This window comes from Panthera onca, chromosome F1 (assembly GCF_046562875.1).
Source record: "Panthera onca isolate mPanOnc1 chromosome F1, mPanOnc1 haplotype 2, whole genome shotgun sequence".
In the NCBI taxonomy this organism is placed as follows: Eukaryota; Metazoa; Chordata; class Mammalia; order Carnivora; family Felidae; genus Panthera; species Panthera onca.
This window is the reverse complement of record NC_138355.1, coordinates 42,639,136-42,709,791: the sequence shown is the minus strand read 5'-3', so window position 1 is coordinate 42,709,791 and position 70,656 is coordinate 42,639,136. Positions and strand designations below refer to the sequence as shown.

The 70,656-nt window shown below is 52.0% G+C and overlaps 1 protein-coding gene across 1 annotated transcript; it reads right to left on the bottom strand.

The window, feature by feature from the left end:
* Positions 1 to 31,298: 31,298 nt before the first annotated feature.
* IGFN1 (immunoglobulin like and fibronectin type III domain containing 1) lies at positions 31,299 to 65,205 on the bottom strand. The gene is made up of 25 exons (XM_081791906.1): positions 65,096 to 65,205; positions 62,756 to 62,805; positions 62,155 to 62,277; positions 60,700 to 60,839; positions 59,678 to 59,777; positions 58,244 to 58,288; positions 57,934 to 57,979; positions 57,171 to 57,345; positions 56,192 to 56,305; positions 54,502 to 54,670; positions 53,042 to 53,314; positions 52,253 to 52,302; positions 44,386 to 44,503; positions 43,749 to 43,873; positions 43,483 to 43,624; positions 42,832 to 43,134; positions 42,015 to 42,314; positions 41,366 to 41,539; positions 40,211 to 40,339; positions 37,856 to 38,158; positions 36,782 to 36,870; positions 34,851 to 35,046; positions 33,820 to 34,119; positions 32,717 to 33,043; positions 31,299 to 31,821 (listed from the first exon to the last, which is right to left on the bottom strand). Exons 2-25 carry the CDS (start codon positions 62,760 to 62,762, stop codon positions 31,808 to 31,810), a joined length of 3,762 nt encoding a protein of 1,253 aa, XP_081648032.1. The 5' UTR covers positions 62,763 to 62,805; positions 65,096 to 65,205; the 3' UTR covers positions 31,299 to 31,807.
* Positions 65,206 to 70,656: the final 5,451 nt, after the last annotated feature.

Genomic DNA, 70,656 nt, shown 5'->3' with positions numbered 1-70,656 from the left:
TGCTTGGGTTTGGCGGGAGCGGAGGTCAGTCTCCATGGCGATGAGGTTTGTGGGTGTAAGCAGGCAGCGGGAGGCACAGCTGGACGCTGGGAGCGGCTCAGAGCGCCCCCCCCCCCCGCCTGCCCCCCCCCCCCCGCCGCCACCTGCCCGCCAGGCCTAGATAGTGGGACTTCCCCCAGCAGTGACTTTTCCCCTCCTCACCCACCTCAGCCTCCCACCCTCTCCCCTAGCACGAGCACCTTGTAGCGTGGGCACTGTGACAAGCCAGAAGCAGCAGCACGCGGCCCTCAGAGAGAGCCTCAGAGACTCTCTCCCGACCCAGGCAGTGAAGTTGGGTTACGTCTAAACAGAACAATTACCCTAATTGCTGTTTGTGCTGATTATACCGTCATCATCGGTCTGACAATGGGAGAGGCATTACTCACCCCAACTGGCCACAGAACAGCAGCCCGCTGCAGGCCAGAGCCCAGGCCCCTGGAGATCCCCGACGGACCCCTGATGCCCAGCCCAGTTCTATATGAAGCCAGACGCACTCTGCACCAGGCTCCGGGCCTGTGGGGGTCTCCAACGCTGAGTAGGATATTTCTTAGTTTTTAGGTATGAAGGTGCAGGTTTGCAAACGTGTAATGTTCACATAATATACTTAAATGCGCAAGAAAGGAAAAAAGTAAATTACCTTATTGTTTTATACCTGATCCTATGGAACGCACAGACCTCCTTTCTGATTCTGATAATGGTGGGAAATCAATAGCAGAAAACAAACAGAACTACCCTTTTAAAGTAACAGGGGTGCTCATTTACAGCAAACTCTTTTGCATTCATTCGGAGTCATTTGGGTGAGTGATCCGTTCAAAATCCAAACTCCTGGTCGGGGCTGTTCCTGCCCATTTCAAGGGCACCCCCAAAGGCACCTTTGTGATATTGGAGACTGAGGGTCTGCACAATGCCCTCTGCTTACGGTTTGCAGATCCTTCTGCCCTGTCTGAGGGCAAGCCCTGGGGTTTCTCCCAAGGAGCGTGGCCTTCTCCCTTGCTGGCCAGTTCTCATCGTACATGGCTCCCACTGCCCCAGAAGATGGCCTGAGTCCTGGTCATGACGAAAACTCCATCGGAGCCTGGTGCATCACCCTGCTGCTTTCTGGTTGCTTGGCCTGCCCCAACGGTGACTCCTTGGTGACCCAGTCAGCACTCTCACCCGCCTTTTGCAGGACCTTCTAGATGCCCCGCGTGCCTCATACAGGTGGTAGGGAGCTAGGGGCTAAGGGGACAGGACCATCTCTCTAGACACTTCCCTGGATCATGCATAATTTGTTGCCCTATCCCTTTTCCGATGTGGCCCTATGGGGACAGTGGCTTTCCTGATGGGCTTGCAAATTTCTAGGCCTATATACTAAGAAGCTGAGAGCAAGACTCCTGCACGGGGATCCCCACCAAACCTCTCTGGGTTCACAGCCCTATCTCGCACTCCTTCCCTCCCCTGTAGGGAGCCATTGTGTGGAGGACAGGACTCCCAAGTCACCCTGCCCTTTCTGCTCCTTTTCCCAGGCCCCAGAAGGGTTTTCTCCTGTTTCCTCCTGTTGGGTAGAAGCTTCTTTACATCATGCCCTTTCCTATATTCTTCCCTGGGCAATAAGCCTTCTGGATTTGCTTAATCACAGAAGAACCACAGGGAAAGGAAGAAAAAAAAATCTGGATTACATCAGGAGATATGTGAAACCCAGCGACCACATTACCCACGAAACTCACAGCCACCAGGGATAGAGGAATGAGCTGAGACTGGGAGCCAGGAGGACTGGCTTGGGACCCAGCACTGCTTCTTCCTTACTCTGAGTTTTCTAGGCAGAAAGAGCACGTGCAAAGACAGGGATGTGGGAACAGTTTGGGGAGATTGGGGGCTGGGGCAGAGCTGGGAAAGGTCTCACGTGCCACGCAAAGGTGCCCAGAAACCACGGAACAGTACTGGAACCATGGGAGTTCTGGCCCTTTTTTTTGAGACCAGTTCCCTTCTCTGGTTTACATGGATGGAGCAGGAGCAGGGGGTTCCCAGGCCCCCTGTTTACAAGGTGTGATGCGGGCTCTGTCCCGGGCTGTGACTGACAGGTGCAGCGTCACCTCCACTGCTCGAAACATAGTAACACTGACCGTGGAGCTGAGATTACATGACCCATCTGCAATAGTGGTGGGGACCCATGTGTCCACCATGTTGACCAGCAGGCAGAGAAGCCCAGTGCATAGAGAGACACGCAGAAGAGAGAAGACGGAAGACGTGAGAGTCTCAGTGCACTCCTAGCCCCTGATCCTGGGCCCCCAGTTGGCTTTGCAACATCCCCTTGTTGGGATCCATGACTACTAGTAATGGACTGCTTTGAGCAGGGGAGGGGCCTGATCCATGGAGAATAAAAACAATGACGACAGGGCCCCCATTTACCAGGTAATGCCACACTCTCTGGCTCACAGCCAATGTCCACCCTTCTCCCAGATGCTTCCTACAGACACTTCCCTGGGGGTAAACCTCTGTGAATAACAAATCATCCTGGGACCCAGACTTGGGGGATCAGGATACAAGACGGTATCTAACGATGATAGGAAGAAGAACCAGATGACCTGTTAGGCCCCTCTCGTCCAGAACCTTCCATTTTAAGGGAACAGCTCTGCCGGTGGTGTCAGGTCACAGCAAATGAGGGTTAGGTCTCCCCAACCTTGTCTTGAAGCTTCTGCTCATGAGGCTGCTGGACCAGGTCTCTCTCAGGGAAGACGGGCTTCTAACGGAGACAGCAGGCTGCCGAGGAGACGATCCTACACTGGCAGAAAGAGGGAAATGGTGCGGGTTTCCTAAGGCTTCTGGACAAGCAAGCCCCCTGTTTTGGGGAAGACTGTGGTCATTCCACAGACTCCTCCAGCCCAGCTTCTTGTCATTAATCAAGTCTCTTTATTCTGATCCTATTCAGCCAATGGTTCTTAAGCTAGAGAGTGTAAGAATCATCTGGAAGGGCTTCCTTTAAAAGGCACATTTTAGGAACCCACCCACGTCTGGAGTGAAGCCTAGGAATCTGAATTTTAAAGAGTACTCCAGGTCCAGTTCCTATTTTGCGTGCATTTAAAAAACTGCAATAAAATAGACATAACATGGGGCACCCAGGTGGCTCGGTCGGTTACGTGACCGACTTCGGCTCAGGTCACGATCTCACCGTTCGTGAGTTCGAGCCCCGCATCAGGCTCTATGCTGAGAGCTGGGAGCCTGGAGCCTGCTTCAGATTCTGTGTTTCCCTCTCTCTCTGCCCCCCGCCCCCCATTCTCACTCTGTCTCTCTGTCTCTCTCAAAAATGAATAAACATTAAAAAATTTTTAAATAGACATAAAATTTACCACTTGAACCATTTTTAAATGCACAGATTAATGGCAATAAGTGCATCACATTGTTGGACAACCGTCATCATCCATCTCCGAATAGTTTCGGCATCCTAAGCAGAAACTCTGTCCCTATTAAACAATAACTCCTTCTTCCCCACTCCCCTCATTCCTGGCAAGCATCTTTCTACCTTCTGCCTCTACTAATTTGACTATTCTAGGTCCTGTAAGTGGAATCATACGATATTTGTCCTTTTGTGACTGGCTTGTTTCACTGAGTGTAATGTCTTCCAGTTTCATCCATGTTGTAGCAGGTGTTGGAATTTCCTTCCTTACTAAGGCTGAACACTATTGTGTTGTATGTGTGTACTACCTTTTGTTTATCCATGCATCTGTGGATGGACGCATGAGTTGCTTCCCCCTTTCAGATTGTGGATTGTGGATAAAGCTGCTTTGAGCATGGGTGGCAAACATTCATTCAAGTCCCTGCTTTCAGTTCCCTTGGGTCTCTACCCAGACCCTTCTCCCACTCTGACTCTGTCACATCCTTTTTGTCCCCATTCCCTAGACCACCTGTTTGATTTCCGTCTTCCAAGTCCCATCATATTTCTCTCATCTCTTCTAAACCTACTCATACTTCTTTATTTTTATTTGAGTGAGAGAGAGAGCAAGTGGGGGAGCGGGGCAGAGGGGAAACAAGAGAGATCCCAAGCAGTTTCCATGACCAGTGTGAAGCCTGATGCAGGGCTCAATCCCATAACCCTGGGATCATGACCTGAGATGAAATTAAGAGTTGGACACTCAACCAACTGAGCCACCCAAACTCCCCGCTACTCACACTTCTTGAAAGCCAACGTGGGAGGCAGGGGAAGAGCATAAACTTTGGGGCTGGATGGGGTGGTTTTGTGTTCATATCTCAGAAGTTCACCAGGCTGTGTCCTTGGACTAGTAACCTAACTTCTCTGAACTTCTATTTTCTCACCTATAAAAGGAAACAATGCACACTAACTTGCAGGATGGTTTTGAGAGGATTAAGTGTAAAGATAAGTGTAAAGTGCCTGGCGCAGAGTAGGTATTTAATAAGTGGTGGCTTTTGTTGGAATTATTCAAGAAAGCTTTTCCCGGCAGGGTGGATCTGGGTGGAGGAACTTCGCAAAGAAAACTCTGTGCCTAAAAAAGATGGGGTAGGCAAAACCTTTCCCCACACTGAACCCAAGATTTCTGCTGCTATAAAACTAGTTCATGGTGGGCAAACTCTTGGAATTTAGACAGTTATATTTTCTAAGTAACTTCAATTTTTCTTATAATTGAAACACATTTTCTCTAGTTTTGTCCCCAGTAAACTTTCAGAACTGCGGTGAATCATCTGTCATTATCAAAAACTCATCTAGGACTCGAGAACTTACTACGGCCCCAACCTCTTATCATTCTAGTCAGAGCTCAGACATCAGTTGTGTGTGCCTGTGTCCAGCAGTGTAGCCGGGAACAGAGAAGAATGACTGAAACACGGTCCTTGTCTCTGGGACGCCGCAGGCATGAGGGCAAGATTTACATGCATGAGGCAACCCAGGGAGCAATACAAGACTAATGTGATTCATCTGTTTTATATCAAAGCTAATAGAGGGTGTGGACAGAACTGCTCATGTTAGCATAAGCAATATGTAAAAGAAATAGCACAGCAACTATGAAAATCTACTTTGGGGGCAGGGAGACGGGAAGGAAGGAACGCAGCATGAGAAAGATAGGTGAAGAATCCAGTCTGGAAGAAAATCGAAACTAAAAACAGAAACAAAGTCCTGTCTGGTGTTTCATGTTCCGGGAGCACGTTAACACAACATTCAAAGACGAGATAATAAGAAGACTGAAGGAGAAGAAGAGGTTGTAGGGTTAGGAAAACAACTTGAGACCTGAATACAATTACTAATCAAACGAATGATTTAGAAACAACAACACAGAAGGCTAAAAATAGAATGGCACCAAGGAAAGGCTTGAGCCTGTGGTAATCGATGCAAAGGAAAAGGCAGAGATCAAAATGATTCGAGAGAAGCTAATAGGTTTGGGAGACAAAATAATAACTAAATGAAGATCAGCTAAAGTAAGAATAATTAATATCCCAGAAGGAGAGAACTATACAAAAGAAAGAGAAAAATATTTAGGTCTATTTACAGAAAAGTTTTCCTTTAAATAAAGAAAGGACTGAGTTTTCCGAGAGAGAGGGCACATAGCATACCAGAAAACAATGGTCAACACCGGACACATCCTATTTAAGTTCCTGAACTTCAAAGCATAAAGAATTATTCAGGTATTCAGGCAGAAAAAAAACCCAAGTGATTACAAGAGGGAAAAGCCAGAAGATCAGAAAGTAATGGTCACAAAATCTGGAGGGACAGAAAGCCTGACCCACAGACACTATACCAAGTGAGTCTAAAGGCAACAGAGATCTTCAGATGGGAGAGCCTGTCTTGAAAATCTGACAATAAAGCAGCAGAAAATCATGAAAGATTTCAGCTAAAGAACTCAAAAGGAGGGAAGCCAAAGAAAAGATGAGTGGTGAGGATTATATCCAGTTAAATATAGAGTTGCAGAATATAATCCTGACAAAACGAAAATTGTGTAAGCAACAAAAATCAGGATGTGGGAGACGTGGAGGGATGAAGTGCAGGGAGTTTATCATCTCGTCTTTCATAGCAGAATCAGTCATACTGTCTCTAATGAAGCATAACTTAAAAAAAATCAATGACTGCAACCTTTTCAAATGGTTTTGAAAAAGAATTCATTTTCTTATATACAGAGGGAGTTTATAGGTACAAATGTCCCTTGTGGTTAAGAAACATTCATCCAAAGTACAAATGCCTTCAGTTTTATTTTTCATTTTATTTCCTGTTATATGTAAGTACAAATAAACTTAACATTTCTGTATTTTAAAAGCATGTAATATACGACTCCATTCGTAGACAATTATTTCTGCCCATCTATCATCTACCTACCATTCTGTTTGTATCTATGCTTACAGATCTGTCAGGACTGATGTTCAGCAACTGTTTATGTGGGTTAAATCTGGGTGGTGGGATCCGGGGTGAGTTATCACTTTCTTCTTTGCAGATGTCTGTGCTGTTTGAATTTTCATAACGAGTGTGTGCCATTTTGGCAGAAATCATCAAAAGCATTACTTAGGAACTTTGAGGGAAAGCAGAAAGTGACTGTAGCCAAAAATCAGTCCTCGAGCAGTTGGGGTAGGTCCTGCAGGCTGCAGTGGGATGCCCGCGTTGGCTCCTTCCAAGAGCTGGGTCTACCTCCCTGCTCACAGGATGGACAGGAGACAGGAGTTCTTGGAGGAGGTGGGCTTTGAGCTGGACCTTGAAGAAAGGCAGGTTTGGAGAACATCTGTTTTTCCAGGCACATCATGGATTATCTTACTTAACCCTTCTGTGTCTATGGAGTAGATAGGATCATCTCCAGTGTTTGAAGAGGAAACCGAGGCCAGACAGAGCAAGCGAGGGGAGAGCATGGCAGATAGAGCACAAAGCACAGGGTAGACTGGGAATTCAAGCGCAGCCACGAAGCCAGCCGGCAGTGCTTGGACCTGGCCTCCCTGGGGCAGGAGTGGAGCAAAACTCTGGGGGACAGTGTGTCCCAGGCAGAGCGAGGAAGATCCCATACAAAGGCTCCGAGGAAGGACCTTGTGACTGTATGTGTGAACACAAGAAGTGCCCGCAAAGCATAATGGCCATCAGTCTGGTCAGGGAAGGGAATGACGACGGGTGTTGTCCCGCGTCACCACAAACAGGGCCCTGAGCACTGAGACCAACTCCCAGAAGCAGTGGATGTGTTAGGCCGAGGTCTTCCTCAGGCCCAGGAAAGGAGGGGGCCAGGAAGACTGAAGTCACAATGCAGGCAAAGGTCAGGATGGTGACTACACCCACCCGAACCTGCAGGGCATGGAGACTCAGCTTTCAACTGGGGTCATGCTCTTAGAGGCCATAAATGGTGGCTTTTGCCTCCCAAAAGGTCATTAAGTCATTAATTACATAGCAAGTGGCAATAAAATGGTCTTGGGCTTCCTCATCTTCCCCAGAGCCCAGGGCCTTGGGACCCGAAACCCAAGGGCTCTGTTTTGAGCCAGCCGTCTTGCGGTATCCGGGCTTTAGCAGGACAGTTGAAACTGGTCATCGCCTGGATCTCAAAGCAGTCATGGCCTAGGAGTCCTGGCCTCTAAGTCCAGCTCCACCACTCACCGTTGGGCAACCTTGGGCCAGCCCGTTCAGCCTTTTCCCAATAAATGGCAGGGGCTGGTTCTAAGCTCCTCTGAGAACATTTGTCCCACCCCCATCATTACTTTGACCTTTGAAGCCCATCCCTTCCCTCCCCGTGGATGAAATTCCCAAACCCCACTCCCACCTCCAGGACTCTAAAACCACCTCACGGGACAAGCTAGAGGTTGAGAGCACAGGCTTTGAAGTCCAATAAATTTTATTGGAATCAAGGCTCTGCCACATACTAACCGTGTGACCTAGGCTGTGTTCATTAACTTCTCAGAGCCTCAATTTCCTCAGACATAACATGGAGATTGTATTATTTCCCCCATAAAACTGTCATGAGGATTAAATGGAATGGCACAACTAATGTGCCCGATGCACGGTAGATGCATTATCCTTCGGCTGGCCCCTTTTCTTCATGTCGTGCTTGCCGATTTCCTTGCCACTCCTGATTCTTACTCAGATCTGCATTCTAGCTGGTGGCCTCGGGCCATCAGACATCTTCCCTGGGCTGTTTCTTCACCAGCCCTGGTTGGCTGCCAGTCTAGTACAGCTAACGACTAGGCCTCTGACCGTTGGACCTCCCTCACAGGCCCGGAGGTGAGCAGTCACCAGGGGAGAGCTGGGCTGGATGCTACACAGAGCCCTAGGATTCCAGACAGGGCAGGGAACCACCAGGAGACACATCGAGATCATGGCTGTCCCACAAATGCAATGCAAGCCACGGATGTGATTTAAGTTCTCCTAGGGATTGCATTTAAAAAAGTAAAAGGAGACAGGTGAAAACAATTTCAATAATATTTTCTTACGTGACACGATATACCCCAAATAGTATTTCAACGTATGACCAATATTGAAAATTATTAAGATATTTTACCTTCCTTTTTCTCATATGAAGTGTTGGATCTGCACTGTACAGCCAGGTATAGTATTGGACAGCACAGATTTTCAAGCTAGAGACACGTTACGGCCAGGAGACTGGGGGGGGGGGACAAAAGAAACAACAAATGATGCATTCATTCATCCATTCATTTGCTCAACAACCATGAGTTCCTTCTACTGACCTCTGCCGGGTTCTATGTAGGAAGCCCCTGGCTGGTATGATTCCCTTTCCTGACCCATCAGCCATTCTGTCACATTCCTCCCCACCCCCGGCCCCCCCTGGCCATACTTCCCCACTCCCAGGGGCAACTCTAGGCTAAATAAATGGTGAGGCTTCCGGCCCAACCGTGGGTCCCAATTCTGCCAACTCAGCTCTCAGCAGGTCCCCTACCTGGGAGAGGGAAGGGAAGGGAGAAGAAGGGACAGAGAAAAGGTCCCTTTGGATCTCTGTCCCTGAGGGGACTTGGAACAACAGGATCCAGCCCCAAACTTTCTCCCCATGATTTCACTTAACACAGGCGATGGGGCAGCCCAATGATAGGCCTCAGGGAAGGTGGGAGGTGGGCTGGAGCAGCCCCTGCCCCAACAGAGCTTCCTCTTCAGAGAAGAGCAGACTTGCTTGGTGCTCATGAGGCTTCACGCTTGTCTGGAAAGAGCTGAAGAGCCCTCTCCTCCTGGCCTTTCTTGCCCAGTGAGCAGCTGGGCTCAGGAATCCAGCAGTGCTTCCTGCCTGCCACTCACTGTCCTCAGTCCAGCACTCGAGGCCCTACTGGCCTCCATGGCCACCATCAGTCCACCCTCAGCAACTGGTCTGCCTGGTCACAGAAGACCTGAAAGAAGCTACATTCTCACCTTCTGCTGCCCTCAGGACGGGAAAACACAAGAGTCAAACTTCCTGGTGACAGTAGTCCCTGAGCAAAGAAGTCTCCCATCCCTGTGATGACAGAGTCTCTGCTACATGCCTGGCATGTTTGCTGAGTGACTGTCAGGTGATGTCAATCTCCCAGCACAACGGAGATGACCATCGGGACCAGGATCCTTCCACCCTGCTGGACTCCTCATCATGACTTGCCATTCCTGAAGGGAACCGGTTGTGTAATCCCAGGCAGATTCCTCTGTACTTTCTGAGCACACTTCTCGTCTATAAAACAGAGTAATAACACCCCCTTTGTGGGAAGGTCATGAGAAAGAAATGAGGTCATGGATATGAAGACTTAGGGCACACAGTAAGTGCTTCATCAATAGTTGGTCACGGCCTCCCCTTCTTTTCTGCCAGTGGCTTACTCTGCAAGCGAGAGCCCGGCTGCCATCACCTCCCCCTTCACAATAAGGGGGTCTCTCAGGGTGACCCGGGGTCCATGTGTCTCTGTCTGGAGCAGGCCCTATCACCAGGGACTTCGAAGTGTGGTGGGAACCCAAGGATCTCACTGGGGCCACCTGGAGCTCCTGTGGGAAGGAAAGAAGGCTTTTCTTGGTGACTGGGGTTCTGAACCCCTTAAGCCCGATTCTGAGTAGCCCCACTTCTATCTGCTTCATGTATTAATGTTTCAAATAGCATTATATTTGAAAATACATTTTTGTCGCCATGAAAGGTTGAGGTCACTTCTTTACAACCTCTTCCTTGTATAGATTAAAGAATTAGGCCTTGCCCCGATCACAGCAAGAACAAGGTACTGGGCCGATCACTGAAGCCAAAGCTCTTAGGGGTACAAGGGGGCTGATTCCAGCTCCGGAGCAGGTGGCTGCTAACCCTGGAGCCCCACTGCCTCCCAAAGCCAGAGTGGAGAGGGGGCTGGCCACCCCGAGCAGTATTGGCACTCGAGCCTAAGCTGTCCAGACTCCCAGAATGGGCAGGCCCTTCAGCTCCCCCGGTCCCCACCTCCCCAGATGCTGTGAGCCCAGGCAGGCACCACACCAGGAGTGAGGGGCCCCTCGAGCTATGGACAGAGCTCAGAGGCAGGGAGCAAAGACACCACGGTATGTGGATTGAGCCTAGACCCTGTGAGCTCAGTGGGGCTGTCTCAAGCTGGTCTGGACACAACCAGGAGACCCAGAGACCTCCGTTTCTAAGGAGAGAGTGTGAGTGGTCCCGGTGTCCAGGGGAGAGGAGTCAGTGTAGAAAAAGCTTTCCACGTACTAACCAGTAGCTGGTGCCAGGTACAGGAAAGATGGTCACGACATAGGCTCTGCCCACAGGCTACTGTTCAGTGAGAAACTCTCAGGGGGGCTGGAGATATGCTATATCCGGAATGTATACATTTGTCAAAACTCATCAAAATGTACACTCGAGGACCGTGCATTTGACTGTGTATCAAACATTATCTCCATGGCTAAAAAAAGGCTTGGAAAGAGACAGACTCAGAGGGAGGGAAGTAATGAATCGGGGCTAGCAGACGGGTACATGCCTCCTTTATTTAGGGATTCTGAGACAGGACAGCATGGGAAGATGGGTGTGGTTCCCTGTTGGAGCAAAGGCCCTGGGAGTGATGAGAAGGAGTCTCTGTCCAGAAGGCAAGGCCAGACACACCCATCTCTGTGTGCACATTTTTCCCAGAATCTGCTCTGCTCAGGCCCCACTCTAGTTCGGAGGCCACACCAAGGCCTACACCCCAGCCTGGTCCAGCCTAACTCACTCGTGGTCCCTTTCCGGTCCTCGGCCCAACCCTCAAGGCTTGGTTGGGGGAATTAGTGGGAGCTATAAAAGGGGGATCCAGCTCCATTTCCCTATAGTCCATGGCTGGTCTCCCTCCCCCAGAGGGCCAGGGTCCCAGGTCTACCGCCCAGGGAGAGGGGCTGTGGGAGCGCTCCGGGGATCCGCGGCCTCCCCAGACCACAGGGTGCGAGCTGCCAGCAGCTTGGGGAGGCAGGCTGGGAGCCATGTCTCATCGCTTGGGAAGCCGGGTGCAAGCGCGGACACCTCCCCTGACGCAGGCGGCGGGTAGGGGTGGGGGTGGGGGGGGGGGGCGGGCAGGTGCTGCTGCCAGGGGAGCAGCCGGCTTTCCCCAGGGCTGCTGGGCCAGCCCCCACCCTGGCGAGCTTCCCCAGACCTGGGGGCGGGGGAAGGCCCCCAGTGAGCGTTTCATGTACCCAGTGCACGTTAGCAGGGGTTCCAGAGCCTACACTCGGGCCTGGCCTCCTAGCGGGGCAGGGGTAGCCCTTCCTGGCTCTGGAGTAGGAGGGCGGGCTCCTGAGTGACAGCTCCCTGGGCGAGGCCAGGTCTGGGGGGAGGGGGTGTCTACTAGCTGCAGCCCCCAGGAAACAACAAAGTCACGCCTCTATCACCTGCAGCAGGTGGGAGTCCCCCCACCTCTTCCCCGGGCCAAGCCCCTCCCTTGCCCTCTTCTCTGACCTCTTGTAACTGCCATTATGTGGCCTGACCAGCACCTGCCATCTGGTAATGTAGCAAGGCCGGCGGCCCCAGTTCAAGGAGGGAGACCAGCTTGGTCCCATCGGAGAAGGAACGGAGGGGCCCCAGGCAGCCCCCAGCTCCAGGGGCTCCTTAGAGAGCTTGGCAGTGCCTGTGGTGCTGCCAGGATGAGCCAGTGCGGGCCAACTCCCTGATCATTAAAAAACAAAACACCTCTCAGGAAGGAGTTTGAAAACGGTGAGGTCAGCAGAACCGGGGGCCTTTCCTCTCCCCAGCAAGCTAGGAGGCGGAGGGAGGGGCTCGCCGGGGCCTCCAGGGGCCATGTTAGTGCGGCCCCCGCCACCCTACCTGCGGCGGCCCGGTCTTCATCCAGTTTTGCCAAAGCCTCCTCTGCTCGGGGCGTGCTGCTTCTAGGCCGAGCACACTCATTTAGTCCAGCTTTTGGACCCAGAATGGGCTGTCCTGTCGCCAGTGGGGATGGGATAGGACAGCAGAGTGGTGGTGGGCATGGAGGGCCAGCTGGAGGCTCCCCGAGCCCACTGTCCTGTGGATGTGAGAACAGCTTCTCGGCCAGGATCCCAGTCGGCTCTCAGAGCGAGGCACAGCTAGAGGTGGGGTGGCCCCTGCCTTAACAGACTCTGATGCAACTCTTCCATGGTCCAGCCATGAGCTGAGAGCGGGCCCATGAGCCCCCAAGCCTGGAGAACGGGTCCTGGGTGTGGGCACTGTTCATGGGGTTGGGGAGAGGAGGTGAGGGAGACAGAGGGACAGGGCCGGGTTTCCTGGGGTAGGGGGTGGGGGGTAAGGGGTGGTCCATGCAGGGAGGAGAGCTCCAGAGAGAACTGTGAAGGGTGATGGACAGGCTGGCGGGGCTTCCAACTGGTTGTGGGGTCTGGGGGAGGTTGGAGCCTGCAGCGTTGCCCAAGGTGGGCGGGAAGCTCACTTTGCACTGGGAAGAACCCCCGCCCTGCGCCTCAGCTAAATGCCAGGCCAGCCAGGCTGTTCCTACAGCATCGACTGCAGCAAAGGGCTGAGGACAAGCACCTGTCACTTTACCCTTGGGGACCCCACCCTCCCTGGGCCTGTGCCCAGACTATGCCCCACATCCTAGGCACCTCACCCAGGACACCAAGTCCTCGGAGTGCAACAGAGCTGTCAGCAGCAAAGGCCGCACCCTTGAGGTGCCTCCCTCCTAGGCCGCAAGGCACCTCCCAGCCGAAGTGGGCAAGGGTGGAGGGAAAGGGCCCCCCTCCATCGTCCAGGGAGGACATGTTGCCAGGCAGCAAGTGTCAGCTCTGGGTGTGAGCCCCTGGTTAGGCCCAGCATCACTTCCCTCTGCCACCAGCCCCATCCACCCTTTCTTGGCCTTGGCCATGCCCTGTCTTTGGCGGGACACTCTGCGGTCCCATCTGGGCCATCTGAGCCTGGGCCCCAGAGCTCTACTCTGGCCTTGCCCCCGGCACCGCTCTTTGACCCTCAGGGAGACCCCAGCTTTGGACGCAGGAAGAAGAGACGAGGGTCTGCTATGTGGGCCTAGCCTGTCTTCTCCAGGGCCCTGCAGAGGGGAGGGGGGAGGCAGTCTAGAATCCTACCCAGGATCCAGGAGGGAAAGTGCTAAAGAGAAGTGCACCTGGGGAGAGGTAAGAAGGCCAAGCGGGCCCAGGTAGCAGCGGGAGAGGGAGAATGGTGGCAGGCTGGGTCCCCACCCAGGATCCGGGCAGCCTCTTCTCACCTATAGGCCCTCCAGGACATCCTGACCTCCAAGGGTCCTGCCTCCTGCCCTGAACTCGGAAGCTCTTCTCAGTGACACCCAGGGCCCTATCCCTGACCCCTAGAAGACCCCAGGCCGAGGGTCTGCTCAAGCTGAAGGTCTGGCCAGTTTGAGGACCATGGAGGGTGGCTAGGGGAGGGGGCTGGGGAAGGAGACATCTCTCACCCAGGCTCTGTACCGGGGTCTCGGGTCCAGCATGTTCTAGAGGGACCTGGGAGAGAACAGAGGGGGAGGGAGAACCTGCTGGTGCCCACTACCCCACCCCTGCTCCAGCTTCCCTTCCATCCTCCTCCCCTGCTCCCTTGCCTCAAGGCTGTCTCCGGATTTCTCAAAGGGCCCTTTCTCTTGGCCCCACCTGCTACCTCTCCAGTACTGCTGCAATGCCTGTGGTGCCACCTGGTGGTCAAATCTGGGATGGCAGGCCGTGTGAAACTTAGGACTCTTGAGGAACTGGCTGAGACCTCTCTGGTCCCCTCCCCACAACCTGTGATCTCCCAGAGCTCCAGACCCTTCCGCTGCTGGACCCCACTGCTCTGGCTGCCTTCCGTCTGCTCCAGCTACTCGGTGTTGGAGAGCTGGGCCTGCACCCGAGGTGTGAGAGATTTAGAAATAACAGCACCCAGGGTGCGGGAGGGTCATCTGGGTGGCTCAGTCCTGAAGTGTCCGACTCTGATTGTGGCTCAGGTCATGATCTCATGTGAGTTAGAGCCCTGCATGGAGCTCTGCTCTGGCAACGTGCAGCCTGCTTGGGATTCTCTCTCTCTCCCGCTCTCTCTCTGAACTTCCCCTTCCCCAAATAAATAAATAAACATTTTTTAAAAAGGAAAAACAGCACAGAATATGGAGTAACACTGGATTCTCACAATGGCGTGCTGGAGGAGGTTCTGGGATGATCTCCATTGTACATACGAGGACCTGGGCTCAAGGGTATGAAATATGAAATGACCGGCCCGAGACCACACAACAAGTAAGTGATGGGGCTGGAACTGAAACCCCTGCCAGGACAGCCAGAGCCTCTCTGCTTTGCAGACAGCCTGTGAAATCCGCAGTCTCAGTCCCAGGACAAGCTCAAGCCCTGGGGGAGAGTGTAGAAAGAACACTCAACCAGGAGTTTGATCTTAATCCCAGCCCTGCCACTAACTTGCTGTGTTACTCTGGGCGAGGCACTTTCCCTCTCTGGGTCTTATACATCCCCTGAGGGAGTCAGATCAGACAATCCTCCAGGGGCTGGGGGAATCCGGGCTGCCCATCCGGGGCTGGGCTGGGGTGGGGGGGCTGCAGTGCCCCTGGCTTTCACAGGTCACCGGATACCCAAAGGTGTTGAATAAGGTTCTGGTGTTCTGACGTGTGGTGTTTGAAGCAGGCCTCAAAGACCATAAGTCGAGTGTTCGGTATCACTGAACCTTCTTCCTGGCCCCCACTCTCCCCCTTCTGCGAAGCACTTGTGGCAAGTCTCTTAAAATCCTCAACTTCCCCTCATAATGTGCTCCTCAGAGCCCCTCTTTCACTCCCACAGACCATGGGCTCCGGCCACTGTGGGCTTTTATCTGGTGATCGGAAGGCACTTTCCCTGGCCTTCAAGAATGCGCAGGCTCCTCTCCCCGCCAGAATGCTCTCCCTCACATCTTTGCCTAGAACATTCTGCCCTCCCGTCCTCACTCAGGCCAGCACGGGTCCCTGAGCCGTGTGGCCCCATAGCGCCTAGCACCTCACATGGAATATGGAACTGTTTGGCTGTGGGACCTCCAGTAAGCCTCAGGGAGCGGGAGCCTGATCGTAACTGTATTCGCAGGCATGCGGCAGACTCTTAAAAACCTTCAGAATGTCTGTACATGGCCTGACATGACTACTGCCCCCTACTCATGTTTACTCAGTAACGCAGCACCTGGCTGGCTATTTGCTTCTACCCATTTCCTGTCCCCAGCCCCTCCTGTCCACCTAAGGACAGGGACTATGCCTCCCCTCCTCACACAGGGCTTGAAGAGAGGCTGATGTTGGGTGTCCTCGAGTCCTGACTCCAGCCTGACCTGCTGGTTCCCAGGAGTCCCTGTCACAGGTATCCTGGGGAAGGTGCCTGGAATGCTGTCACACCCCTGGCCACCTAAGGCACGTTCTCCTCCCCGGGCAGGAGAGCGCACACCTGGGGAGATGTACTCGGAAATGTGGGAGGGAGGGAGGCGCAGCCCCAGCACGCCCCCGCCCCGAGACTATCAGAAATGCAGACAGAACAGGAAGGAACCCTGGGGGCACAGATAGGGGACGGGACTTGCTCAAAGTCTTTCAGAGCTCGGTCAGTGGCCAGGTGTCCTGGCCCAGGGCTCTTCCACTGTCTGTGGTCTTGGGTGCTGCAAGAGGGATCTCCCGGGAAGTGGGAGGGTCCCTGACCCCCTTCCCAGCATGGTTGGGGCAGGGAGGCCAGAGGAGCAATCGGAGGGCTCCTGGAGGAGGAGACAGGAGCAGAGTCCCCTTCCCTGCTCTCGGGGCGATTTAGATTCCCAGCAACCCGGCAATGAAGCCTCTTATTATTGCCATGATGAATATTCATTGTGATGTATTCTAACATCAACTGAGCCCTTCCGCACACATTTCCTCATTTCATTCTAACGACCCTAAAACACAGGTATTATTACCCGCATTTGGCAGCTGGGGAACATGAGGTTTGCGGAGATGAAGCGGCGGGAGGTCAGATGCTGGCTGCTGTACCCTTCTCTGTGCTTCTCGGGCCTTCTTTCCCGGCCTGGCTTCCGCCACCCTCCCCTGGGCATCCAAGCAGTGCCCCCTCCCCAGGCCAGGAAGCCACAGTGAGCAGAGAGGTCTGCACGCCCTGTCGCCCTGGCCCTGTCGGGGCTGGTGATCCTCAGGCCGCTGGCTTCTCAGCCCGCAGCTGCTGCCACAGGGGCCTGGAGGCCGGGGGGTGGGCGGTGAGTGGGCCTCTCCCTCTGGCCGGATGTCAGTCTGAAAACTGGGGACCTTGGGTTGGTCATCTGGGCTCCGCTGTGCCTGTTCCAGAACCTCTTGCCTCATCCTGCCTGGGGCTGCCAGACTCACCCCCAAAGGGCCCCACCCCCTTCCCACCGGGCAGGTGTGGTCCCCTGGTGTGATCTGAGAGGGCCCGGGAGGGGCTTCTCTCTGCTTCCTCTCTGAGTATCTCTTCTAAGAGGCTGACGTTCCCCCTTAGGGTGCGGCTTGGGGAGAGTGGCGGGGGAGGACCGTCCCCTAGACAGTGCCAACTGCCCGTGGCCACCGTGACTTGGTCTGAACCTCCTGCCCCTTTTGCTTATGTCATCTCATTCGTCCTCCCAAGGGTGCACCAGGAGGGGGCATCCTGAGCTGTTCTACTGATTCCGACAGAGCAAGTGGCCAAGCCAGAACAGGAACCAGGTCGCTTCGGGTAAAAACATTTGGCTGGCTACCCAAAAGACAAACTGACCAAAGGACATATGGCTGATCCCTTAGGGTGGCCCTCAAGGCCTCCTCCTCCTGCTGCCACCCAAGATTCATCCCCAGTGCTCCAAGGAAGCTGGGTCATCCTCTTCCATGCCTGGTCCACGTTCTTCCTCCTCTGACCTCCACACATCCATTGAGCTCCAGCTGAGATGTCACCTCCTCCGTGAAGCCACCCCAGATATATCCCCAGTGCCCCAAGGATGCTGAGTCATGTTCTTCCTCCTCTGACCTCTCACTCATCCATTGAGCTCCAGCTAAAATATCACCTCCTCCATGAAGCCACCCCAGCACAAGTTGCTGTCCAGGCCATGCCCCTACTCAAGGTCATCCTTGCCAACATCTTTAACACTGTGACCAACAAGCTCTTGGCCAAACCTCGCCGTGGGTTTGGGGCGGCTGTCCTCATGCCTTCCTGCTCACCTCCTGCTCACCAGACAGTGCTTGCTGGGCCCCTCACCCCACAGGGGCTCCGTGAGGAAAGTCCAGAACCCCCTGCCCGCCCCCCCAGCCCATCTATAGCCCCCAGACCCCACAAGGAGATGCCGGCCCTGGAAGGGCCTGTTCTCTGGAGCCCAGCCACGCCCCCAGGAGCCTTCTCAGGCTTGACCCTACTTGACCTCCCAGAGCATCTAGTCTCACAGATCCTCTCTCCTTAAGATCTACTGGCTTCCCTCCTACCTCCTTGGCTACTTCTGAGCCCTCGGTCTACTCAGGGTCCACCCTGGCACCCTACCCCGGAGCTGCCGCATCCCCTCCCACGTCCTCCTAACCAAAGGGACAGACACCTCTCAAATGCACATCTCCAACTCCGATCCCTTACCCGACTCCCTGCCAGCCTCACCACTGGGATGCACCACTCAACGTGTTGTGTGGCTTCTCAGGAAGTGGCACCACTGTCCCCCTCAGCTGACAGCTGAGATCCAGTCTTGAAGATTCCACTGTAAAGACCCAAACTTAAGTTCTTTTTCTCCCAAATGTGCCCACTGTTCACTGGCACCCCTGTCTCTGGAAACTCCTCCTTATGACTTGGTCATTGCTAATTTGTCCTTTGGGACTCTGATCGGGCACCACTCTCTCCAGGAAATCTTCCTCGATTTCCCTAAGCCAGGTTAGGTGCCCAGCTAGGCACTCCCATGGCACCCGTGCTCACCTGTAAGCTCACCCTAACCCCACAGTAATGCAACTGCCTGGTCACTGGCAAGTGCATTCCTAGGCTAGGGGCCCCTGTAGGGAACAGACCATGTTTTGTTCTCTTAGCATCCAGCTGGGGCCTGGTACATAATAAGCGGTCGGTAACAATTGGATGAGGGAATTGATAACTTAAAGAGACTAATGCTTGGGAAACCCTGAGGCTTTGGATCTAGAGGAAAAATCCACAAGGGAAGAGGTGAGCCAGCCCACGCGGTCTTCTCTGCCCCAATAGTACTGCCACCAGGGGCCTGCCGCCATCAGCTGTCATTGGCAGGGCGATGAAGGACACCCACTGGGGAACTAGTCAGAACATCACTGGGCATTATCAGTGCTGCTCAAAGTGCGTCCTTCCTCATGGCCGTGGGAAGCAGGCAGGACCGCAGTATCAGTCCCTTTGAGGAAAGTCTAAGACCCAAGGTGGTTCAGTGAGGTCCCCAAGTCCCCAAGGAGGCAGTGGTAGCCTTCCGACTCTCAGCGCAGTTTGTCTGGCCCACCCTGCTCTTACCAGCTGCTGGACCCTGGGGTGCCACTTAGCTCTGTCACACTCTCCTTCACCTTCTCCAGTTCCCACCGGCTCCTGTCCATCTGCGGCTACAGAGCCTGAGAGAGCCAGGCCACCTGACCCACGGCCCTCTCCTCCCCCCCAGCCTCCTCCCCAGTCTCTCTGGAGGGACATTGGCCGGTACCTGCTCAGCTAGCCCTGTGGCTTCTGGGAACTTCAGCCCCAGCTTGGCCTGTGCTCTCCAAAGCTTGGTAAGCTCTTAGCTCCAGGAACCTCGGGCTGTGGCTCTATAACCCAACACAGCAGTTATTCATTTCTTTTCTAAGCTTTATTACATTTCATTTTCTTTTTCTGCCGATTCCAGATGGATATTGGGTTGTTTCCAGCGTGTGGCTATCGTAGGAGCCACAGTCCTGCCATGAATGTTCTTCTACATGGGGCATGTATATAAAAGTTTCTCGTCTATACTATATACGTAGGAGTGGGATTGCTGGGTCAAAAGGTGTAACTCCTATAATGGTTAATTTTATGTGCCAGCTTGGCTGGGATAAGGGATGTTCAGCTAGCTGGTAAAACACGGTTTCTGGGTGTGTCTGTGGGGAGGTTTCCAGAAGAGATCAGCATTTGACTCTGTAGACCGAGTACAGAAGGCGGTCCTCACCAATGCAGGTGGGTACCACATAATCCATTGAAAGCCTGAATAGAACAGAGAGGCAGAGACGGGCAGATTTGCGCTCAGCGTAAAGCTTGACATCCGTCCGTCGTCTGCTTGTGGTTACTGATGCTCCTGCAGACTCAGCCCAGGACTTATACCACTGTCTCCTCCAGTCCTCAGTTCTTGGGCCCTCAGTTTTGGACTAGAACTTCAGTACCAGCTTTCCGGGGCCTCCAGCTTGCAGACAGCAGACTGTGGGATGTATCAGCCTCCATGATCCCTCATGATAAATCTCTGGTTCTGTTTCTCCGGAGGGCCCTCACCAACACAAGTTGCCAAGGTCAACTTGATTGGGTAATGGCAGATTTTCTCTAATTTACAGCCTTCCCAGCAGGGGGTGAGAGTCCCCATGTTTCACAGTCTTACCAACACCTGAACAGACCGCTGACTTTTGCCAGTCTGATAGAGGTGAAGGGTTACACAGTTGTGTGTTTGATGTTACTATGTGTTTAATTGTGTTTATTTTTTTTTATTTTTTAACTTAAAAAATTTTTTTTAATGTTTATTTACTCTTGAGAGAGAGAGAAAGAGAGAAAGGGAGCGAGACAGAGACAGAGCATGAGCAGTGAAGGGGCAGAGAGCGAGGGAGACACAGAATCCGAAGCAGGCTCCAGGCTCTGAGCTGTCAGCACAGAGCCCGACTTGGGGCTCAAACTCACAAACAGTGAGATCATGACCTGAGCCGAAGTCGGACGCTTAACTGACCGAGCCACCCAGGTGCCCCTTTAATTGTGTGTTTAAATGTCATAAATTAGGGCCAAGAGTTTAGGGTTACAAACGAAATTGAACATTTTCCCTGTGTATTTATGAGCCAGTATTCATGCCACCTCTTTTTTGAAGGGTCTAGTAGTTCCTTTTGCTCATTTTTCTCTTGAGATGTTTGTCTTTTTCTCATCGATTTCAAGACACTGACACTAATTACAGGCAATAATTCTCTGACAGATATTTGTGCAGCAAATCTTTCTCCAGCTCTGTGGCTTATTCTTTCACACACTTTGTTGTCTTTGGGTGAAAACACGGCTGTAATTTTAATGTAGTCAAAATTTTTACTCTTTTCCTTTACGGCTTTGTTTTTGGCATCTTGTTTAAGAAACCCTTCCCTACCTCAAAGTAATATAGACGTTTTCCTACCGTATCGTCTAAGATTTATAGTTTGACCACCCAGAATTCGTTTTTATGTGTAGGAGAAAGTAGCAATTTAATTTCACTTGGATAACCAATTGTCCTGGAATAATGTATTAAAGAGTTGACTCTTTCCTGTTGATTTATAATGTCCGCTGTGTCATAAATCAAGTTTCCAAATAGGCATGTGTCTGCTTGTTCTGTTATTTCTAGAAGTCTATTGATAACACAAAAAACATGCTGTTTTAATGTCTGTAGAGGTAATAAATCTTGATAACTGACAGGGCAAGTGTCTTTCTTTCTTTTTTTATTCTTCTTCAGGAATGTTTTGACTTTTTTTTTTATTCTGTTCATCCACATAAATTTTAGAGTTGCTTTATTAATTTGTATAAAAAACCCTGCTGGGATTTTTTTATCGAAAATGCGTTGAATCTATCGATGAATCTGGGAAAAACTGACATCTGGATAATATTATCTTCTTATCCAGAAATGTAGTATGTCCATCTACCTATGCCTTTAACATTTTTTCGATAAAGTTTTATAATTTCTCCATCTGTGTTTTGCACATCTTCTCTTGGATCTATTCCCGGGTATTTCATATTTCCTATTCTAAAATGATATCTTTTTAAAGGTACATTTTCTAATTGTGTGTAGCTGTTTTATGAAAATACAAATTATTTTTGTATATTATTTCTTTTATCCAGAGTTCTTGTTAAATTCTCTTCTTGGTCTGTATAATTTGTAGATCATTTTGCATTTTGTATGTAGGCATTCCTATTGTCTATAAGTAAATGCCAGCTTTGGTTCTTCCTCTCCAATTCTTGTATATTTATTTGTGTGTGTGTGTGTGTGTGTGTGTGTGTGTGTGTGTGTGTGTGTGTTTTGCACTGGCTAGGAGTCCCAGTGTAATGTTAAGTGTAAACAATGACAGTAGGCATTATGTCTTTCTTCAGCTTTAAAGAGAATGCTTTCAACATTTCAGCCACAATTATGATATTTGCTGCAGGCTTTTGTAGGTGCCCTTTATGGACATTATGGATGTTTACTTCTCTTCCTAGTTTGCTAAGAGTTTTTAAAAATCACTAACATAACAGTAGCAAACGTGTATTACCACGTGCAAGGATTGTTCTAACTGCTTTACATATATAAATTATTTTAATCCTCACAACAAACCTATGAGGAAAGTACTATTATTATCTTTATAGATAACAAGGAAATGGAAGCTCGGAGAGATTAAATAACTTGCCGAAGGTCACAAAGCTCCTTAATGATATAGTCAGCATTCCAAAGTAGGCAGCCTGGCTCCAGAGTCCGTGTTTGTAACACTCTCTAGTACCTGTCATTAGATGTGGAATTTCACTGAACGTTTCTTGTACATCTGTTGAAATGCTTGCATGGCTTCCCTTTTATTTCATCAATGTGGTGAATTACGTTAATCGTTTTTCTAATATGAATCCAACATTGCAACTCTGGTAGAAATCTATCTTGTTCATGGGATGTAAACATTTTTCCTCCTTACTGGATTCAGTTTGTGAATATTTGTGAAGGATTTTGCATCCAGGTTAATGAGTTAGATTGGCCAATAGTGTTCCTCCTTTGCTCTGTCTTTGTGGGTCTGGCACCAGGGTTAGGCTAATCTCATTTACTAAGCTAGAGAGTACCCCGTCTTTTTCTATTCTCTGGAGAAGTGTTTAAAAATTGTAAATGTTCTTCAAACACTTGGAAGAACATTTTACCCACTCAGACTACTGGGCTATGTTTTCTTTGTGGGAAAAATGCTTAGCTACCAAATGAATTTCTTCAATGATATAGGACTATTTAGGTTTTCCATCTCTTCTTTGAGTCTGTTTTGGTGAATGGCCTTTTTCTACAAATTCACACATTTCATTAAAATTTTCAAATGTATTAGCATATAGTTTTAAATAGTATTCCTTTTTTCTGCTGAACCTGTAGTGCATCCATTTTCACTCTTAGTGTTTATTTTTGCCATTTCCTTTCCCCCATGATTAATCATAACAAAAGTTTGTCAATTTTATTAACCATGGCAAAAAGATAATCTTTGAATTTAATTATCCCCTCTATGAAGTGTTTTATTTCATTAATTTTTGCACTTCATTATTTTCCTCTAAGTTTTTAAGTACCATTCTGTGTTTTTTTTTTTTTCAGTTTTAAAAAGTTGTTTGCTGTACTAGTGAGGATGGGCTGCCATAACAAACTCCAAACCTCGGTAGCCTAATATGATACAGTTAAGTGGAGAGGCATGGATGAACTTGCTCTATCTGAAGTCGTTTAGGAGGTTAAGTTCCTTTCATTGGTTGGCTGCACCATATTGTAGAGCTAGGGAGTCCCACAAAGGATTCTTTGCATCTAGAAAGTGGATGCTTGCAAAGGAAGTTTTAAGGGTTAGACCTGGGAGCTATTCACATCATGTCTGGGCATCCGCCATTGGCCCATTGATATGGGCACACGTGATCATATCCATGGTGGGAGGCTGGATGACTGTCTCTGATATGAATCCTTCTCTCATTGATTTTGAGCCTTTTTTCTTTTTTAGAGTTAGCATACAAGCCATAAATTTCCTTCTACATTTGATTTTCACTGAAGTCTATAAGGTTTTACACATAGTTTTATTAATTTTTATTATTTATTTCTAAATATTTTTTTCTTTTCCATTGTGCTCTTTGTGGTTGTTGTTTGAATCATTAATTGTTTAAAGTGTATTTTTAAATTTCCAATTGTGTGAGATTCCTTTCTATCTGTCTTTCATTATTGATTTCCAACTTAACTGCATTGTGGTCAATGTGGTCTACATGATACCAATCATTTAAAGTTTGTTCAAGCTAGCTTCATGACCTAGTACATAGCAATTTTCATAAACGTTTTATGCGTGCTTTAAAAGAATGCTGTTCTCCATTTGTTGGTCACAATGGTCTATGTGTATCCATTATAACAAGCTCATTAATAGAGTTGTTCACATCTTCTATATCCTTATTCCTTTTTTGTCTGTTTGATACATTAACTGCTGACAGAAGCGTGGTACGATAGCATGATGATTAGTTATTTTTTCTTGTAGTTCTATCAATTTCTGCTTTAGAAGTTTTGACACTATATTCAAAATACATCTGGGGGCTCTATGTTTAGGTGCATACCAGTTCAGAATTATCTTTGTAAATAATGCTAAGTATTCCAGTTTTTATTTGTTCAAATAAAGTCTTTCTCTCCATCCCCATGGAATTAGGTACATGGCCTCAGTCCAGTATGACTGGAGGTTGCATTTAAATCAAGCCTTTACTTCCATATTTGTACGTTTGCCTCATTGTCCCTCTTCTTTCATTTTTATCAGTTGAGTCAGGAGAGGAGAAGATACGTGTGTGGTTGAGTCTTTGTATGTGGGTCTATTGAGAAATTGGAAGAGACATTAACATGTTGAAGAATAATCAATAGATATCAATCATCAATAGGAATAATCAATAGATATTTGAGCTCACTATATACCCGGGACTAAGCAAGAAGAGGAGGGTCCAAGAATGAATAAGGGCCAGTCCCACTTGCACGGAGTCAATATTCTAGTTGGAGAGGAAACAGACACATACCTGCGCAGGAACAAATATAAGAATGATGGCAGACTTCTCAACACAGCTGAAAGTCAAAAGATAATGGAGTGACATCTTTGAAGTATGGAAATGAAAACAAAGAATGACTTAGGATTCTATACCCCCCCAATTTTTTTTTCCAAAACTAAGGACTGGGATAATGCAATGTTGGCTTAAGCTGAATCTCCTATGGCACGTGTGGAAAACAGGGTCATTTCTAGATGCACCCCAGCTCTATGGTGAAACTTATACTCTTATTTTTTATTAAGGTTTATTTTTGACACACACACACACACACACGCACACACAAGAAACAACAAAAAAAGTCAGTGGAATCTTCAAGATTTCTGAAGTAAAATAGTTACATTTTAGGTTTTTTCCTTTTTGAAATGTAATGGGAGCTGTTATATTACATCGTCATTTTGAGTCTTATTACATTCAAAACTAGAATTATTGTTTTAATTTTGATAAGTAATAACATTAAATGTATGAATATTGTATTTGGAATTAAGCACTTGAATTTACTCATTACTTCAGTAAGTACTTATTGAGCCTTAGTACGTGCCTGAATTCTATCTACATCCTGGGGATAAGTAATAAACTAAGTTCCTGCTCTCATGGAGAGTTATAATCAACAAATTAACATTTAATTCATTTTATCGGCTCATTTCCCTGAATATAACACCCTGACTTCATCAAGTTTTCTGAGATTCTGATCTAAAGAATTGCTATCCTAAATAGCACAAATCATTTGAAAGAAAGAGTGGTCAGTGACGTATTTTGTCTTTTTACAAAATTTTTTAAATTTTATTTATTTTGAGAGAGAAAGAGAGTGTGTATGTGTGTGTGAGAGAGAGAGAGAGAGTGCGCGCAGGGCAGGGGCAGAGAGAGTAGAGAGAGACAATCCCAAGTAGCCCCCTTACTGTCAGTGTGGATCCCCAGGGTGGGGCTTGAACTCACAGACTGTGAGATCATGACCTGAGCTGAGACTACGAGTTGGAAGCTTAATCAACTGAGCCACCCAGGTGTCCCTGTATTTTCTCTTTTATAGCTAAAATAACTAAAAAAAGAGGAGGGCAGTGCTGAGGGTAAAGATAACAGGTGTTCCAACCTTCTTGCTAGATTGCAGATGGAGTCTCTCCTTTTCTTTTTTTAAACTTTGTTTTGAGAAAGAGAGAGAGAGCATGAGCAGGGAAGGGGCAGAGAGAGAGGAAGAGAGAGAGGGAGAAAAAGAATCCCAAGCAAGGTCCATACTGTCGGCACATAGCCCGATGTGTGGTTCAACGCGGGGCTTGATGCAAGGGCTCGGTGCAGGGCTCGATGCCATCAACTGTGAAATCATGGCCTGAGCGGAAATCAAGAGTCAGACGCTTAACCAACTGAGCCACCCAGGCGTCCCTGGAGTCTCCTTCTAAATGATGCCATCTACACCTTGTGAAACTTCTCTAGACATTCCCCAGAACAGGACCCTTTGGGACTGTAGATTTAGTTACCTTCTCATGCTTTTGATGGCACTTGGCAGCCCCCTCGTGGCCAAATACTATAACTAAAAAAATCTTTTGCTATGCTGAGATGCTCAGATGTGAAGTGTACTCATGTTTGAAACTCGCTTTGAGATGTGTAAAAAAATAATAGGATGGATTAATGGATGAATAGAGAGACGCACAGATGGTTAGGTACGTGATGCAGCAGATACAGCGACGCTAATTGTAGAATCCAGGTGATGGGCATATGGATCACAGCTTTTCTGTGAACATTTATATGCTAATATACTGAATAAAAGCCTCTTTGGTAGGCTCTGGAAAAAATAAAGGATAAATAAAGACTTTTTTGGATGACTGGTAGCTGAAAAACTACATTGGCAAGAGACCTGCAATACGAGACACGTTCAAACAAGTTCTTTCGGCAGAAGCAAAATGATACCACATGGAAACCTGAACTACACAAAGGAGTGAAGAACACTGAAAATAGTAAATATAGATTGTTTTTCCTCATTAAAAATATCTTTAAAAGACAATTAAGGTTTTTTTTTAAGTTTATTTATTTATTGTGAAGGGGGAGAGGCAGAGAGAGAGAGAGAGGAAGAGAGAATCCCAACCAGGTTCCGCACTGTCAGCACAGAGCCCAGTGGGGGTCTCGATCTGAGACAGTGAGATGATGACCTGAGCCAAAATCACGACTCGGGTGCTTAACTGACTGAGCCACCCAGGTGCCCTGACAATTGGGTTTTTAAAGCAGAAATAATAATGTATTTGGTGGGAATGCAAACTGGTGCAGCCGCTCTGGAAAACAGTGTGGAGGTTCCTCAAAAAATTAAAAATAGAGCTACCCTATGACCCAGCAATAGCACTGCTAGGAATTGACCCAAGGGATACAGGAGTGCTGATGCATAGGGGCACGGGTACCCCAATATTTATAGCAGCACTCTCAACAATAGCCAAATTATGGAAAGAGCCTAACTGTCCATCAACTGACGAATGGACAAAGAAGATGTGGTTTATATATTCAATGGAACACTACTTGGCAATGAGAAAGAATGAAATCATGCCACTTGCAGCAACATGGATGGAACTGGAGGGTATTATGCTAAGTGAAATAAGTCAGTCAGAGAAAGGCAGATATCATATGTTTTCACTCATATGTGGATCTTGAGAAACTTAACAGAAGACCATGGGGGAAGGGAAGGGGAAAAAAATAGTTACAGACAGAGAGGGAGGGAGGCAAACCATAAGAGACTCTTAAATACAGAGAAAAAACCGACGGTTGATTGGGGGGTGGGGGAGAGGGGAAAGTGGGTGATGGGCATGGAGGAGGGCACTTGTTGGGATGAGCACTGGGTGTTGCACGGAAGCCAATTTGACAATAAATTATATAAAAAATAATTAAAAAATAAAAATTCACTGAAAAAAAAAATAACGTATTTGGGGTTTATAACTTGTGTAGATGTAAAAAGCCATGACAAAAACAGCCCAGAAGATGGAAAGAGGAGAAGAGAGTAAGCAGGCTATGGTGAGGTTCTTACTCTGTATTTGAAGAGGCATATTCTTTGAATGTAAACTGTGATAAATTAAAGATACATATTATACCCTAGACAAGTCCAGAATTTTGTTGGCTATGTCAACACTCCTTTCTCAGGAACTGAGAGAGAAAATGGCAAGAAAATCAATAAGAATATGGCAGATTTATAACACCATCAACCAACTTCACCTAATCGATATTTGCATAACACTCCCTGAAACAAAGGCAGAATGCATCTCCTTTCAAGTGCACAGAGAATATTTAACAAGATGGACCATACTTTGGGCCATGAAACAAGTTTCATTAGGTTTTTTAAAAATGTTTATTTATTTTTGAGAGAGAGCACGAGGAGGGGAGGGGCAGAGAGAAAAGGGGACAGAGGATCTGAAGCAGGCTCTGTACTGACAGCAGAGAGCCCTATGTGGAGCTCAAGTTCGTGAACCGTGAGACCACGACCTGAGCCGAAGTTGGATAGTTAACCAACTGAGCCACTCAGGTGTCCCCCATTAGGTTTTGAAAAGGTTGAATGACAGGGTACCTGGGTGGCTCAGTTGGTTAAGTATCCGACTTCTTGATTTCCTCTCAGGTCATAATCTCACTGTCATGGGATCGAGCCCCGTGGCAGTGTCTGCCTTGGGCATGGAGGCTGCTCAGGAGTGTCTCTCTCTCCCTCTCCCTCTGGCCCTTCCCTGAGCACACACTCTCTCTCTCTCTCAAAAAAAGAATGAAGTAAACAATAAATAAATAAATAAATAAATAAATAAATAGGTAGAATCATAAAAGTGTACTAATTGCAATGAAATTAAGATAGAAATCAAGAAGGGATAGGCCGAAAATCTCACCTATTTCAAAATCAAACAACACACTTGTAAATAATCCACGGGTAAATAAAAAAGTCATAAGGTAAATTAGAAAATATCTTGAACTGAAAGAAAATGAATACGCATATCAAAACTTGTGGTTTTATAAACCACATAGCTCAAACAGCATTTCAAAGAAAAGAGCACATTAAATCCAAAGTGAGCCAAAGAAAGGAAATAACAAAGATAAGAGCAGAAATCAATGAAATTGAAAACAGAAAAATAACAGAAAACCAATGAAACCAAAGACTGGCTCTTTGTAAGGATCAATAAAATGAATAAACCTACAGCCAAACTGATTAAGAACAAAAAGGAGAAGACACAAATTATCAATATTAAGAATGAAAGAGGGGGCGCCTCTGTGCCTCAGTCAGTTGAGAGTCTGACTTCAGCTCAGGTCATGATCTCACAGTTTGTGGGTTCGAGCCCCACATTAGGCTCTGTGCTGACAGCTCAGAGCCTGGAGCCTGCTTCAGATTCTGTGTCTCTGTCTCTCTCTGTCCCTCCCCCACTCATGCTCTGTCTCTCAAAAATAAATAAAACATTAAAAATTAAAAAAAGAAGAATGAAAGAGAAGATATCACTAGAGATCTTACAGCCAGTGAAAGGACAATAAGTGAATATTACAAACAACTTTATGCTGATAAATTCAATAATCTGGATGAAACGGATAAGTTCTTTGAAAGTCATAAATTACCAAACATTCAAGATGACACTGATAGCCTGGATAGCCCTATACGCCTATTAAAGAAATTAAATTTGTGGTTAAATCCTTCCCATAGAGAAAACTCTAGGTCCGGTGGCTTTATTGGTAAGTTCTGCCAAAACCTTAAAGAAGATACTGTATTAATTCTATATAAACTTTCCCAGAAAACAGAAAAGAAGTAGGTAAGACAGATTCCAAAAACAGACCTACACATATATGGTCAATTGATTTTCAGTGAAGGTTCCGGGTAATTCAATGGGGGGAAAGGATAATCTCTTTTTAAAAATGGTGCTAGGCCAACTGGATAATGAAAAAAGAAAGAAAGCAAGCTTTGGCTATTACCTCACACCACATAGAAAACTTAACTCAAAAGGGATCGATCTAAAAGTGAGAATTAAAACCCTAAAACTTCGAGAAGAAAACAGCAGAAAATCCTTGGGGCCTTGGGTTAGGAATTATTGTTCTTCATTTACAAGTGAGCAAGCGGGCAAAGACAGGATAAGGAACTGCTGAGGCCACATAACTAGTTAGGAGGCAGAACTAGTCTTCAAACCCTAACATTCATACCCACATGGAATGTACTTGACTGGCAAGGGCTTGGGGGCTTTGTGCGGAAATGAATGAAAATGTCCATGATCTTTCCCTTCTCCTTCACGTTCTGTCCTGGTCATAGAAGTGTGCAACTCCCTCCCAGGCACACGTGACGTCCCTTGCCCCGGACGTGAGCACTGGTGTCCCCACCGTCAAAACAGACCCCTGCTTTCCACGGTCCTGGGCTGAGTTGTTCACACTGAACCGCCTGCAGTCCTCGAACCCAGCCTGTGCTTTCCCACCTCCAAGCCTGCGCTAATCACGTTCTCATCTCTGCAAGCCCACTTCCTGCTTAAATGCCGAGAAGGTTTCCACCTCCTTTAGGAAGCCCTCCTTGATGCTCTCAGCCTGCAGCTCTCCCCTCCTCTGAGCTCCCCAGGACTTTCTTGGTGCCTTTGTTAGTCTTCTCTCCCTTCCAGAAGGTAGGTGTCTTGAGGGCGGGTCCCATGTCTGAGTCACCTTTGTACCTCCCTGCACAGCACCTGCTCTGGGCCGTCCAATGGATGAATGTATCTTGAGAAGCTATCACAAGCTGGTGGTCTTTTGTTTTTGTATCTCCTTGGAAGGTCAGGCCCCAGCTCCACCCTTAGGAATGCGGAAAGGGCTCTTCTTCCATCCTTGCTATGTGAGCCTTTGTTCGGAGCCAGGCAGGCCGCGGGCACTGGGTCATCCCCTCTGTGGGAACCCCCCTCTTCTCCCTATTGCTGACACTGCGGTCTGAGCTGAAGCCCTGCCCTCCCCACACTGCAGCCTAAAGAGCACTCAGGCGAACAGTTCATACAGGCTGAAGTGTTCAGCCACTGCCTCGTAGTTTCCAAGAACTTGTTTCTTTGCCCGTGGCCCCAGGTTGGCCTGCCGTGGTAGCAAGGCAAAGACGGCAAGAGAAAACCCAAGGAAAACGGCTCTTGTGGGTTTCCCTGGTGGGGGCAGGAGTGAACCACGGCTTATGCAAAGTCATCTAGTCCGTCCCCCTGCCTCTGGGGGCCGCTATTGGGCTATTTGGGGTGGACAATTATTTCTCGAATCCAGAAAGCTTTCCCCGGGTCACATATTCCCACATCTCGGAAAGGAGTTTTTGACATCCACCCTCCTTCATCCCTCTGTGGGGCTTGTGCGCCTTCCTTCCTGCATCTGACTGCAGTTGGGTGTGAGGGGAGGCCAGGAAGACGACGGAAGCCTGGATCCGGGCAGAGGGAGTGAAGAGCAGACTATGTCAGGCCACTGGCCGGGCCTCGGAGCTGGCACCCTGGGACAGAGTGGGGCTCAGCCTTCCTGGGGCCCCCTCCTTCCTTCTCGTCCCTGGGAACCCTGGAGTATTTCATGGAAGCCCAGGAGGCACAGAGGCCACGCCTTAGGGATGGAGGGGCACCTTCCGGTGGGAGGTCACATAGAGGTCCTTCCCTGGAAAGGGAGGCGTCCCAGCCTGTCTGTGACACAGGGACTGTGGAGAAGGTGAGGAGGGGCCCACACAGCCCTGGATGAGAGCCAAATCCCCATGCACTTGACGGTCTCTCTCAGCACCTTCTCACGGGGCCCACAGGTCACAACCTGGAGTAGGATTTTCCCCAACCCAGACTCTTTCTGGTGCCGGGGAGGGACAGGCAAAGAGCAGTCCTGGGTAACACTGGCTCCATGACCCCTACACTATAACACCCAGGAAAGCCCTTGCTCTGCCGCTCACAGGAGTTTTGCCAAATAGAGGAGCGTGGGAGGTCTCTCTACTATGCAGACCCAACAAGTCTTCTCCGCTTTCCTACCCCGGGAAGCCACTGCTCACAGGCCTGGGCTGCAGAAGGAGGCCAGTCCTCACCCAATTTTTCCCTTGAGCCAGAACCCACCCGTCCTCCCAGCTGGAGCCTGGAATGAAGGCTCTGCACTGGGAACCTTTCCTCCACCACACCAACCCCAAGTTAACTTGCAAATGATAGGCTTGTATTAGCTTAATGTTTTAATGATGAAAGGCACAGAAGGCACTCCCTCCACACATGCCCTGGACGCCCTGGCCCTCACCCAGGTCCTCTGACCTCCTCATTCTTCCCTCTGGTGTCCACAGCAGGCTTAGCTCTTCTGCTCTCCCTCTAGGAACCCAGCTCGGGAAAACAAGGACTTGGCCTCCATGTTGCAGACAGGTTCTTTCTGGATTCCCACAAAGTAGAAAAGAAAGAAGCCCACGTAATGAGGGCGGAGGAGGTTCCCTGTCATCTGTTCAGGCACTTGGCTTGGGGTTGAGAGGCTGGATGCCCCCGCTTCTTCTCTTTCTTCCCCAAGGACTCCATGCCCTTCTGGTGGAACATCCCCGGGCTCTGGGCACTACCAGTGTGCTCCATCCTTTAGGACTGGCTCTCTGGGCCAGTGTGGGCGTCAAGAGGGAAGTTTCAGGAATCTGTCACCATCCGATGGCTGTGGGGCCAGACAGGGCCATCCCAGGGAGAGGTGGGGCTAGGAGCTAGATTCTGCAAGACAAAGCACACCAGAATATTCTGGCTGGTCCTGAAGGAGCAGCTGCCACTTCCCCTCCCACCCCTCTTACATGGTGAAGGTCACACAGAACAGGGTCAGGCCCAGGGGCTCTGCCGTCAGGGGCCATGGGTTCAAATGCAGAGACACCGCGTGCTCTCCGAGCTTGGGCAAACTCCCTCCCTGGCAACCATCTCCAAACGCCTTTTTGAAAACAGTCTTTTCAGGACTAGGTGTGTGCACACGCTGGGGTGCTTTGAGAGAGGCTTCCCGAGGGCCTTGGCATAAATGCCACAGAAACAAAAGACACGCTGGTTTGGGGCTGAAAGGGCCATTTTTGCCCAAAGGTTGATTCTGAAGAGTGAAAAATGTGTAGGAGTTACTTTTCTCCCCCTTCTTCAAAATAGAAGATGTTTAAGTACTATTAAGGAAAAAATGGTTTCTTATTAACATATAGTATTTGCTTTACTGAAAAGGAGACTACTGATAAGGAAATCAGTGGGGCTTTTTGGACTTAACGTCTGTATCTGGGCAAATTTATGAAGGTGCAACATGGAAGGCAGAAGAAGCCTCTTTAGCTCTCAGCTTGAGATGTGTTGCAAGGCCATACTGGGAAGCTTGGGTGGGTGGCACATAGTCCCCTAAGCCAAGAGTTGGTTGTCAAGGATCTAAGTCAATACCTCATTTTGCAGATGAACAAATCAAGGCCCTGGATGGCAAGAGATGGCCAGCTTAGGTAACAGAGATCCTGGAGAGCCAAGGCGGTTGGAAGAACCTGGTATCCTGACCTGCAGCCCAATCACTCTTGAGGCAACAGGGTGGGCTCCCTGCTCTGACTCTCCTTCCCTTCCCCCTTGCCAGCTTGGCCTTCTGCCAGGGCGGGACGTTTACCTATGACAATGAGGGTGGCGGTGCTGACAGCCTGGCCCAGCGTGTTCTCAGCCACTGCCTTGTACTGGCCGCTGTCCTTGGAGGAGACACTGGGGATGATGAGGGAGCACACGCCCAGCACATCAGTGCTATATACTTCCGGGTTTCCTGCCAGGCTCTGGTCGTCCTTGAACCAGGTGACGCTGGGCCGGGGCCAGCCCTGCACGGCACAGCTCATGCAGCACTCACAGCCCTCAGGCAGCAGGTGGGTCCGCAGGCCCACCAGGAACCGGGGCTTCTGGCTCAGGTCGGGCTCCCGGTAGCTGGGAGCCTTCACCGTGAACCTGTCTGTGGCAGAAACCAGGGCGAGAGAGAGAGAGAGAGTGAGAGAGAGAGAGAGAGAGAGAGAGAGAGAAAGGTCAGCAAGCAAGGAAGGGCTGGCTGAGGCATGAGTCACATGGAATGTAGGCATTTCCTCGGTCCTTCTGCCACATCTTACCTGCAAATTTGGCCCCCACGGCTTGACTCACTTTTTTATCTTTTTCTTAAAATACCTTTTGGATTTTTTTTTTTTTCAACTACAAGCTAATACACATTCACTGTGGACAAACTAGAACGTATAGAAAGTCAAAAAGGGAAAGAATAAAAACCATGCATAATTTCACTGCCTATCAACGACCAGGGCTAACATTTTGGTGTGGAATCTTCCAGACATCTTTTTGTGTGTGTGTGTGTTTTAGAAATATGGAATCATGCATTCGATTTCATAATCTGCTTTTTCCAGTAACTACTTTGAAGGCCCACATTTCGTTAACTCTAAAACATACTTGGTTTTCAGAGAAACATTAACCTCTCTTTGCTGTATTGCCTGCAGCTGATTTGTGACCCCGCCCAAAGGCTTCCTGGACACGCGGACACCCACGGCCCTCTGTTCTCTCTGGACCCACCCTGAGTCAAGGACACAGAGGCCGGTAGGCTGAGCGAGGTTCGGAGGTGGTGAGGCGGGGAGTGGGGGAGGCAGGGAGGCGGGGATGAGGGCGGGGAGGCCAGAGATACACTGAGCCAGCTCTGCCACCACTGCCTGGGTTGCCCCCCAGTGGCAGCCCGCATCCCTGAGAGCTCACCTCGATGCCGGGGGATGCACCAGGGCTGACTGGTGTCTGAGGGCTGGCTGGCCCCCAGCTCGTTCTTAGCCACCACCCGGAAGTGGTACTCGTGGCCGGGGAGCACACCCAGGAGGGTGAAGTGGTTGGTGTGCACGTGGTCGGCCACCTGGCGCCAGGGCCCGTGCGCCGAGGAGCGTGTCAGCACCTCGTAGTGCAGGGGGACATCCCCGGCCTCATCTGGAGAAGGTTCCCACTCAGCCGTCACTGTCCCAGGCACGTTCTCCTGCAGGCGGATGGGCCCGGGAGACTTCGGGCATGCTGCTCAAGAAAGCAAAGGGGGCTGAGTTCCGGGGCTACCGAGCAGGGGTCCCCAGGGCTTCTGCATGGCCCTCCCGGAGGTCCCCAAGTCTTCTGAGGTCCTGGGAGTGCAGTCTTGCCATGCAGGCAGCTAGAGCCAGAGAGAGAGCTCAGCTGGGGGTCTGCAGCTATCCCTAGAGAGTAGAAAAGCTTTCCAACCAGAATTATTTGAATTCACTCTGGTTTATAAGTCAAATGACACAGGACAGTGGAGAGGCTTCCACAAGACCAAGTTGCAGAGCCCCCATCATTAGCTGTAGGTCACTTCTGTGTTCTAGAAGCTTCTCCAGGGTGGGTGGGGGCTATGTGGGAGTCCCAGTGGGGAGGGCAACATTTATCGTGTACAAGGACCACAGACAATCCTTCCAAGGCTCATTCAGTTGAGGTAATGATGATGACTGTCTTTGCTCACTGACCCCAAATGAAGAATAACAAGTCCAGTGAAGGGCTGTGGCTGGACTGTCCCTAAGTTCCAGGGGCAGGACAACGGACCCGCACCCCGCACCCCACTCCAGACTCTCCTTCTGCCTTTTCTCCTTTCTTCAAGCTCTTAGAAATGGCTGGTGGTGTGGTCACCTTGGATTCCCTGGCATGGTAGACGAGCTGAGACCCGTGACTAGGCCAGATGGAGAGCTCCATGCCTTGGGGAGTGGCAAACCAGTGTCGGCTGACCCTGCCTAGGCCTGCCTCACCTGCCACCCTGAGGGGGAAGCTGTAGGTAGCCTCCTTGCCCTCCAAGCTCCTCAGCACCACAGTGTAGAGGCCACTGTCTGAGAGGCTGGCCACAGGAATCAGGAGCTGGGTGAGGCCATCCTTGGTGAAGGTCACATTTCTTTTAGGCAAGGGCAAGCCATCCTTCAGCCAGGTCACCTCAGGCATGGGGGCAGCCTGGGAAATGAGAGGAAAGAAAAGTAAGCAGGGGAGGTTTTGTGGGGGTGATGGTATTTAAGCTGGGCCTAAGGGGAGAAGAGCATTCTCGGAGGGGAAATGTCTGGGCAGAATCACAGAGGTGGGAAGTGCCTCTTTAGGGAGGGGCTGGTCGAGAGGGAGTGATACAGGAAGGTATGGTAGGGGGCCGTGGGATAGTGAGGAAGCAGGACAGGGAGAGTAAGGCAAACCCCCAGCTCCCCGCGAGATCCTCTGGTACTGTACTCACTGGGCATCAGAGTCAAATGGGCATTCCAACAGTAATGAACCTCACGGGATTGTTCTGAGGACTGGAGAAGTTAGTAACACGTGGAAAGCATAGAGAAGAGGGCCAAGGAACACTCAGTGTTAAACACTCAGTGTGTGTTAGGTATTTTTGTCACCACCGTTGTCCTTATTATGGTCTCATTGTTAAGGACATGTAATTTAAATTTTTTTAAATGTTTTATTTATTTTTGAGACAGAGAGAGACAGAGCATGAGCAGGGGAGGGGCAGAGAGAGAGGGAGACACAGAATCCGAAGCAGGCTCCAGGCTCTGAGCGGTCAGCACAGAGCCTGATGCGGGGCTCGAGCTCACGAACCGTGAGATCATGACCTGAGCCGAAGTCGGACGCTTAACCGACTGAGCCACCCAGGTGCCCCAAGGACATGTAATTTTAGAGTTATGTCTGGGTCTGAGTCTGGCTCTGCCGCCTATGAGTTCCCACACAGATGATGTTGGTGACAATGATGATTCTTTCTAAAGGCTTTTAAAATTTAATTAGAGAGAGAGAGAGAGAGCAAGTGGGAGAGGGAGAGAGAAGGGGGGAGGGGCCAGGGGAGACACAGAGAGAGAGAGAGAGAGAGAAAGAGAATCCCAAGTAGGCTCCACACTAACAGTGTGGAGCCCAACGCGGGGCTAGAACGCATGAACCAAGAGTTGATCATGACCTGAGTCGATATTGGATGCTTAACCGACTGAGCCACCCAGGCGCCCCGACAATGATGATCTTAATAGTAATCATCATCATCATCGTAATTACTGATGGATAACACACACTGGGCACTTGCTATATGCCAGGTACTGCACATGCTTTCCATGTATTAATTCCTTGAATCCTCAGAAAAATCCTTTGAGATAAGTTACTATTATCCCCATTTGACAGATGAGGAATTTGGAACACAGAGAGGTTAAGATATTTGTCCAAAGTCAAACGGCTAGTGAGTAATGATGCTAGAACCTGACCCCAGGCAATCTGGGCTTCCAGCCACCACACATTACTGCTACATTACACATACAGAGACAGGTGGTGTTGGTTGGGGATCATCCCGAGTCAAATGCAGGTCATGTGCTTGTACAATACTCATTCTAAGGTCAAAAGGGATTATCCATCCTGCAGGCCCCTGAATTCCCAGGCTATGTAAGGAGAGGTGGAGGAAAGTGGGCACCATAGCTTAGGGGTGCAGTGACAGAAGCTACCACTAGAGGGACTTGTAGACAAGAGCAGAGTGGCCACCCAGTGGCCAGGTGAGGGGCTGTGCCTTCAGGGAGGACCCTCTTCCTTCCTCATTTCTGGCCTGATTTGCAGCACAAGCCCTGACCACTGGCTGGGGACCAAAAAGGAGGGCGGTGGGGAAGAGAACCACAGGGCTGAATCCGGCTCTCTTGGCTGCTCTGGGCTCCCTTCTTCCCCACTCCCCATTAGATATACTCACTTCAAAGGAAACAGGCACACGAATGGTGTCCCCAGCTCTGACCATCAGCAGGTCCTCTGTGCTGGAATCCATGAGGAACTTGGGACAGACTGGAACACACAATATGGCTCGTCACCTCCCTCCACCCTTGGGCCCCAGCTCCAGGTCTCCAACAAGGCGGAGCTGGAGGGGGAAGTCTGGGCCTGACTAATTGGTGCAGAGATCTATGGTGGCAGGGGAGGCTCTGGAGGAAATGGATAGGGAGCTGGGAGGAGGATCCCGGGGGCAGGGGGGGAGCCGCAGGAGGTGGTGGGGAGCTGAGATAGGGAAGCCATCGGGGAGAGGGTGCGGGTTAGGCCGGAACAGAGGGGGACAGTGAAAAGGTAATCCAACTCTTGTTTTGCAGAGGAGATAGATGAACACTGATCTGAGCTAGGAAGTGACAGGCTTGGGACCACACCAAGCCGGAGGCGGAACCAGGACAAGGTCCCAGGATTCTGGACTCTGGGTACACGTGCTATTCATTGTACTTGTCTTCCTTATGGTTACTATGACAACTAGGGCCTGCTGGGATGGCCCAGGTCAGCTTGGGTCAAAGACGAGTCAGCTGTTTCCAGGGGTTAAATCCAAAGGAAAAGATCCACATTTGGGTAACAGGGAGCTGTGTGTCTTCTACTCTGAGCACGAACTGTGGGTGCTTAGTACCACTTGAGTAGCACTTATGCCTTCTTAGGTCATGCTTGGGAAGCAGCAAAGAATCCTGGAGAGAGCCTGGACTTTGGAGTCAGTCACCTGGTTTAAATCCTGGCCATGCCACCTACCAGTGGTATGACCCAGGGCCAAGGGCCTCTGACCTCAGGTTCCCTATCTGTAAATTGGGGGCAAAAATGCGAACCCTGGAGGATTTTTATGACTCGTAATGAGAAAACATTTCTGGACGGGCCTGCCTGGTCCAGTGCCGGGCTCATAATAGGTGCTTGATGAATGGCCCTTCATGAAACTGGGGAAGGGGATCCTGGCTGAGCAAGTGCACGGACGCTGCTCAGAGGCCCTCTCAGGAAGGGGGCACAGGAAGAGCAAGGAGGTGGCACTCACCGGTAACAGGCATGGCTTGCACTAATGCATCCAGGGCAGTGGGCTGGCCGTGGCCCCCGTTGTTAACTGCTGTCACCCTCATGAAGTAGCCCTCTTGGGGCCGTAGCCCTTTGACTGTGAAGGTGGTGACAGGCACGGTGCCCGTATGGCATGGGCTCCATTGCAGACTGTCTGAGCCACGCAGCTCCACCACATATCCCTGGGCTTCGTCCCCATCCTGAGCATCCGGCTGGGCCCAGCTCAAGGTGATGCTGGTGTTCGACGTATCTGTGACTTGGAGGTCCCTCACGGGCCCTGGGGGTCCTGGCCAGGTACCACGGGAATGTCAGGAACGGCATCACCCTCTCTTGAGGGAGGCCACTCAGTGTGGATATTCATTAGTTTTCATGCGGGAGGCTGGGTATCTCTTTCACTTAAGGATTCTGCCCCTAGACTTCCCTAGAGCAGGTACCTGGAACCACACCCTTACTCTGTCCTATACTCTGCCTCAGCTACGCACCACAGATCCCAGGTCACCTGCTCCAGAAAGCTTTCCCCACCTCAGTCCACTCATTCAGCCACCTGCCAACCCACTTCCCCTAACTGCCCTTCTGTATTTCCTGGAATGGGTTATTTTTGTTGATGGCCTCTTGGGCTCCAAGATCCCTGAAGGCTAGAATTCTATCTTTTGGTTCTGAGCTCTAAGTTAGTCAAGACCACCTTTTGGGCACTCAGTCCATGCTTACTCTTCACCTGTTAAATGGGAAGGAAAATAACAGGCCCTATGCACCCACAGGGGTTGTGATGTGTGTAAAGAAAGGGCTCTGTGAATTGCACAGCAGTCTCTCAGGCCTGGTTGCCCACTGGAATCATGTAGGGGGAGCCTTATAAACACTGATGCCTAGATCCCACCCCCAGAAACGTGCATTTCATTAGTCTGGGGTGCAGCCCAGGCAGCAGGATTTTTAAGAGCTGTCCACGTGTTTCCAAATCTGGGCTAGGGCAGTGCTTCTCAAACTTGAATTTGTTTACAAACTGCCTGGGGATTTGGTTAAGACTACAGATCCTAATTCGGCAGCCTGGGTGAGGGCTGAGATTCTGCATTCCTAGCAAGTCCCCAGGTAATGCTGCTGGTCCATGGACCATGCTTCGTAGCAAGGGTCTAGGACAGGTAGGGACTGGGGTGGCTAATGTGGGGCGCTGCTTACGCTGCTTGCTGTCTCCATTCCCTAGTAGCGATGAGAGAGGGAGAGAGATTGATAAACTAGGACGGGGTTGGTCCACTTGCAAGGGATAAAATCTTCCCCCTCTCATCCCCTCCACTCCACACTCTGCCCTTTCTAGGACTAAAACTTAGATGCCACTGGGTCCATTCAACTTGTACAACGTTCTGTTCCTGCTGGGTTCGTTTCAACAGACCTGACACCTACCGTGTGTACCCTGTGGGGATACAAAAGTACTCTCAAGGTGTGGACCACCTGGCCAACCCAGGAGCTGCCAGAAATGTGCCGCTCCCTCCATGGCTTGTCATTAGCAGACTCATAAGGGGATAAGAGGCTCATAAGAGGTATACAGAGGAGCGTCTTCCAACTTGTATGTCTTGGGGTGAGGTTTTGGATAGGTGTTTTGTGGAAAAGGTATTCTCTCCTCAAATTTGGGAAATCTGGCTCAAACTAGAACAGGACCCTTTCCTGTAGGACTTGGAAATATCAGAGGCTAGATGTTATAAATATCTGTGGTTGTGGTGGTGGTGGTGGTGGTTGTTATGAACATCTTTGATCACAGAACTTTTTGGCTGTCTGTGTTGTTCTCAACATCATGATGCTCTGACATCTCTCTGTGCATGGAGGTCTGAAGTCACAGACAGGGAAATGCTGTTCGAGGCTGAATGTTTCTCAAGGGCAGAGACCAGGATTTATTTACCTAGTTGCAGGCACAGTGTTAGCCACCTTGAAGGGCAAATATCTGCTGTTTGGAGAGTCAATGGTGAGGTTCCCCTGTGACCTCCCACCTGCCCCACAGAGATGACGACCCTTCACTGGGGTGGGCGGACAGTTATAGGACTGGAATGAGTCCTTGAGAGCTGACCTGCTCAGAACCTGAAGAGTGAGCAAAGTGATTTTAGGAAGGGCTTCTTCTAATCCCCACTGCCTGGCCCCTGGGCCTGTCTGATCTCAACTTGGGGCCTTATGTCTCCCCCAGGCCCCTAAAATATGCCTCACCCCAGAGGCCTTCCGACCTTTGTCTTCCAGCCTTCCTGACCGTTTCCTTCAGGACTGGCCCTGACCTACGGCCCCAGTCCTGTCCCGCAGGCTTCAGAGCTGTCCTCTGCGCCTCACCACCACCACCCCCAACCTGGGTTGGTGCCCTACTTACTCATGGGGTCCCGAGCAAAGACAGCATCTGATGGGGGTCCAGGCTCTCCGGGGCCAGAGGGAGCCACAGCCGTGACCCGGAACTGATATTGACAGCCCTGCCGCATGTCCACCACGGTCCACTTCCTGCCTGTGAGAAGCCAACCCCACATTAGTCCCACCGTGACAGGACCAGGTGATGGGGACACAGATGGCGCCACCAAGCTCTGGAAAAGACCAAACCTAGGGTGCTAACACCTTCCTCCTCTCCAGGCAGCCAGCTACCGGTGACTTGGTTCTCTCCAAGGTGAAAACAACACTGCTCAAGACGTCAGAGGCCCTAATCCTTGTCTGGTTCTGTCACTAACCTGCTGGTGGTCTTGGACAAGTGCCTTAATCTCTCTGGTTCTCTCTGCTTTACAGAGTTATAAGAGTTGTTATAAATATATATATTTATAAATAAGAATGACTAAATAGGGAAGTTGGAAGAATGCCCTTAGTTCCAAACCCTTTTTCCAGAGATGAGGGAACTGAGGCCCTGAGAGGCCTCTGCTCCTAAGTGGCACAGCCCTGGCTAGAAACCTGGTCTCCTGACAACCCGCCTCGAACCTGGTCTTTCTCCTGCAAACTTGGCTTGGACTTTTCTGAGTTCTTTCCGATCTCAGAAAGCAGTTTCTCGGAAACCGTAGGGAAGTTAATGGGATAGGGGACACTTCTCCCCATCTTATGGATGAGGAAGGTAAGATCTAGAGAAAAGAGCGCATTGCCTGAGGTCCAGGCCCGAAGGAAAGGGGTTAGTGCTAGCAGCTCCATCTCTGGCTCCCATCCTGAGACTTCTGGAACCCTCTCCAGGGTTTCCTAACCTTGGCACTATTGGCATTTGTAGCCAAATAGTTCTTTAGGGGCGTGGCGATGGGGAGAGGGGTGTGGCCCTGTGTATCGTAGGATGTTTAGTGGCATCTCTGGCCTCTACCCCCCACCTTCCCACACTTCAGTTATGACAACCCCAAATTGCCAGAGAATTGCCAAATGCCCGCAGGGGGCGAGACTACCCCAAGTGAGACCCACTGTACTAACGGGATCGGGCGCGATGGTGCCACAGGACCCTGGAGCCCGGAGGTCACGTAGGGAAGCTTTGGGCCAGGATAACTCAGAGCGCCCATTCTGGCCCACTCACCAGGCACGGGCTGCGCATTTACTGCTGTCCAGGTGTTACTCCCCTTCTTGCGCTTCTCGATCAGGTAGCCCAGGATGTGGGCACTGCCGGGGCCCCGAGGTGCCGTCCACGTCAGTGTGATGCCCTGGCTGGAGGCCGACTGGATGGCTGGGATGGAAGGGGGCCCGGGGAGAGCTGGGGGCAGAGAAGGTACAGATCAACCCAGCGGCTGAGGAAAGGTGCCAGCTCACAGTGAGGTCCTGGGGGCCACACTCTGCTCTTTCCTAGGGAGCGTCAGGGGGCTGAGCCAGCCTGCCCTAGGACACTGTTCTGGCTGTGGCCTGGGAGCCTAGAGGCTGCCCTGAGGCCCCTCAGCTTCAAGTTCCCTCCAGATGGAGGGCATCTGCTGGGGAATGGTGCTTGCCCCACCCACGCTCCTGAGAACACGGGCTCTGCTTGTCCACCCCTACTCCCAGAGAGCCAGGGCCGCGAGAAGACCCCATAAATCTTGCTTCCTGATCGCCCGCCAGATCCCCAAGGAAGCTAACGTAAGGAGTCTCCACAGTGCTCTAGAAGGGCCCCAAGACCCCCGGTGTCCCTCAGTGTCTGGGGCGGCCCCGCCTACTCTCTGGGCACAGCGGAGAGCCCGGGAGTGTTAGAGCCCTCTTACCCTCGGGAGCCACCAGCACCTCTGTGGACTCCAGGGCCTCCCCGGGCCCCTCAGAGGTCACAGCCCGCACTCGGAAGGTGTATTTCTTGCCCTGCTCCACGTGGGTATCGGTGAAGGTGGTGCTGTCTGCGGGGGGCTCGCCCACCTTCAGCCAAGTGCTTCTGCCAGCCTGCCGCCTCTCCACCACGTAGTGCTCCAAGGCCCGGCCCCCGTCGTCCTGGGGGGGCCGCCAGTGGAGGCAGACACCAGCCCCCTGGCAGTCCTGTGCCTCCAGGGGACCTTGTGGGGGCTGGGGCTTGTCTGGGGTCCCACCGAGAGGAGCAGGAAGAGAAGGGGGGGTCAAAGGAGCTGGAGGGGAGTGGCGCTAGACTGCCCCCCTCATCAGCGGATAAGCCTGCAGTGGGGTAGAATGTCCAGAGGGCCTTGGGCATTACCTGGAGGTGTCCCCGGTCTCCACCCCCAACACACACACACAGACCCACAGGGGTGACGTGGAACGTGCCACCGTGGCTGCCCCTGCTCCGCGCTAACTTGCTGCCACCACTCAAGGCCGGGTGCGTTAGCTCCCGGGGCCGGGCGCATTCTCCCGGAGAAGCACAACCAGAGGGAGCCCAGCCCTGTATTTATCTAAACTGCTTCTTCCTGACCAGTCTGAGAGGGGGAGAAAGGACAAGGTGGAGAAGGTCTGGATCTTAAACAGCATGCAAATGAGGATCTGAGCCCGGGGACCGCACTCTGGGCCTGCTCCTCCTGGCAGGGAGGTTCCAGAAGCCCAGGACCCTCAGGCCTTGGCTGGGGAGAAGGCTGGGGCTGGCACCTATAACTTGCAGGGTGAGCTCGGCCTGGACGGAGCCTCCCTCGCTCCTCAGCGTCACGCTGTACTGGCCACGGTCCTTCCTGCCAGCGCTAGGGAGGCACAGCCGAGTGAAGCCGTCCCCCAGGGCCACCTGGACCCCCCGGCTGCTGCCGCTGCCCACCAGCTCAGCTCCGTCCTTCTTCCAGGCAGCCTGAACTGGGAGGTGGCTCTGGAAGGGGATCTTCACTGTCACCGGCTTCCCAGCCTTGACCACCAAGGGCTCTCTCAGTTTCTCTGTCACATCTGGAGCGATGACGGGGCGATCTAGAGACACAACGGGGCAAGGGCGTCAAACAGCAGCCTGGGCACCGCGCACCTGGGGGGTGGGGACACAAGGACCCGGAGAAGGAAATGTGACCGAGAGTAAAGACCGCTCCCCAAGAGGACTAACAAGGGGATGAATGGGCTTCATCTGCTGCAGGAGGGACTAGGATTAGACCTCTCTTCCTGACAGAGGGTAAGGAGAGTGTGGGTCGGCTTTTTAAAATCACCTTCTCAGACTGAGGATGAGATTCGTCACTGGCTGCAGACAAGCACACAGTCAGGTGTCTAAAGGGGGAGCATACCACCTGGTGCAAAGGGGCTGCTGAGCAGGGCAGGGCGGAGCCTCACCATGGACACTCAGGGTGGCCTCGCTCCGCTGGTTGCCGGCTACAAAGGTGTACCTCCCAGCCTGGGGCCCCTGCACATGGGCAATGAGGAGCCTGTGCACGAGACCATCTTGCTCAAAAGTTACTCCATCCTGGGCGCTGAGCTGGAAACAAGGGCCACAGAAGAGCCTGTCATCCCCACCCCTGCCCAGCTCCTCCAGGCACCCCCCGGGGTAAGCAGAGGCCCCTCCCACAAACTGGCTGGAAAAGCATGGGGGCAGGCAGTACCTTGACTCCATCTTTAAACCAGGCACTGGGGCCCAGGTCACGGGTGAGGGTACAGGAGAGGACAGCGGCCTCTCCCTGCTGTACTTCCAGGTCAGCCAGGCTCTTGGAGAAGTAGCTCATGGGGCCTGGAGATACACAGAGGGAGTTTGGGGGGGCTAGCCACCCAAGGATTCCCCCTAAGGCCCAGCCTCCCAGACCATGGCCTACACTGTGCCCTGGGAGGCCACCACATCCTGCCAGCTGGGCTCAGCAAAGCCAAACCTTCCATTTCTTCTCAGCAGGACCTAGGCTTGTATGGGAGACCTGGGATGCAAGGTAGATGAGGGGCCCCTTGAGTCACATGGGTGGGAAGTCTGAGGTCTGAGTGGCTCACACAGAGCATTTCAACAGCTCTAGTTCTTTGGACATAGGATGTTAAGACAGAGACCCAGAGACCTCTGGGCCCCACGCAGCCTGGATCCCACCTGCACAAGGAAGAAGAGGCTGCTTCCTAGATGGGAAGAGATCCCTAAAAATGGGGGGAGGGGCGCCAGCAGGGACAAACTCCTGGGGCTGGAGACAGAATTGAGACCGACCCAGTCATTCCAGTTGCCCTTGGCTCTACCCCACTGGAGCCATTCCCCTGAGAAATACTTACCTTGGGCCTCCTTGGAGAAAGTGTCAGTGCCACGCTTGGATCTGGATCTGGTACTCGGGGTGGCATCCCTCCCCTGGCCATAGATGTCTGACCTGCCGTCCTTGTCACCTCTCCTGCTGCCAAGATGACTTGGGGGCTCTTGGCTCCAGTCTTCGTGCAGAGTCACCCCTCCGCTCCCTCTGCTGTCTCCTCCCAGTGGCTGCCCCAAGCCTCTGCCCTCCTCTGCTCCCCTTCTCTTTGCTGTCCCAGCCTCCACCCCTGACTGTCTCAGGGACCTGCTTCTGAGCTGGCCAGGCCTTCTGTCTGACCCACCACACTCTTCTGCTCCCCATCCCTCATATTCCTTTTGGGCACCTGGACCCTGGGCCTTGTCATTCTCAGCCTCCAGGGACCCTCTTTCTCCTCTATGTCCTTTGTCTGGCTGAAAGCCCATGCCCTGGATGCCCCCTGATCTGTCTACAGAGTCTTTTCTGCCAAAGGGCCCATCTAGGCTATTCCAGGCTCCCTGAGGCCCTAAATCCCCAGGTTTTTGGGTGAAGCCATTCTCCCTATAAGTGGAATTCTCTTCCTCCAGGACACCTGAGTCCCCTGGGCCAATAGACCTGCCCCTTCCAGGACCTGACCCTTTGCTATCCAGGAACCATGGGCCTTGACGCCCACCAGCTCCTTCTTGGCCCAGAGCACCCTTCCTGCTCCTGGAGCCATCATGGGTCCCACTGAAAGTGGGATCTTTCTCCTGCAGAGATCTGGAAGCTCTGGAACCTGGGGACTGATTCCCAGCACCTGTGCTACCTTGGCCAAATCCCTGGTCTTCCCTGTCTAGGGCCCCAGTGTGGCTTACACCTTGTCCATCAGCAGAACCTGATGCTGACTTATTCCTTTCCCCAGGCATCCGGTTGCTGTCCAGAACCTGGCCTGTACCCACTGAACTCCTCCATGCAGCTCCCATCCTTCTGCCTTCCACCTGTGAGTCCCCACCTCCCCGAGGTGCAAATCCCCCAAGACCAGCTGCTCTACCCCTGTCTGATGTTCCTGGGCCTGCTTTCCAGAAGTCCTGCTCATGTCCACATTCCAGAGCAGCCACATCTGCCCAGGTCTCACCCTCCATTGCGCCCTGACCATCAGGAAACCCAGAAGCCCCCACACCCCCTGCTTGATCTGCAGACCCACCCTCCCTACTGGGAGGCTCTCTGCCCCCAGGAGACCCTGGGATTCCAGCAGCATCTTGCCACTCTCTGACACCTGATTTTCCCATAGAGCCGACAGCCCCCGGCGCCTCAGGGACCCCTGAGGTTCCAGAGCCCCCGAGACCCTTCCTGGAGTCCTGCCCATCTGAAAGACTCTGTGACCCTCCTTGAATCCCCAACACCCCTGCGCCCGAAGGGTCGTCCCTGCATGCTGCACCATCTGTAGTTGCTGGCATCCCCGTCGTCCTAGAGCCCAGTCCTGGATGTGCCCCTTTCAAATGCCTCATTCCTCTGCCCCTCTCTGAGCCATCTTTGGAGTTTGTGCCACCATCAGCCCCTTCGGACGCTGTCCAGTATCTTGACCCTTGCCCTATGGCTTCTTGGTCTCTGGGTACACCCTCATCCCCCACTCCAGCCGGTGTGCCTGTTACTCTGAAACTCCCTGAACCATCTCTGTAGCCCACCTCACCTTCTGACCCCATTTTTTCAGATACCCCTGAGCTTCCCCTATAATCTGCCTCATTTCCTGACCCCAGTCCCTCAGTACCCCCCAAATCACCCCTATAGCCTGCTTCACCCCCTGACCAGATTCTGCCAGAACTTCCCAAACCGTCCTTATAACCTGCCTCATCCCCTAACCCGATTCTCCCAGAACCCCCCAGACCATCCCTATAATCTGCCTCACCCCCTGATTTGATTCTCCCAGAAACCCCCAAACCATCCTTATAACCGGGCTCATCTCCTGACCCCATTCTCCCAGAACCCCGCAAGCCATCCTCATAGCCTGCCTTACCCCCTGACTCCATTCTCCCAGAACTCCCCAAGCCGTCCCCATAACCTGCTTCACCCTTTGACCGAATTCTTTCAGAATTTCCCAAGCCATCCCCATAGCCTGCCTTACCCCCTGACCCCATTCTCCCAGAACCCTCCAAGCCATCCCCATAGCCTGCCTTACCCCCTGACCCCATTCTCCCAGAACCCTCCAAGCCATCCCCATAGCCTGCCTTACCCCCTGACCCCATTCTCCCAGAACCCTCCAAGCCATCCCCATAGCCTGCCTTACCCCCTGACCCCATTCTCCCAGAACCCTCCAAGCCATCCCCTAAGCCTGCCTTACCCCCTGACCCCATTCTCCCAGAACCCTCCAAGCCATCCCCATAGCCTGCCTTACCCCCTGACCCCATTCTCCCAGAATCCTCCAAGCCATCACCATAGCCTGCCTTACCCCCTGACTCCATTCTCCCAGAACCCTCCAAGCCATCCCCTAAGCCTGCCTTACCCCCTGACCCCATTCTCCCAGAACCCTCCAAGCCATCCCCTAAGCCTGCCTTACCCCCTGACCCCATTCTCCCAGAACCCTCCAAGCCATCCCCATAGCCTGCCTTACCCCCTGACCCCATTCTCCCAGAACCCTCCAAGCCATCCCCTAAGCCTGCCTTACCCCCTGACCCCATTCTCCCAGAACCCTCCAAGCCATCCCCATAGCCTGCCTTACCCCCTGACCCCATTCTCCCAGAATCCTCCAAGCCATCCCCTAAGCCTGCCTTACCCCCTGACCCCATTCTCCCAGAACCCTCCAAGCCATCCCCATAGCCTGCCTTACCCCCTGACCCCATTCTCCCAGAACCCCCCAAGCCATCCCCATAGCCTGCCTTACCCCCTGACCCCATTCTCCCAGAACCCTCCAAGCCATCCCCTAAGCCTGCCTTACCCCCTGACCCCATTCTCCCAGAACCCTCCAAGCCATCCCCATAGCCTGCCTTACCCCCTGACCCCATTCTCCCAGAATCCTCCAAGCCATCCCCATAGCCTGCCTTACCCCCTGACCCCATTCTCCCAGAACCCTCCAAGCCATCCCCATAGCCTGCCTTACCCCCTGACCCCATTCTCCCAGAACCCTCCAAGCCATCCCCATAGCCTGCCTTACCCCCTGACTCCATTCTCCCAGAACCCTCCAAGCCATCCCCATAGCCTGCCTTACCCCCTGACCCCATTCTCCCAGAACCCTCCAAGCCATCCCCATAGCCTGCCTTACCCCCTGACCCCATTCTCCCAGAACCCTCCAAGCCATCCCCATAGCCTGCCTTACCCCCTGACTCCATTCTCCCAGAACCCTCCAAGCCATCCCCTAAGCCTGCCTTACCCCCTGACCCCATTCTCCCAGAATCCTCCAAGCCATCACCATAGCCTGCCTTACCCCCTGACCCCATTCTCCCAGAACCCTCCAAGCCATCCCCATAGCCTGCCTTACCCCCTGACTCCATTCTCCCAGAACCCTCCAAGCCATCCCCTAAGCCTGCCTTACCCCCTGACCCCATTCTCCCAGAACCCTCCAAGCCATCCCCATAGCCTGCCTTACCCCCTGACCCCATTCTCCCAGAACCCTCCAAGCCATCCCCATAGCCTGCCTTACCCCCTGACCCCATTCTCCCAGAACCCTCCAAGCCATCCCCATAGCCTACCTTACCCCCTGACCCCATTCTCCCAGAACCTTCCAAGCCATCCCCATAGCCTGCCTTACCCCCTGACCCCATTCTCCCAGAACCCCCCAAGCCATCCCCATAGCCTGCCTTACCCCCTGACCCCATTCTCCCAGAGTCCTCCAAGCCATCCCCATAGCCTGCCTTACCCCCTGACCCCATTTTCCCAGAACCCTCCAAGCCATCCCCATAGCCTGCCTTACCCCCTGACCCCATTCTCCCAGAACCCCCCAAGCCATCCCCATAGCCTGCCTTACCCCCTGACCCCATTCTTCCAGAACCCTCCAAGCCATCCCCATAGCCTGCCTTACCCCTTGACCCCATTCTTCCAGAACCCCCCAAGCCATCCCCATAGCCTGCCTTACCCCCTGACCCCATTCTTCCAGAACCCCCCAAGCCATCCCCATAGCCTGCCTTACCCCTTGACCCCATTCCCCCAGAATCCTCCAAGCCATCATCATAACCTGACCCGATTCTCCCAGAACCCTCCAAGCCACCCTTATAGCCTGCCCCACCCCCCATCCTCATTCTCCCAGAACCCCCCAAGTCATCCCCATAACCTGCCTCACCCTCTGACCCCATTCTTCCAGAACCCCCCAGACCATCCCTATAACCTATTTCACCCTCTGATCCAATTCTCCCAGAACCCCCCAAACCATCCTTATAACCTTCCCCACCCCCCATTCCCATTCTCCCAGAACCCTCCAAGCCATCCCCATAGCCTGCCTTACCCCCTGACCCCATTCTCCCAGAACCCCCCAAGCCATCCCCATAGCCTGCCTTACCCCTTGACCCCATTCCCCCAGAATCCTCCAAGCCATCATCATAACCTGACCCGATTCTCCCAGAACCCTCCAAGCCACCCTTATAACCTGCCCCACCCCCCATCCTCATTCTCCCAGAACCCCCCAAGTCATCCCCATAACCTGCCTCACCCTCTGACCCCATTCTTCCAGAACCCCCCAGACCATCCCTATAACCTATTTCACCCTCTGATCCAATTCTCCCAGAACCCCCCAAACCATCCTTATAACCTTCCCCACCCCCCATTCCCATTCTCCCAGAACCCTCCAAGCCATCCCCATAACCTGTATCACCCTGTGACCCCATTCTCCCAGAACTCCCCAAACCATCCTTATAACCTGCCTCACCCCCCATCCTCATTCTCCCAGGATCCCTGAAGCCTTCCCCATAACCTGCCTTACCCCCTGACCCCATTTTCCCAGAACCCCCCAGACCATCCCTATAACCTATCTCACCCCCTGACCCCATTCTCCCAGAACCCCCTAAGCCATCCCCATAACCTGCCTCACCCCCTGACCCCAATTTCCCAGAACCCCCCAGACCATCTCTATAACCTATCTCACCCCCTGACCCCATTCTCCCAGAACCCCCTAAGCCATCCCCATAACCTGCCTCACCCCCTGACCCCATTCTCCCAGAACCCCCTAAGCCATCCCCATAACCTGCCTCACCCCCTGACCCCATTTTCCCAGAACCCCCCAGACCATCCCTATAACCTATCTCACCCCCTGACCCAATTCTCCCAGAACCCTCCAAACCATCCTTATGATCTGCCTTACCCACTGAACCCATTCCCTCAGGAGCTCCCAGATCTTTCCTATAGCCCACCTCGTCTATAAGCCCTATTCCCCCAGAGGGCCCAATACTATCCTTATAACCTGCCTCACCCCCTGGCCCGATCCCCCCAGGCCCAAGACCCCCTGACCTTTCTCCATAAGCTGTTCTCCTTCCAATTTGCTGAGGCTCTCGAATTCCTGATCCACCCCCATAACCCGGCACATCACCAGAGCCATAATCCCCCTGGCTCTTGGAACTGGCCCCAGCATGAGGAGCTAGTGCCTCAGGGAACCTGGTATCATCCCAATGACCAGCTCCAGCTCCAGAGGCCCTGGCACCAAGGTCCCTGGTCCTATCCCCATCATTCACTTTGCCTCCTGCCTTCAGATACCCTGGCTCCATGGCTCCTGCTCCCCCAGAGTCATCTTCATGGCCTCCTTCTCCAAAGGCCCCCAGAGACCCCGAGGCTCTGAAGTCCCCATAGTCTCCAGTCTGACCCCAGGGTCTTATTCTTCCAGAGACCCCTGGTTCTGCTTCCGCATGTCCCTCCCCAACAGTCTCCACTGTTGTAGAGGCCCCGTGGCCACCTCTACCTACAGACCTCACTGTCCCAGGACTCCCTAGGCCACCATGAGAATGATGCCTTCCCCCAGGGCCAGTATCCCCTTGGCCTCTGGATGCATCCCTGGCCTCTGGATGTATCCTGGCTTCATCCATGGGCCCTCTTTCAGGGCTACCTGAGCCACTCTTGAGACTAGCAAGTTTCCCAGACCCCCTTATTGCAGGACCAGAACCATCTTTGTTTCCAGACCACATTTCCCCAGGTATCCCTGAGCCATGCATATAACCACCCCCTTCCTCAGACTCTGTTCCCCCGGGTGTCCCAGAGGCAACTCTACAACCAGTGCCATGACCAGATCCCATTTCTCCTGACGTCGCTGAGCCATCACTATAACCAGCCGCATTTTCAAGACCTAGTTCCCTGGCATACCCTAAGCCACCACCATACCTAGATCCTATTCTCCTTGCACCTCCTAAGCCATCCTCATAGCCTGTCTCACCTCTGGGTCTTTGTCCTCTGGAGGCCCCTGACCCATTCCAGAAGTCTGGTTCAGAACCTGTTGTCCCTGGACCTCTTAACCCATCAGGGTCTCCTAGTGTCCTCCCAGACCCCTGAGCACCCAGACTTGGAGACCCAATTAGCCTGTGGCTTCTGGTATCCACCCCCTGACCAGATCTCATCAGTCCAGCCCCTTGGGCACCACCCACACCACCATCCCCTACACTAGACCCCAACATTCCAGGCCCATGGTGAGCCCCAGTTTTGCTGAGGCTGGACCCTGTGTCATCCCAAGGACCTGTGCTCTCAGACTCTATTCTGCCACTACCCTCTGCTCCCCACTGCCCTGCTGTCCAGCTTTGTGAATACTGGAGGCTTCCGGAGTCATGCCCTGCCTCACCCAAGCCCCCTGCTGTCTCCTGGCCCTCCCTTCCCCGGAGTCCCTGTAGGCCCTTTTCCCAGCCCCCAGGACCTCCTGGGCCCCCAGAGCTAGTTTTGTAGCCCTTTCCCCCACCCACAGACTTCCCTGGGCCACGATCATCTGCCTGTAGTGAACCCTCAGTTTTGTCCTCAGGCCCCTTTCGTCCCAGGAGGAATTTTCTGCTACCAGATATTGATGATTCCTGGAAGTTCTTTCCTAGAGATTCCTCTGGCCCCCAGAAACCCCTTGCTTCCCCATTATGAGCATCTCTACCTCCCTGAGAGCCCCAGGACTCAGGGCCTATGCCTGCCTTGGAGCTAGAAGCTCTCTCTCCAGAGTACTCCTGGGCCCCAGGACCACCTGCCCTATGACTGTCTCTGGCTTCCCCCAGGTCAGTCCCACTACCCCACACTGCCCTTGTTGCTCCTTTCTGCCTTTCCCTGCTCCGATCACCCCCTCCCTCCACCTCACCCAGGCTTCCCTCCTGCAAAATCTCCATCATTCCCTCTTCTGACCAAGAGCCCACAGGACCAGACTGGGATCCCCTCAGAGCTGTCTTTCCTCTCCCAGGTCCCAGATGAGCACTGCAGAATTGTTCCTGGCTATGCCTGTCCAGGGGACTCTGATGATCTTCTCTGTATTCCTTTCCTTCCCCACCGCTTCCCAGGCCTCCAACCTGAGAGTGCCTGGACTCAGCCTCCCAGCCTCCTGCTGTCCTACCACATCTGTGCCCATCACTGTCCCTGCCGTGATCTTGCTGTTGACCTTCCATGAGGCCCAAACCTGATTCCAGGCCTTCTCCCTGTGGATAGGGGCTCCCTGGAAGGCTTCTGTCCCAGCCTCCCTCCCTGTGCAGCTGATTTTCCCCAGGGGGAGTGACTGTGTATCCCTCTGCTTCCAGAAAGCCCTTTCTTGCCCGTCCAGGGCCCCAGGCTGAGCCAGCTGCCCCATCACCCTCCATCAAGGAATAGCCATGCCCACCAAGGCCACCTGTCTCCGAGCCAGCTGTGAGCTGTAGCTCAGAAGCAGGCCTGGCCCCATTAAGGGAGCCCTCCAGGGGGCCCTGTTCTCTGGGTTTCCCTCCCTTGCCACCAACGCTCCTGGAATCTTCTGCTTCTGAAGTCTGGGCTCCTTTTGCTTTCAGCTGGTGGTCATCACTTGTGGTCATAAGGCCTTTATCCTTCCCAGCTTTGGTGAGAGGTCAATGGCCCCACAGAGAGACAAAAGAAAAGACCCGTTACATCAGGCCAAGGCACCTGTCTGACCCCAACTGCTTTGACTGACCTTCAGGTTCCCTAGTAGAGAAAAACCTGACCATCTCAGAAGCCAGGGTGTGCCAGCTCACTGATAGATGAATCCTATCACCACCTCCCCCAGCCCTCAAGCCACAGACCATCCCGCTGTTGCCATGTGCTTCATGAGGATTTTTGGAGAAAACACATAACCCCAAACTCATCTCCTTATCAAACTGCCACGAGCAGTTGCATGGTTTTTAAAAGATCTATTTGCCCTACCATCTGCCTTACAAATGCCCAGTTTAGTTTCCTGAGATCACCTCGAGCCCACATCCCTAGGGGGAGTTAAGGGTGTTCTTTGGCCTAACCCAGGGACTTCTCACCCATACTGAACTTGGGCCAAGCGCTGGCCAGGACCCTCAGGCCATCTTGGATCTGCACCCCCAGAGTAATTCCAGAGGCCTCGTGGAGGAGATATAGCTGAGGTCGACCCGGCTGGCAGTGAAGGGCCTACATCACAACAGCTCAGGAATAGATCTCGGGAGCCTTCCTCATTCTCTGACAGGGAAGGAATCCTCAAAAGCAAATGACTGACCAAAGGGAGCCCCTACTCCTGACCTTCTCCATGCCCTCCTCGGCCCTGAGGCTTGCCTTGGTAGAGGCAGGGAAAGACAGAGGTGTGAACCACTCACCTTCAACCACCAGCCAGGCGCTAGAGCTGTGGAACCCAGTGCCTAGCGAGTAGAGGCCCATGTCTGAGAAATGGGCCCCCCTTACCACCAGACGGTGGGTCAGCCCATCAGGAGACACAGACACTTCATATTTGTTGCTGAGTTGGAGTGGCCGGTGCCGGAAATTCCAGGTGGCATTGGGGCAGGGATTGGAGAGAACACACTCGAAGACGGCATCACCCTGCTCTTCACAGTGGGCCTCGGCCAGCGGGACCACCACTTTGGCGGGGATGGCTGTCCGGGAGGTAGGAATGGGGGTGTCAGCTTGGCAACATGACGCAGTGTGACCTGACACGGTGGGGCTGCTTGGTCAGAAGCCCAGGTTCAGACCAGCTCAGCCACAAACCCCTTGTGTCATCTTGGGCAGGTCACCTCCTTACCCCAGGTGACAGTCCCCCCCCCCTATAAAATGAGGGATTATAATTAGGTTATGAATAGTAAGACTGTTTTCAGCTTTGGAATTCTATAATCCTAAATCCAGAAATTGTATCTCGGGGTAAGATGGGTACGTGAAGAAAACCTATATGCTGACTGCCGGTGCTTTATATATGTTATCTTATGAATTCTTGTGACCACTTCCAAGGTAGGTATTATTATTTCCTTTTTATAGGAAAGGAAACAGAGGCTTCAGAAGTTCAACGATTTGCCCCAGTTTTACCCAACCAAGAGGCAACCCGGTCAGAATTCACACCCAGGTCTGGCTGATTCCAAAGCCCCTGCCCCTCTCCCCTATACCAGGCGTATGCCCAGGCATACCAGAGATCTCATGCCCTCTTTTTTCTCAACCTTGATTTAGAACCATGTTCTTTACACTCTATCTGCCCAAAGCTTTCTTCTCCAGTCTCTCCTCCTCCCAGGAAGCCTCTGGAGCTGTCAAGTGCTTCGGTGGAGGGGGGCGGGGGTGGTGATGGTGGAGATTGCATACACAGCTACTTGTGGGATGGGGCAGAGTTTGATGAGGGAGGAAGGGACAGTTCCCAGGTGAGGTGTAGGCACTAGAGGCAGGGAAGGAAGAGGTCTGTACGGGGCACAAGTGTGCCTAACTTGGGTAGAGCTTCTTGCTGGGGGGGTCTGGGAAGTGAGAGTCTGCATCAGAAAGGAGTGATGAGGAGGAGTGGTGTTAATTTGGACCTAATCTGGAAATAATTGGTTGCTGCAGAAGGTCTGTGAGCAGGGGTATGGCATGGATGTTGTATGTCTGTGGCTGGAACTCAGCACCAAGAGAACATAGACCTTGGACCAAGACTTTTGGAAAGCAGAGATCACTTCAATTTAACATCTGGGTGTATCTTCCTCTTCTGAACAGTCTTTGCAAGGCAGGGGTAGGGGGCACATCACATTTCTCTTCCCCCCAACCATGGCATGAGCCCCCCTCCTTACGGGTCTCCCCCATTCGAACTTCTGAGGGGAAGAGCACCCACCGCCAGCATCCAGTTCTGTGGAGAAGACTTCCACATCCTCCACCTTGACCTGGTAAATGCCAGCATCCTCAGGATGCAGGTCCCGGATCTGGAAGTGGTAGCGTTTCCCCAGCTGCCGCAGACAGTGCTTGAAATGGTTGTCGAAGCCGTAGGGGATCATCTCACCATCCTGAGGCAGAGAAAGGAAGAGGAGGGTTCAGGGCCTCAGCGGGTCCCCAGGACCTCCTGCCCCAACCCCACTCTGACAGCTTTCTCCCACTGGCCCAGGCACCAGACAACATATTGTTGGAACCACACGGGGGATGGGAGGGGGACAGGGGCAGGGGGTGGAGAGCAGGGCTCAGAGGCCTTGAGAACAGGGAATGCAAGGTGAAGGGGAATAAATGTCCTAGGAGTGTCCTTGACTCTCACCATGGAGTAAATAATCTGTAAGTGTTACCCAAGAGGCACCTGAGAGTGGGAGATCTCAGCTGAGATTGAGTAGAGCAACTACCAAGCAGCCTGAGGGGGTTAGCAGGGGGCAGGGAGGCACCACCAGGAGCCCGGGGCGGGGGGGGGGGGGGGGGGGGGGGGATGCAGCACATTCATTCCCAGAGGGGTGCGAGAGAGTTCTATCAGATACCCTCAGGGCTCTACAAAACCTAGTACTCTATACCCACGCCCACTTTAGCTAAAGCCTGGATAGATTTGCTATGTGCCAGATACTAATAATAGCTCATCTTCGGTTGTCTACTGTGTGCCAGGCACTGTTTTAGGTACTTGGGGCGCATCAGTGAATACAACAAAGATTCCTGCCCCAGGGAGCTAAAATTCTACGAGGGACACAGACAAACAACCAATATCATAAGCAGGCAATATAACGTATATTAGAAAGAGATAGAACTAGGGAAAAAAAGAAAAGAGAGAGGAGGGTACAGATTCAGGAAGGCAGGATGGGGTTGGGGGGGCACAGCAGTGTCACACAAGGTGGCCAGGGGAAGCCCAGCTGCGGGGAAGACCATGGACGTGACAGGCAGCAGGACCAGTTGGAGCAGGGACACCGAGGCGAGCCCAGGGGAGGGGGGAGGGGGCAGGAGGAGAACAGAGCTAAGAGAAGGGGTAAATCATATATAATCTCATTCATCTTTTAATCGTGCCATGAGATAGGTCCTACATGACCCTCACTTTACATGTGAGGACCCCGAGGCACAGGGACGGTAAGCATCTTGCCCGGGGTCCCACAGCCAGTAAGTGGTGGAGCCACGATGAGTCTGACCATAGAACTAGAATTGCTGTGCTCTGTTTCCTCCCCCAACACACACCTCTGCCCCAGTTCCCACTTTGTTGACAGGCGGTTACTATTGGAGCCCATGCAAGGATGTGTCAGATCTCTGGAGAGAGAGCTAGATGGATGGGGGTGCAGAATTGGATGGGGGACTTCTCAGAATCCTGTTTTAACCCCCGCCTCCGCCTGTCCCCGTGCCCTGGCTGGAGAACCTGGCTGCGTAACGAGAGGTAAGAGCACTCTGAGAACTGTCCACAGCGAAGTTTGACCTCACCCGAACCAGGAATTCCATACGATGCAGGACTCACCATCTGTGGACCTGAATTGCTCCCAGAGGAGAACCCGTGGGCCCCTATTTCCTCCCCGCCCAGGACCTGCAGCATCCCTGCCAGATCCCTCCCCCTTCAATGGCTCCTTCGGCCTCACCTTATACAGGTAAATCTTGCTCCCAGAATACTTGAGGTCCAGCTCCAGGTCAAACGTTGCGACCCCCTCCTTGCTGACCTTGATGTGTCTCAGGTTGGAGATGGTGTTGACATACTAGGGAAGACAAACCCGCCGGGGGAGCTGTCTGAGCTCTCTAATCAGGGCACTCCAAACCCGCAGACCCCAGCCCCCCACGGCCCCACTGGAGCATGCATTTGCCCATTTTACAGGTGGGAAGAAATTTTCCAAGGGCATCAGGTCAGCAAGGAAAGCGAGAAAGGACCCCAGGTGTCCAAGTGCTCTGAGAACCTGGGGGGGCTTTTCTGTTCATCTGTTATTCCGTCCAATAAAAATTTAGTTGAGCTCCCACTGTGTGCAAAGCCCTGTGATAAGGTCAGTGAGAAAGCTTGGAGGACAGAAACTGAGTCCCAGGATGTTTGATGAACCACCTTCAAAAATGATAAAATACTATTTTCAGGATGACGGAAACTAGTTGTTTTGCATTTCCAGAAGACAAAATCAGACTGATGCTATAGTTAGGTTAAATCCAGGGCAGAAGTTCCTGCAGTTTATAGGACACTGTGGAATTCCCTCCACTGGAAGCTTTTAGAAATAAGACAGGTATCCAAGGTCTGGGGAGGCTGACAGCTGACCGGAAGCCCTTGCAGCACCGGGCTGGGTGCCTTAAGGACCTTCCCTCGTTCATCCTCTCACTAAGCCTAAGAGGCAGGTATGTCTAGAACACCCATTTTACAAATAAGGAAACCAAGACACGGAGGCCCTAACTTTCCCAAAGCCCCAGATTTTAGTAAGTATCAGAGCCAGATTTTAAAGCCAAGTCGTGGACTTTGAGGCCTGGGTCCTTGGCCCGACACCGGGGTTTGGCGGGGACGGTGCGGACGAGGGCGGGTCCTCCACCAAGCCCAGCTCCAGGAGGGGGCGCCCGCGAGGCACCGGGCTGCGGCCCAGGAGAGGGTACCTGGGCCATCTTGTCCTCGTGTTCCTTGCGCATCTCCCGCAGCTTGCGCAGCATGCCGCGGTAGTCCACGATGCCGTACTTCAGGCAGATGCGCTCGTAGTCCTTGCGGTCGGCCGTCATCAGCAGCTGCCACACCTGCTCCAGGTCCGGCTTTTTCTTGGTGGGAGGTGGGGCCCTGGGGAGCAGGGTGGGCGGGTCAGAGGCCAGAGGAGCCCTGGGGGAGCCCCAGGAGCTGGTCTCCCGGGCCTGCCCCCCCACCCCTGCCCCCGCGAGGGGCCCGTGGGGAGCTGCCCTCTCTGCCCTGGAAGAAAGGGACAGGGAAGCTGGGCTCTGGGACTGACCACTGTCAGGACACGATGGACCCAGAGATGGGTGCGTCCGCCTTCTCCCCACAGTGCAAACTTGCTCGCAGGAGAAACACCACTCCTAACAACTTTTTTTTTGTGTATTTCTGAGAAAGATGCGCAGGGCGGGGGAAAGGGGGAGAGTGCAGATTATTCTGTTACTTTAACACTTCTTTAAAAATATCATTGTTCTAGCGGAGCATCCCATTTTACAAAGGAGTAAATCAGGACCCAGACAGGAGAGATGATTAAGGACATAGAGCTTAAAGGCGGCGGAGCTCCCAGGTCAGTCCTCCACCTCCTCTCATTGGCCACCTGCGGTCTAGCTTCTTAGCCGGTGGAGTGGAGAGCTGAGCCTGGCTTGCCCATGGAAGTAGCAGGGAGCCTTCACCCCTGCCCCTGGACGGGCCCAGACCCACCTCTTTTTCAGGAGATTTCGGTAGTCCATCAACTCCTTCCTGAGGTCTAGAAAAGGAGCAGGAATGAGGCCCCAAGCCCAGGATGGGATGCCCAGGGGCTGACACGGGGCTATTCCGTAGCGATGGGGGTAGGGTGGGGTGGGCAGTCTGAGGACCTGTGGTCCATGGCTGACAGCCAAGCTTTTGAACAGGCTCTCCTGGGGACTGGTTATGCTCCATAAGGTAAGGGTTTGGCCAGGTAGGGAGCACCAGACAAGGAGTAGCCCATTCCCCCAATCCCAAGGAGATTTCTGGCCACCCTTCCACCTACCCTCCTGGGGTTCCTTGTGCCTCTTCCGATTCTTCCGAAAGCCAACTGGACCATCAGGAGGAGAGGAGGGAGTTAATGTGGACAGATGGGGAGAGAAACAAGACACATTGGTGGTCTTCCTGAGAGCCAGCTGAGTGCCAGGGCCCTGCCCTCTCCACTGACCTCCAAGTCACAGCAAGGGCTCAGCAAGAGGGCTCAATAGGGCGGATGGTCTGTCTGTCATAAGCTTTGGTACCCCAGAGCCTTAGCATGATGGAGGTGGAACTCACCTGATTATCATCGCATGCAGGGGAGGCCCACTGACATGGCTGCAGGGACAGGGAGGTGGCAGAAGTGAGTGAGGTGACCGTGGGTGACGGCACACTGAACTGTCTCTGGAGGGGCTCTTCCGGCACCTGGGAGCTGCCGTTTCGGGGTATAGGCCAGTGTTGCCAAAGAAGTCAGACACTGCCGTTTGGCTGACCCTGCAGCCATTCCCAATCCTCGTCCTCATCACCTATCCACTCCCACTAGTAGGAAGGAGGCCGGAAAAGCTAAATACTGGCTTCCCTTGCAACTAGGAGTGGCCGTGTGAGTGACACGGTTCTGGCCAATGAGATATAAACAGAAGTCTCCAAGGACTTTCTGAGAATGCTTTGGCTTTCTTGATAAGAGGGCCAGATGTACCCGGTGCCTCTGTCTGTGGATTCAGCGTGGGTCTGCAGCAGTTGTCTTATGACTCTGAGGAGATAAACCAGCCTCTTCGGGTAGCAGAGCAGTGAGACAGGAAGAGTCCGGCTGTCCCGTGACAGCCCTGAGCTGTGGTTTGATCCCTGGACTTTGACCTCAGGACTTCTTATCATGTGACATGCTCAAGTGTCTATTTCTTGGGCTATTCGTAGTAGGGTTTTCTGTTACTTGTATACAGTATAGCCAATTGAAAGACTATATCTGCTTTCTCAAGAGACATGTACCTTCTCGTTATTACCTGTGGACAAGTAACTTAAAATTTGGAAACATTGTGCAAGCCAAAGCAAGCAAACCGACCCCACATATCTGACTGTCACCTCTGACATAAGCCTGTACAAAGGATCCTTTGTACAGTGGAGAACTGAGGCCCAGAGAAGAAAATGAAGCCCATTGAAGGAGTGAGCAGAAGGTTCAGGACCAGACACCAACCTCCAGCTCCTGCCCACATTCCAAGGGTTTAAGAGAATATCATCCAGAGCCTCTGCCATGGGGCATCTGCTGAGCGTGCGCCTTTTAAACCAGATGCAGAGTTAGCGCAGAAGTGGGTAAAGCCAAGGGCTCTGGCACCAGATGGGGCAGCAGCCTTGGTGTCCCTCTCTCCTTTTACCCCACCAGCTGCACAGCCTCTGAGGTCTCTGAGGGGAAAAGCAGGGCCGACATCCAAGCACTGACGAGACAGGAAGAGGGGGAGGGGGACGGGCCCACCTTCGATGACCATGAGCCTAGTGGAGCACGTGGCTTCTCCGTACATGTTCACTGCTGTGCACCGGTACACGTCTGTGTCCTCACCCGTCAGCTTGTTGATCTGCAGAGAGGCCAAGGCCAGGGGAACGGGGCTAGCACCTCCCTTTCCTCCACTTACTGGACATGGCTATAGGTGTATAAAGGTGAACCAGACACAGCCCTTTCCTTGCGGAGCCCCCAGCCTTCATCAAGAAAGTCAGACCCCAATTCAAAGAGCTGGATCATGACAGAGAGCAGATGTACCAGCTCTCTGCCATCAGAGGCAACGTGGCATAGCAGAAAAAGCTCGCGTGGTTTTTTTCGGATCGGATGGATCTGGGACTGAATATCATCTCTGTCATATGTTATGGGCTACGGCACCTTGGGTATATTACTTCACCTCTTTGAACCTTTGTTTCTTAGAAGGTGAGGATAACATCTCAAAAAGTAGTGAATGGTCAGGATTGAGTTATATAATCTATGTCAAATGTGTAGCCCAAGGCCCAGCGCATAGTAGGTGTTCCATGACTGGTAGCTGTAATTATTACCCATATTGGCCGGCATTGACAGAGCGCTCCCTGGAGGCCAGGACTGAATAGACACTTTACATCAACCTTTTGTATTCATAACAACACCGTAAAGTAAGTACCGTTATCACCCCCATGTTACAGGAGAGGAAACAGAGGTACAAAAACAGAGAAGTAAGTAACTTTCCAAGGCCAAGGTGGTGGGCCTGGGATCGGAAGCCAGGCTGTCACACTCCAGAGCTGGAATTCTTAAGCTCCAGCCTCCGCCACCTGCCAGGGTATCAGCAGAGGTACCCGCAAGGCAGCCAGATCCACATCTGGCTCAGGCGACCTGGAGCCACAGGATGGAGCTGATTGGACTCATCCCCAACTGGGACCATCTCCTACTCCTCTGGGGATTGGAGGCCACCAGGGAGACCTTCGAGGGGACAGGAAGAAATGAGTAGACCTGGGTCAGGGGGAGAACTCAGATCTTACCTGTAGCACGTGCTCCTTGCTGCCAGGGGCAGAGGAGATCTCGTACTTGCTGGAGTTACTGAGGTTACCTTTGGTGCACTGCCAATGCACTTTGGGTCTGGGCTCCCCACAGACCACGGCCCGAAAGATGGCATTTTTCCCTGGGGCAGGAAAAGTGGTCAAAAGATTGGCAGGTTAGCGGAGGGGTGACAGTGTACTTTATTGAGATTTTCATTTATGTTACTTTCACTGCTTTAGGCATTTCAACTGCCCAATCCAAAAAGGGTGTCAGGCCTTGGTGCCCTTGACTCCAAGGCTCTTATGATGCCAGGCGGAGAGCAGGAATTTCCAGACAATGCCTGCTTGGCTTCTGTATCACAGAGTGTGGCTAGACTGTCCATGTGGAAGGGGAAGCAAGCAGGCTTGGGGTGGAAGGGGGTATTTCTTTGCAAGTGGGTAAGGAAAGGAGTCTGAAGGATTCTCCCAAGACTGGGAAGGGGATGAGTCTTTTGTAGGTTCCATGTCCACTCTCGAGGTGGGATGGTCCCGAGACACAGGGTTCCAGCCTCAGAAAAGCGCCCGAGCTCCATGTTTGGCCTGGAAGGCTGGGCACTGCGTACCCTCAAGGAATGCCTTGGGCTCCTGCCAGGAACATCTCAGTAGAGATCAGTGAGGAGTGAAGATCCAAGGGCCCTCCCCAGTGATGAAAGACAATTTCTCATGACTTTGTTGAGTGGTGACTTAAAGTCAGATTTAGAAAAATAAAGTGCCATTCTTTTTCTTATACCGGAATGTTGTAAACTCAAGGTATTGCAGGAAGCTGTGTTGGGAGAAGAACACCAATTCTCATCCCTTCCCCCTAAAGCCTTTGCTGCCATCACTTTCCTGGGCACTTTTCTCACACGGCTCAAATTAACTTATTTTATTTTATTTTATTTTATTTTATTTTATTTTATTTTATTAAGAGAGAGAGTGCAAGCGGGAGACGGGCAGGAGAGAGGGAGAGAGAGAATCCCAAGCAGGCTCTGTGCTTGGCTCAGAGCCCAACGCAGGGCTTGATTTCACCACCATATCACAACCTGAGCTGAAGTCAAGAGCCGGGCGCTAACCAACTGAACCACCCAGGAGCCCCTTAACTCCTTTTTATAGTGTCTACAGTGGCTGCTCAGAGGCAGGGAGAGGGGAGGGCGCTAAGAAACACCACCACCGTTCCTGCTCCACGGTTAGCATCCCCCAATCTTATTCCCAAATATTTCTTGTTTCAGCATACCGTAGTATGTCTTCACTCCCTTTCTTCGTTCGGCTCCCCAGGTCCCTTGCCCTTCGGGGGACCCAGGCAGGCAGGCACCGCACAAGTATAAGGAAACACGGCATGGCCTGGTGCTGGACTTGGGGGCTGGGAAGCAGGCTGGGAAGGACAGCGCCCAAGCCCCCTCCACTGCACACACCCTCAGCAGCTCCCCTCCCAGGTCTCACCTTCCTGCAGCGCCATGGGGACGGGCTTCTGCTGGAAGTCTGGGGTGCTGAAGCCTTCGGGGATCTCCTCCACCAGCTGCCGGATGCTCACCCCATGAAGGCGGGATTTCTTGAGGGGCTTCCCTGGGAAAGGTGGGGGAAAGGGAGATGAGCCCTTCCTACTCTTCCTCGTGGGTGGCCCTTCGACACAATGGAGCACCGACCCAGGCACCCAAGGACCATGAACCCCTCCTCACTATCCTACCAGGGGGCAGGACTATCTCCCAGAGCTCCTGCCTGTGAGCAGGGCGTTTGAATTTTCTAGTGGAATCTGACAGTCCTCCAGCAGTGTGAATGGAGCCCCTGGGAAGCGGGCAGGGAGCACCCAGGGAAGACCCTGGGAGCGTCATGGGGGTAAAGCTGGAGAAGGGAGAATGTGAAGGGGTTCCCCCTGGGGGGCTTTATTCAGGAAAACAGTTAAAACCCAAAGCCGAGACTAAAAAGAGCCAAGAGACAGGTGAAGTCCCAAAGACCTCTGAGCCCTATCCTTCCCTCCTCTCCACCCAGTGAGAAGCCCAGATGAGGGGCAGGGCAAGGGAGGGGAGGTCAGCTTTTCTCTCACCTGCCATAGTTTGGGTGCCTCTTTGGTTACCGAGGGTGGCAGCTGATCTCCTGAGAACAGAAGACAGAATTGTTTATGAGAGGTGCAGGCTGGTCTTACCCCATCTCTCCCACACCATCGGGGCATCAGTCGCTGTCTGGCATGGGAGCTGGGTAGAGTTGTTGTCCCTGAGAGCTTCTCTAACCCCACCTAATGACACCGATTTGTGTCCTGCAATTCCCTGCCCAGAGACAGGGAGAGGGCAGGTTGGTGCTTGGTTGTACCTTTCGCAGGTAATGGAGACCACAGGGCTGAGCCTGTAACTGGTGAGCTTGTAACAGCCTGAGCTGGTGGCTTGGCCTTTGAGTGCATCCCCAGGCCTGATGGCCACTCAGAGGGTGAGACATAACCTGCCCGAAGCTCAGGGAAAACAAATTCCTGGCGTTTGAGATTCCTTTAGCTATTTAGTGGACGGCCCCCTCTTGATTTTGGAATGTCAGTTTTCCAGGGATATTCTCTGGGACTCCTGGCTCCTCCCCTAACTCTGAGATTTTCTAGCAGGACCCAGCAGCCTTCTGCCTCCCACCCTCAACCAATCTGGAATCCTACTGATGACCAGATCTGCAGGGGGGAATCCCTTAGTTGTCTGTTCTTCAGCTCTTTTTGACCCAGGCTGACAGGATCCTCATAAATCCATCTGGCCCCCCTCTGAAGCCAGTGAGTTATAGTGTCAGGTGACCAAAATGTTCTCCAGCCTTTCGCAACCACCGTTACCACTATCTCCCCCTGATTTCTTCACAATTGCCCCCTTCCATTATGGCTGATGGGGAGTGCCACCCAGGAGAGAGAGGGGGCTTGGTCCTGGGCTGGGATGAGAGCCTTGATGAGAGCCATGAATTGAAGGGCAGTGGGGGGGGGGGGGATGTCTTGAAAGAATTCTCCAGCAGTTCCACCCCTGGTGCACTTGGCCCGTGGCCAAGGGGTTCCATTTTGAAGATGCCGTTCCCTTCCCAAAGAGCCTTGTGTTCAGGATAGAATCACACATGACAGAGCAAATTCTTCCCTCCAACTGACACTTCCATTTCACAACTGTCCACTTCTGGCCTCAAGGTGTCCCCTCTACAGCCCAGCGGCTGCCCCCCAGCGCGCTGGAATGCCATGGCGCGCCAACTGCGTTCTGGAGCGGTCACAGGGCCACAGCCGCTGCGCAGCAGGGAGTCATGAGGGAGGGCGAGGGATGATGGAGGGCAGCTGCCAATGGAGGAGGACGCAGCCGATCATGTGTGGCAGGAGCTGCAGGGGCCTGTGTCCCACCCGTTCCCCAGTCCCATGCCCTGGCACCTGTCTACGACCCCCACCCTGGAGTAGTCAGCGTTCAACAGGGACACCTTCGTTGTCATCTTCATTTTCATCACCCCCCGCCCCCATCACTCTCACCACCAGCTCTCAGTCCCTTACTCCGCTGTTTGTCACACATGAAGTGTAATGCTAACCGCTTCTCTCCCTCTGGCCTCCTGCCTTCAGGTCCCAGCTGAGAAGGGAGAGAGAATCAGAACCCCTACAGGAACTTAAGGGTCCGAGATTTGGCCACCTTGCCTTCTGCACCCCCATTCTCTCCAGAAAGCCAGATTTGGGACAAGGTTAGTGATAAACGGGCAAGAGATCTGCTTGGTTGGAGACTAGAGGGATATGGTCTCAATCAGAGGGGAGGGGGAAGGAAATGAATTCTCTTCCCATGAATTCTCTTTGCCCTTTTGAGAAGAAATCCCAATTTTTCTCAGCACCAAAGAGCAGCCGTGTCATGCCCAGCCCATCATGACTCTCAGCCCTGGAGCCCAGGGCAGTGTCTCCTGGTCTGTCCCGGAACAATAGCCCTCAACACTGCTCGCCCCTGCCCCTACCTGCCGTCATCTTGCGTCTCTAGGTAGCTGCTGCCTCTACCTTCCAAACTGGTAGAATTGAGGCAGGAAGAGTCAAATGGGGTTTGTCTCAACTGCTTTGACCATGTTATTAATCAAGATGTAACAAGCCCCAGACCTGAAGCCCTTATTCTAGACAGCTAGTCAGATTTTTAACCTGATCATCATTTCACACTGTAAGCCAAACAGTGCCTGGAAAATCAGAGCCAGGACAAAACTGCTCAGACAGGACTCACTGAGATTCTCTCTTCCAAATATCCTGGAGTCCTCTAGAAGGGATTGTACAGGCACCCCAGGGTGGAATCAGCCAGCCAGCAAACGTGCCCCAGGCTGATCCCATGCCCACTGCCTGCCCCTTCCTGAGTAGAAAAGTTAGAGGGCATTCCAGCATCCCCATCTCTGCCCTGCTCTGCCATGGGTGGGCATCCAGGTACCCACTTACCTGGGCGCACCGCCGACCTCCAGCCTCCTGTCTGCTCCCTCCTCCCTGTTTCCAGCTGCTGCACACTGCTAAAGGCTCTGAATGGACTGCTGGTGGACAGACAGTGCCGGGAGCAGATGTAGGTCACTGCGGACGCCCCAGGCTCTCTCTGCCCCTCCCACTCACCCCGCCTCCCTCCTCCAGCTCCAGCTCAGGCTTGGCAGGGCAGCCCCCCTCCCCCAGGGTTAATGCCCTAGGCTCTGAGGAGGTCAGAGATGGAAGGGTCCTGTGACATCAGCTCATCCACCTCCTCGGTTTGCAGACCTGTAAGCTCTTAACCAGATTGGCTTGGTTAAGTTTGTTCCATTTGCCTCATTCAGATAACCCCTTTTAGTAGGGGTGGGGTGCCTCATCCAAAGCCCTAATATTTCAGCTAAGCTGATCCCTTGAGACCCTTGACACCATAAGTCACACTAATACATAAAGCTACTGCCCTCTTGGGAATCACAACCCAAAGTGGCACCAAATAGGCAACAGACTTCGGGAACTAGACAAAAGGGCATGATCCCAAAGGCTGCACCGTGGAGGTGCACTTCAGTGACAGTGTGGGGTGGGGGGAAACCCTGGGAGTCCTACAGCCAGGGGGCTTGCTGGGAGAAAGTAAGTTTTCTTGGGATAGAAGGCGTGACCCAGCCAGCTGGGCTGGGGACTGAAGGTGGCAGGCAGATGGTTGGGTTTTTGAGGATGTGTGGACAGAAAATGGGAATTGGGGCTAGGGTGGCTGGTAACATTTTCTTTAAAAAAATTTTTTTTAACGTTTATTTATTTTTGAGGGAGAGAGAGAGAGACAGAGCATGAGCAGGAGAGGGGCAGAGAGAGAGGGAGACACACAACCCGAAGCAGGATCCAGGCTCCAAGCTGTCAGCACAGAGCCCAGCGTAGGGCTGGAACTCACAAGCTGTGAGATCATGACCTGAGCCGAAGTCAGACGCTCAACCGACTGAGCCACCTGGGTGCCCCTGACGTATTTTCTTAAGGAGAGTGGAGGGGAAGTGAGGCCCAGAAGGAGATAAGATGAGAAGCCCACCTGGTCTGCTTTGAAAGAGCCACCTGCTGTCTCCTTGAGGACAGAGAACTGGTTTGCTGCCACCAATAAGCAATGATTGATCAAGAATTCGAGTGAGGTAGAAGGGAAATGGGGCTAATGTGTCCTTCGAGGGGAGGGCATTGGATATTTACATGTACTCATTAACACACTGCCAATTCTATAGGAGCTACCTCTGCATATGTTCTTAGAAGGGAGATGTTTGACTTCTTCCACTCCAGTGTGTGTGTGTGTGTGTGTGTGTGTGTGTGTACACACGCACATGCAGATGTATTTGTCGCTCTCTGTGTTCCTAACGCTAGGTGTCAGAGGCTGGTGTTTCATTTATTCAAGAAGTATGTGTTGAACACCTGCCCTATGTCAGGTCCCAGGTCTGGCCCTGTGTGAGGCATTGGGAATACAAAAGTAAGCAAATGACAGGGCCTTTCCCTCGTGGGGCTTACAGTCTAACGGGGCAGACACATGATAAATAGCCAGTTACCAACTGCAGCGTGTGCTCTGAAGGAACTGATAGAGGGCCGGGGGAGCTGGAGCTCAGAGACCTGGGGCAAGAGCCACATGAGCTGAGCTTGGACAGGTGGGCTTGAGGAACCATTGAAGAATTGATCTCTGTCCTAAGGGCTATTGAGGCTTATTTAAGCTGGAAGGGTGACAGGACCCAGTTTGCATTTATTATTTTATTTTTTTATTTTTTAATGTTTATTCTTGAGAGAGAGAGAGAGAGAGAGAGAGAGAGAACAAATGGGGGAGGGGCAGAAGAGAGGGAGACACAGAATCCGAAGCTGGCTCCAGACTCTGAGCTGTGAGCACAGAGCCCAATGTGGGGCTCGAACCCACAAACCACAAGATCATGACTGGAGCCGGAGTTGGATGCTTAACCAACTGAGCCACCCAGGCGCCCTTCCAGTTTGCATTTTTAGAAACTCACTCTGGTACAGAGTGGAAAAGGAACTGAGGAGGGTAGAAGTGAGAGGGAGGAGTCCAGGTCCCAGGAGGGTGGTCCAATAAACCCAAGATGTTCTTTCTGAAAGTGGAGCCCTGGGCTCCAGGGGACCTTCTGCACTGCAATGCTTCATCGTCCCAGGAGGGAAAGAAGGAGGCCCAATACAGAGCCCTTCAGCATTGTAGGTGCCTCCATTGGCCCCCAAGTAGCTGGTAGGCTCTTCCCTGAGGCCTGGGAATGGCCCAAATACTACCATAGGCATGCCTGTCTGCTCTGCACTGTCCCATGCTTGGATCCTTCTCATTTCAGTAAGATGGAAATTTCAGGACTCCATGGAACTAAAATGGGTCAAATAGTTTTCACCCATCCCTCAACTTCTGTTTTTATCCTTTATCCTTTATCAAATGGAATGCCCAGTAATATTTAGCCATGGTATGTCTAGCATGTTCAGCCATCTGCCTGAAGGTGAGAATCTTCAATGGTATGAAAGCTCCTGGGCCAGAAGCTCGTGTTGTTCCTTGTGACTGGCAGTAGATAACAAAGGGGGTGAAATGGGGGTGCTCAGCCCCTTTAAGGGATTTCCTGGCTGTCTACCACCCAGGCCAATGATAGGGTGTTCTGACAATTCCCAAATGAACATTCCCAGTGCCCAGATTTTATCCAGTGGTGAAATTTTCACACTGCCTCTCTCCATAACATAACCTCATTACACCTCCTGATAGATTTTTTTTTCCTTTGGGAGATAAAGGAATAATTTTGGCCTACATTATTAGGGGAATGTCCATGTTAGAAGAGCTCTAGGCAGGATTTGTGTGTATCCATTCTTTCACAGTGTCTTATGGGAAGGGCTCAGTGACTTTGGGTAGTGAAATGATCATAATTTATTATTGTTCCCCTGTCCCCACAACAGGGAAGGGCATTATTATATGGCAGGTGCCAAAAGGCTCAGGCCCCCTACAAGCCTCCCTCTGGGGACCGTTTTAATCCTCATGGCGTGGGTTGGGTGGGATGATCTCTGAGGTCCTGGCCAACCTGAATCTTCTAGAGTCCTATGATTTGCTGAGTGGGTTCCATGGGCAAGGCCTTGTGGATTTGGAAAGCAGGGCTATTTCATGTGACTCAGGAGAGAATTTGAATTCATTTGCGGGCTGCTACTGCCTCTATGTCTTAGTGTGAAAAATGGCTCTGCTCTAGCTGGGCAAAGCCCTGAAGACATTTTCCATGGGACCGGGTCCTCTTGTTCCCATTGAGGTCCAGGTAGATGGGATGGGAGGGCATCGTTCTAATCAAAGACATGTATGTACCTGTGCACATATGTGCGCGCGTGCACACACACACACACACACACACACACACATGTCACCAACAGAACTGGACTTTCCAGAAAGATAGAAGGCCGCATGCTGTCCTGTGGGGATGGCTTCAGGGATTTGGGCCCATTTCTGGGCTTAGGGCTAGGGAACAGGACTCTATTCCCACCAGTCCTTACCCAGGAAGACAGGGGGTGGGGGCAGACAGCACCCTTCCCGGTGCTTCACCAGCCTCCCTGGGACACTGTCAGGGCTGTCCTTCCGTCAGCCATTCTCAAACCATCCACACCCCCCTCCACAGCTGCCCACCTGGCAGTATGCCTTCCCATCTCCAGCCCAGCCCACGGGTCAGCCTTAGTTCATGTCTTTCTCACCCACCTGCAAGTAATGAATGTAGCCTTTTGTAAATGAAGATCTTGGAGACCCCAAGGGCAATTTCATGCTTGCAAAGCCAGCTTTCATCATCAGAAAGATGTGTGTCAGGAGCTCATCCTTTCATCTGAAAGGGTCTAGCCCAGTAGGTCCTGCTGACCTGAGGGCCACAGAAAGGGATCTTTGGACCCCCCCCCCCCCCCCCCCCAGGGAGCAGAGGGCGAGAGGATTCCTTGCTCCAGTTTCTAGGAGGGGTTAGGCCACAATGGGCATCAGTCCACTGGGTCAGTACAGAACCTTCCAGAAGATCAGAGCTGGACAGAACCTTTGTTAGCATTAACAATATCAACATAATGACAATAATAATACTTAACTCTTACAGAGCTCTTGCTACATGTCAAACATTCTTCTAAGTCTTTAGATACATTAACTATTAAATCTGACTCTCAACAACTGGTAATCTGTGGATCTAATCTGACTCCTTCCTTTCTAGAGATGGGCTCTGTTCAAGCCTCAGCGCCCCTCTCTGCAAAGGAAAGAGGCAGAGTAGATCCATGAATCACTAGTCGTTAATGGAGACGAGAGTGACCTGTCAAAAGGCCGTGGGCTGGGGTGAAGCACCAATTGGTAAGTCATCCCCGAAAGCCGCTCCCTTGAGGTGTCAGTCAGATGGTAAGGAAGTGAGGAAGTAACTCTCGCTCAAGGATGCGAGCCCGCTCTGCTCTCTAAGGTTGCGTTTTCGTATGGCTGGCTATCTCATGAGATCCCTGTTTGTTCTCATCTAATCACAGTAAAGTTCAGCACTTCCTGGGTCCAGAGATGCTGCGTGACGTCGTTACATGAGCTGTTCTGTTTAGCCGTGTAACAACCTTATGAAGTAGACACTTACTATGGTCCACTTTACAGAGAAAAAAGCTGAAGCTAAGAATGATTAAATACCCATCTCCTGCTTACACAACTAGTAAAAGACTGAGTAGGAACGCTGGGACACCTGGGTGGTTCAGTTGGTTAAGCGTTCGATTCTCGGTTTGGGTTTCGGGTCGTGATCGCCTGGTTCGTGGGTTCAAGCCCTGTGTCAGGCTCCACGCTGTCTTCGTGGGGTCTTCTTGGGATTCTATCTCTCTCCTTCTCTACCCCTCTCCCTCTCTATCTCTCTTTGTAAAAAAAAAAAAAAAAAAAAAAAAAGACTGAGTAGGAATGTCAAGCAGGCACTCTAACTCCATTACACTTGCCTCCTGGCCCGGCTCTTCAGAACTTTAAGAATTAGATATAATCCAACATTTTGCAGCCTTCATGGCTGGATTCTTTTGACCATAAGCCTTATCCTCAAAAGATCTACCAGGGCCTATCAGAAGTTGAGAAGGGTCCAGCCACTTGCAATTTTTGAGCCTTCTGGCATTTTTTAAGGAAAAAATAATAAAAAGAGGGTTAAAATATGAGTAGTGTACTTTAAATATTTACATTTAGCCACTTTACACTTTTAACACCTAGACACAAAGTACCGTGCAATGTAATCATGCACTTTACAGTTATTACAGGGCTGATAAAATGGCTAATTCTTGGTGTTCTGCCAGTAGCACGATCTGGGAATGAACAGTTTGTGCTTAAACAAATTAAAAGGACTGTCCCTTTCTTTCATTCCTGTCGGTGTTTCTCCTATGACCGTGTGGAAAGATCATTGGGCGATAATGTTGAACCCTTCAAGAAACACCCTGCCGTCACTGGTTACAGGCTCTGCTGGGGCAGGAGCCGGAAGGGGAAGGAAATCCATGGGGTTCAGAGAATGCTCTTTGTCACCCCTTCTCCAGTCCCCCCACCTCTCGGAAAGTTGTCCCAGCTCAATGTCCTTAGC

Bases quoted from the DNA above. Each gene is read 5' to 3' on its own strand.
- IGFN1 (XM_081791906.1), bottom strand. The intron at 59,778-60,699 runs GTAAGATCTGAG...GCCTCTCTGCAG, and splicing joins GCAAGGAGCACGTGCTACAG to ATCAACAAGCTGACGGGTGA. The intron at 43,625-43,748 runs GTACTGCCTGCC...CCTTGTTTCCAG, and splicing joins GGTTTAAAGATGGAGTCAAG to CTCAGCGCCCAGGATGGAGT.